Genomic DNA, 60,948 nt, shown 5'->3' on the forward strand with positions numbered 1-60,948 from the left:
AGCTCAAAAGCTAATGCTGTTTCTAGGCCTTGCTCACAGAACACTGACCCAACTACAAAAACTCAAGACAGCTTTCCATCCAGGAGACTCAGATATTGTAGAAATCTACCAAAACACTGGAAAAATAAGTATTAGGAAAATAAATATTTCCCAGAGAAAAGAGCCTCCCAGTGGCAACTGGAGCTGACTTTACAATTTTTGATCCTCTGGCTAGGAAAGGGAAACGACAAAATGCAGCGAGATGTGTTCGATCCTCCCCCCCTCTCAGGTTTTTAATCCTCTCAGCAGAAAGCTGGCACAGGTCTGTTCTCACAGCGAAAGCAAGCAAACAGCAATGGGAAGCGGCACCGAGGCACTCACTGCGGATGGAGCTTGTACAGAGTCCCGTCCACCCCAACAGTGATCTGCAGGCGCTCCACACCTCGGTTCTGCCTCCTCTTCTCCACGACAGCAGCCAGCCCTGCCCCGCAGAGCCGGGCAGCCCTGGTGGACACGGCTGCACACACCTCCTTGACGATGATGCTGTCCTCACAGGTGCTGTCCAGCCCCAGGTGCTGCAGGACGCGCCGCACCTGCAGCAGGGCCAGCCGGTCACTGCGGGGACACACAGAGCAGTGAGGGACACACAGAGCAGTGGGTGACAGCTCTTCACCTCACACAGCTCTGGAACAAGGGAAAGGGGCCCACCTCAGCTCTGACACCCTGCAGCAGGGCCAGCCGGTCACTGCAGGGACACACAGAGCAGTGAGGGACACACAGAGCAGTGAGGGACACACAGAGCAGTGAGGGACAGCTCCTCACCTCACACAGCTCTGGGACAAGGGAAACGGGCCCACCTCAGCTCTAACACCCTGCAGCAGGGACACACAGAGCAGTGAGGGACAGCTCTTCACCTCACACAGCTCTGGAACAAGGGAAACGGGCCCACCTCAGCTCTGACACCCTGCAGCAGGGACACACAGAGCACTGAGGGACACACAGAGCAGTGAGGGGGACACAGAGCAGTGAGGGACAGCTCTTCACCTCACATAGCTCTGGAACAAGGGAAACGGGCCCACCTCAGCTCTAACACCCTGCAGCAGGGACACGCAGAGCAGTGAGGGACAGCTCCTCACCTCACACAGCTCTGGGAGAAGGGAAACGGGCCCACCTCAGCTCTGACACCCTGCAGCAGGGCCAGCCGGTCACTGCAGGGACACACAGAGCAGTGAGGGACACACAGAGCAGTGAGGGACAGGTCCTCACCTCACTCAGCTCTGGGCCAAGGGAAACGGGCCCACCTCAGCTCTGACACCCCCCAGTTCCCTCAAGGCTGGTTTCTGACTGAATTCAGATGGAACATCTGCTCCTGCCATGCCCTTTGCCATGTTAGGCTGCATCATGAGCTGTAATTATCCACCTAACCCCAAAGCCATGAGGGAGCAGAGCCAGCTCAGCCACACAACTGTTACTTTCCTGAGACCCTCCTTTCAAGGCTTTCCACAGCAGAAAGAGTTTCAAATAGACATTGTAACCATACAGATATATAGGTATGCACATACTCTATCACTGACTTCTTGCTTTCTTAAATAAGTGCTGTTTAAAGTCCCACAAGAAATACTTAGCTTGATGGCTCAGGCATCCCAGATAACCCAGTTGTGTGGATAGGAAATGATAATTCATATAATTACAGCAATAATTCTGTGACTTCCCCAGTTTCTTATTTTTAACTTTTATTCTGGAGGTGGGGGATGGACAAAGAAGAAAACTGTAACTGACTTAATTGACTTCTTGAAGGAAAGGGCTCCCCACACTTGCAAAAGACTGTGTCCCAGAAGACTTTAAAGATTTAAACCAAGTAAATCTAACAGCTTTACCTCTCAATCTGAGACAGGAATTTTGTTTCAAATATTCCTCTTTTCCTGAGTGATTCCGAAATGTGTCCTCTGAACAGCAGCCCTTGTTTGGTTAAGTCAATCAAAATTTCCCTTACTATTTCACCTAGGTACATTCCACTGGTCATTTTTTCATACCTGGTGGGCCAAAAGAAGAATAAAAATGTTCATTTAAAGAGATGGCTCTGTTTAGCTCGAGCAGTATGTACATGCCCCATGAACTCAAAACAAGCAGTCCAACCTTGCAGAGCAATAGCCATGGAACTCCATTTTTCAATCATCAAAAATCTGTTGCAGAGACTTCAAGTGCAAACATCAATTACAATATATTTACCTATGCCAAATGGTAACAGAAGTAGGAAAAAAACCTTTGCAATATTAAACAGAATATTGTGTTAAAGCCAGAGTCCACACTGAAGAGGAACTCCTGCCTGTCCCAGCATGCATTCACCAGAGTCACATCTGATCAATATTGTCTTTACCCAAAAAGCTTCAGTTGTATTTTGCCTTTGAAAAATCACCCTAAGAGGAGGAACAAAGCATGACCTAGACTTTGCAGGGAAATCTTAAAAGCTGCACTTTTGGTAATGCTTTAAGCTGAAAACAGTGCTGTGGTAACAATGTACGTCTTTGGTTTTTTCCTTTTTCCTTGTTTTTTTTTTTTTTTTGTTTTTTTTTTTTTTTTATATCTAGGTTACTTACCAAGCAACAAAAGAAATGCAATATTAAAATTTCCTTTCTGATTATTCATTCATTAAGCACATTTTAAAAAGCAGCCAGTGTCTCTCGAAGACTGACTCCATCAGGCTCTTGGCATCAGGACCACCACGTTTACCTCTGTTTGCCTGGGTTTAGGGAGCCTTCATCTACTTCTCTGTCATATTTTGTCCTGATGTGGTCAATGCAGCCATTGTCACCAAATGCTCCCCATTCTGTATTAATGCACATTTTTCCCTCATTCCCTTCCACTGTTTCTATGTTTTTCATGTCCTCCATGTAGCAAACATTGGTGCCTGTTCCTGGAAGGAAAGAAATTACAAGATTTCAGCTGGAAAAGTGAAGCAGCACCAGAAACTTATGGAAGATGATTGCAGTGCTCATCTTAAAGTTCTCTTTGCCTCATCTCAAATTAAAGGCCATTTTATGATTCTATGCTTTAATATATTTCTGGATCAAAACTTGGAGGAACATATTGGGGGAATCATCTAAAAAGCCCAACAAGAATTCATTCAGATTTTTAAAAACATTTGCTTGCCCCATGGTCTGTGACCTGGCTGCACAGTAACTTGTCAAAACAAGAATTCATGCTCTATCTGCTTGTGTTCTTTTACCCTGCATACACTTGTTAGGCACCACCAGAGAGAGATGATAAAAAATCCAATAGGTTCAGGAACTTATCTGCTGCAGATGTTGTTAAGTTTCCTGCTGAGCACCACACCAATCTGCCAAGAACCGCAAGCAACTATTATATCAATATATATACTAATATATCAATATATACTCTAATATATCAATATACACGCTAGTATATCAATATACAAGCTAGTATATCAATATATACACTAGTATATCAATATATATACACTAATATATCAATATATATCCTAGTACAACAATATATACACTAGTATATCAATATAGATACACTAGTATATCAATATATACTAATATATCAATATATACTAATATATCAATATATATACTAATATATATATATTCTAATATATCAAACTCTAATAAAAGGTGCTGGTTTAGAGATGCCAAAGCCCTGCTCTAGATGGTGCTTCCCTCTCACAGTGGCCACTTGGCCACCACTGTACCTGCAATAAGGCCAATCTCACAGTTTGGGTCCTCATAGCCACAGGTCATCATGGTCCCCACAGTGTCATTCACCACAGCTACAATGTCCAGATCAAACTCCTGAAACACAAGTCACGATCAGCATGGAATGCCAGAGTGGGGGTGCTTTAAATACACCAAAATGAGCAGGAAAAACCAGCTCACATTTCTTCTCCTGATGGCCTCTCTCAGCATATCAACAACATCTTCCCCCTCACAGTCTGTCGCCTTGAATCCTTTTGTCCATCCCACAAGTGTTCCCTGAAACAGAAGAGAAAGAAAGCCATGAGTGAAGACTGTACATTGCAAGCATCAGCTTTTCCTTGCCTCCCACCCCAAGGCTTTTTTTATTTCCCCCAAATGACATATTTCCCTGGACAGGTTACTGTGGGTGTCTGGTGCAGGCTGTGCTTGTGTGTCTTTGTTACTCCACTGCTGATGGTAGTGGCTCCAAGTTTACTCAGTTTTTTGCCGTCATGAGGGCTAAATCTTTATAAAACAAAAGCAAGTTCATGTCCACCACTTACCAGAGACAAAAAGTGAAAGCTCTGCCTCCCATAGGCAGATGGATAACACAGGATGATAATTTTCTCATGAAACACAACTGATTTGCAAAGCAAAGTAATAAATTCTCCAGACCCACAAGTCAGCCTTGCCCAAAATGATGTCATTCACCAAGCAGATGCAGAGCTGCTGCAGCCCTTACCTTGTCAATGCTAGTTTGCCTGCAGGGGAAGGAGAAGGTGAAGCCCAGAGGAAGCCGAGCACCTTTAATCCCCATATAATCCAGAAAGTCTGCTATGCACTGGACAATATGGTCAAAGAGCTGGAAGGAAAGAAGAGGCATAAAAATCTCATAAGTAATCCTATATACTGGGGCTTGGCTGAATCAGTAAAACATCCATTTCAGATTACCTCTTCTCCTGTCCCTTGCATGATCTCCAAAGGAATGGCAAAGATTTTGTTATACATTTGCACTGATCTTCTTCTCCCGCTTTTGATTTTGACCAGCAGAACCCTGAAATTTGTGCCACCAAGGTCAAGGGCAAGGAACTTTCCTTTCTCTGAAGGAGAAGAAAGGCATTTCATTTTGGTGTTTCTCCTAGCACATTTGCCAGTCAGAACAGCATACCGATGATAGCACGCTGTTCCCTATGGCATTTATCCCATTGAGCATGGGGCTGAAGATAACAGATAACACAGCAGGAAGCACCAGTTTGACAACATCAATCCCCTGGGATGTGCCAGATTAATTAGCATACTCCTCCCCACCAAAAACAGACAAGCAGCTTTCCTGAGCACCTCCAGGTGCTCATGAGCCAGCCTCACCTGTCCCATCCGGCATCCCGCACACGTACGTGGGCAGCATCTTCACCGTGGCCTGGCCTTGCGCCTCCCTCTTCAGCCCGAACTCCAGCTCAGCCCTCATGCTGTCCCTGACCTGCTGCAGGGTGCTGGGGGGCAGCAGCAAGGGGGCGAGGGCGGCGTCGAGGCGGCGGCGCTGGGCTGCCAGCCTGAGTGCCACGGCCGTGACCGTGGCGGCCCCGCGGCCGCTGCCGCTCCGCGACAGCACGAACCGCACGTCGCACGTGGGCACCAGCCTCCTCAGCACCTTGTGCAGCCGCTGGGCGTACCTGGCAGGGACACAGAGACCCTCCCTGAGCCTCTCACAGCCCTTTGGGGCACGGGGTGCTGTTGGTGTCACCAATATTGTGTATGGGATGTGCCTTGGCTTGTCTGACGTTGGTGCTGAACCAAACAGCAGCACTGCGGCGTTTTGTAGCCATGATATTTTCGGGAAAATCCTTTCCTTAGGATTTTTCCTCCTGAGAAGCTGGGAGGCCTCAGGAGCAAAATGTAAACAATGGTTATCTGCTGCTGTGGAATGCAACAGGTGCATCTGGGATTGGTCTCATGTGGTTGTTTCTAATTAATGGCCAATCACAGTCAGCTGGCTCAGACTCTCTGTCTGAGACAAACTTTTGTTATCATTCTTTCTTTTTAGCTAGCCTTATCATTCTTCTTAGCTAGCCTTCTGATGAAATCCTTTCTTCTACTCTTTTAGTATAGTTTTAATATAATATATATCATAAAATAATAAATCAAGCCTTCTGAAACATGGAGTCAGATCCTTGTCTCTTCCCTTATCCTCAGATGCCTGCAAACACGGTCACAGTGTTTCACCCCACAGGCACTTTTGGCTGTGCAATGTGTGGTGTGTCACCCCACAGACACTTTTGGCCAGCTGGGTGTGTGGTGTTTCACCCCACAGACACTTTGGGCTGGCTGGGTGTGTGGTGTTTCACCCCACAGACACTTTGGGCTGGCTGGGTGTGTGGTGTTTCACCCCACAGACACTTTTGGCTGGCTGGGTGCTGCAGCTGGGCACGTGGGGACAAGTCCAGGCCTGCAGGAGCTCAGGTGGTGGTGGGATGGAGCCTCCTCCCTTATGAGGTTGGAAGAGACCTTAAAGATCATGGAGTCCAACCCATCCCTAACACCTCAACTAAACCATGGCACCCAGTGCCACATCCAGGCTGTTTTTAAGCACATCCAGGGATGGGGACTCCACCTCCCCAGGCAGCCATTCCAGAACTTTATCACTCTTTTCCTAATATCCAACCTATATTTCCCTTGGTCTGTGTGCTCTGTTTCTGTCAGTGCTGCCTGGAGAAAGAGCCCAGCCCCACCTGAGCACAGGCACCTTTCAGGGAGCGTTAGAGAGTGATGGGGGCACCCCTGAGTCTCCTTTTCTCCAGGCTGAGCACCCCCAGCTCCCACTCCAGATTCTACAGCTCCTGGGACAGCTTTCCAATACCAAAGCCACTCAGACCTCATCCCAAAGCTGAAGCAAAACCAGCAGTTCTGTGAAAAGCCACACACACGTGCGCAGATGGAGGCTCATAGCCATGATCAAATCCTCTTTGCTGCTCACCTGGGGTGTGTTTTGTAGAGCCCCCCATCAATGCCAACGGTGGTTCTCATCCTCAGCAGCTTTTTGTTGTCCCTGAGGCGGGTGAGGATGGCGGCCAGCGCGGCGGCGCACAGGTTGGCCGAGCGGAAGGAGACGATGGTGCAGACGTGCTGCACAGCAACGCAGTCCTCCTCTGAGGGAAACAGCTTCAGCTCCGTGAGGATCTCTCTTGTGTTGCTCAGGCCTTCCTTGTAGCTGCCCCCAAAACAAGAGAATTCATCACCAAATGCAAAAACTCACAAATCAATAGCTTGGCTCAAAGAGAAATGAGAGGAGAACATGACACAACCTATCAGACAGCATCATAATTGTTTCCCATAAACCATGTGTTTAATGTGTCTCCCACAGCATTCCCAGAAGTACCCAGAGGAGAGAGTTCAATGCTGAACTTCCTGGGGTTCAGCACTTGGTGACACCAATCAGATGGTCAAGAAGAGAACGGGATAAAACAGTCCAAAGAAGGGGAGCACAAGAACAGATATACAGTTTTACTCAATACAACAAAGAAAATAATTCCTGGAGTGACAGTGAGGACCATCAGAATCCCAGTTTTCCATGCAGTCATCCATCAGCTGATTTATAATCTGTACTACATCTCCACAGCCCCAGGATTCCCACATCAGAGAGGCTGAAAACTGCAGCAGTTGTCCCACACACTCCAGTCTCCAGAGAGGTTATTTGAACAACTTGCATCTGGGATGGTTACCAACACACTGCTACTGTGGTACTTTGCTAAAACTATGTTACACCAATTCCCACTTACAGAAAGGTCAACTTTAGTCCTAGGCAAAAGCAAAATCAAGCTAAGCAGTTCAGGATTGTTCCTAGCCCTCACAGATTTTAGCTACAGTTTCATTATCACTGCTGTGCCAGTGAAAGACTAACTTTGAGAGTGGCTAAGAGTGTATTACAAGTTCTTACTTTTCCATTGCAGACACGTGCCTCATTTCAATCTTGCCCTTAGTAAGCAGAGCTGTTGACACTTTCCCATTGAAGAGCAGACCTTCCTTGGTCATTTTTAGGAGAATGAGTCGCACAAGTTCCCCCAAATACAGGCTGCTGATCATCTTCTCAAACCTGGAATGGAGCACAGGAAGGATTCAGGAGGTGTTCATCAGATCTTTTCCTGCACAGCATCATAGCAGAGTAACCACCTGGATTTAACACCACATGGGCAGCTGCAGCAACAATCCCTTGGCTGCTATATTGGAATTTACCAATATTGTGTACAGGACAATATTGAGCTTCTCTGACCCTTGGTGCTGAACCAAATAGTGGCAACTGTGGTGTTTCACCCCACAGACACTTTGGGCTGGCTGGGTGTGTGGTGTTTCACCCCACAGACACTTTTGGCCGGCTGGGTGTGTGGTGTTTCACCCCACAGACACTTTTGGCCGGCTGGGTGTGTGGTGTTTCACCCCAGAGACTCTTTTTGCTGGCTGGGTGTGTGGTGTTTCACCCCACAGACACTTTGGGCTGGCTGGGTGTGTGGTGTTTCACCCCACAGACACTTTGGGCTGGCTGGGTGTGTGGTGTTTCACCCCACAGACACTTTTGGCTGGCTGGGTGTGTGGTGTTTCACCCCACAGACACTTTTGCCTGGCTGGATGTTACAGCTGGCCACATGGAGACAAGGCCAGGCCTGCAGGAGCTCTGGTGGTGCTGGGATGGAGCTTCCCCCCATAACAGGGGCTGCTCCTCAGGTTTCCCTCGGTGGAGAAGCTTTAAGGGGATGGTGAAGGAAAGGAGTTGGTTCTGATGGAGGGTTTGGATGCAGAGCTTTATTCTGGCCCACAGGCCTCTGAATGCAGCACCAGCTCCAACAGAACTCCCTGAGCCCGTGGTTGCTGCTCCTTTGAACCCCAGGAGAGGGGCAGGGAAGGGGCAGGGAGCCACCAAGCAGGGACAGGAGGGGAGGGACAAAGGGACAAGGACACCTGGATGGCCCAATGCCCCCCAGGGGTGGAGGGCATCCCTTGAATCTGCCAATCACTCGATGCCTTTCTGGAATTCCAGGGGAGGGGAGGGAAAAGGAGAGGTGACTGACACACCTGGGAGGGAATTATCAGCAGAGGGACCCAGGGTTCTGAGATAAACCCTGAAATCCCACCACAACAGCCTGCAGCAGGGAGCTGTGAAAGGCACTCACCCTCTCCAGAGGGGAAAGATCTGGATTACACAGAACCACCACCACGTCATCTCAGGTACTGTTAACACAATTCCTGTTCCAAAGGGGCAAACACTGGAAAGGCACTCTGGGAGCTCAGACAGGGAGTCACTTACAGTTGTTTTCCAGGGTTGAGAGATCCCAGATCCAGCTCCCGATCGAACTCCGTGCGGAGATCCTCCAAAGCACCGTCGTCCCCAAAGGCCCCCCACTCGGTGTTGATGCACATCCTGCCCTCGTCCCCCTCCACCAGGCTGATGTGCCTCATCTCCTCCATGTAGCAGGCGTTGGTGCCGGTCCCTGTGGGTATTGGATAAACCACTGTTTGTTCCATGTGTGATTTTTGTTTGGGAATAAGTCAGTATATTGTCCTTGCAAGAAAACACAAGCACATAACCCTGTGGCACAGGATGCTCATATAGGCCACCTGCACCCGTGAAATCATCATTTCACAGGGAAGGAAAAAAACTGAAATTATTCTAAGGTTTGACTTGTTTAAAAACATTTTTTTTTCTTTCAAATGTACTTCTGTGTGCCTAATAAAAGGTATCATAGTGCATGAAATGGAGAAACTGTGGAAAGCATAGCTGGTACTAACTATCAGACGTGAGGGGAATTCAGCTTTCTCTGGACAGACACAGTAATTTTCTATACAGTCAGCAGAAAAGTTTAGTATGCTGGTCACAACTGAGCCCAGACAAAATGGGAACTGTGGTATTTGATGGCAATGTGATCAGCATAAAAACAGCTGCTTTACAGAAGGCAGCCAGGCTGGAAAATCCAACCATTGTTTTTTCCATTTTCTTTCTGCTCTTTCCTCTATTGTGAAACTCCCTCCTACTTCAGATTTGTAGTAATTCAACAAATGAGAGGGGAAAAAACCCTTCATGGTGAACAGAAAAAATTACCAATTATGAGTCCAACTTCACAGCGCGGGTCATCATATCCACAAGTCATCATGGTTCCCACCGTGTCATTGACCAGGGCCAAAACATCAACATCTATGTCCTACGGGCAGAAAGGTGGGTGATTAACGGGGAGAAAAGCTCAGAAAGCCTCCTCTGTGATAAAGCACCAGCACGCAGACATATTCCCTGGCTGCACTTTGAAGGCCTCATTCAGGAAAACTCCTTGGTTGGAAGACACTGCTTCCTTTTACAACACTCTTCCCACAGCCCTGTGAGGGTACAAATGTCTCTGAATCCTCAAGTGTTTCACCAGCCTCTTTGCTTGAAGGATTTGTTTTTCCCCAATCTCACCTCATTTGCCAGAAAAGTGACACATCATTGGTGTGAGTGTTGTGATACTGTGCTGTGTGAAAGGACAGCATTCTCTACCACCCGAGCAGAGCCCACCAGGTGGGACAGAAGACACACAGAAATGCAGCTACAACATGCAGCAACACCACACTCAAGCAGAAAGCCCTTCCATTGAGGCAGTGCAGCTTCCTCTTTGCTGCTAAGTAATCAAGATATGGAAAGATGCTTTGTATTTCTCGGCTGGTGTTACCAATAACATCAAACATGAAAAGCAAGGCTTTCCAAAATACTAAAATATGGTGTTATCCAAAGACTGTCGGCTAGTTGAAGGGCAGATTTAATAATTTCTTACTGCTGACCTTGAAAATTGCCATCAATGGACTTGCCTGGTGCTTCTGGAGGGCCCTGTGCAGGGAGCTGACCACGTCTGTGCCCTGCACTCCTCGGACCCTGAAGTGCTTTGTCCACTCAAGGAGAACGCCCTGAAAAGAAACAGTGCAGTAACCCAAAAGCACACCAATTTTAGCACACAAACCACAAAGCCAGTCAAGACTGAAGTGTGTGGAGAAGTCCATAATTAAAACTCAGCCAAAATGAGTCAGAGTAGAACATCTCACCTTGGTACCAACCTGTCAGTACCAACCTCCAAGTCACATCCTACCTTGGGGTGCATGTCAGTACCAACACAGCCAAAAAGGTACAGTCATAAAGTCCCAAATCTGTAAATGTGTCTCCCTGTGCTTCATTTGAAGCACGTGTGACTTTCCTATGCTGATCACAGCCTAAGAGCATTAAGCAAAAAGCGTCTGCAGGACTGGAGCCCAAAGCACAGACCCCTAGAAATAAGAGAGGCTAGAATGAGAGAGCACAAAATAATTTTTGTTTCCCTAAGAAGTATTTCAAGCAGCTCGGCTACAGGTATTTCCTATTCAGAATCAACTGTAAATAAAAAAAATTAAAATTTAAAAAAAAAACTGAGAGTGATTAAAAAAATAAAAATGTTTCAAGACACAGAAGTGCACATCTCTTTCTAACAGTGTTAATACAGGGACACATGGTTCCTGTGGAATTGAGTACTGACTGAGCAATAGAATAGCTTTAGCCTAAAGATGCTGCTGCCTTGAGATGAGAAATGAATCACTGAAGGATAGTCAGGTCTAGTTAAATCCTGAAAGTCATCCCTGCCTTCTTCAGAGAGCTATTTAAACATGACCCCAGATAAAAGCCACAGAGCAGCACCTGCACTCTGCAGCTTCTCCAGACTCTGCAAGGAGCTGAGCTCGACAAGAGCATTTCTTATGCATCTTACCTCATCCAGCTTGGTCTGTTTGCATGGAAAAGAAAACGTAAAGCCAAGAGGTAACTTCTTCTGCTTCAGGTTTCTGGTCTCCATGAAGTCTGACAGGCAGTCAGCAATGTAATCAAAGAGCTGCAGGAAGAGAGGACGCTTGGGCAGTGTCCCACAGCAGCACAGTGTGGTGTTTGTGAGGGCTTCTAGGACGAGCTGAGACATGAGAATCTGATTCTATATTCTCAGAAGGCTGATATTACATTGTATTGTATTATAACGCTATAATATAATATACTAAAACTATCCTAAAGAAAAAGAAAGGATCTATCAGAAGATTTAATGAGAATGATAGTGAAAGCTCATGACTGACTCCTCAGAGTCCGACACAGCTGATGGTGATTGGTCATTAATTAAAAACAATTCAGATGTTTGGATAAACAATCTCCAGACCACATTCTAGAGCAGCAAAGCATGGAGAAGCTGAGGCTTCTCATCTTCCCAGGAGAAGAAATCCTGGTGAAGAGGATTTTTCAGAAAATATAACAGAAACAGCACAGCAGCAGCAGCATCAGTGTCCTACCTCAGCTCCGTTGCCCTGGGTCACCTCCTTGGGTGTGGGGTAGAACTTGCTCTCCAGCTGGCTGCTCTGCTTGCCATCACCAGACACCCTCACCTGGTGGGCACGGAGCTGGGAGCCCCCCAGGTCCACAGCAAGGAACTCCCCCTTCTCTGCAACACAGGGGACAACAACATCGCTGGGATGGCCACAGAGATGGCCCAGGGGCTGCTGGAATTCCCTGGAAACTGGGAATCTGAGACCTTGTGTGCTGACAGGCACTGGCCCCCAAAATTTAACCTAAGGCTGTATAGAAGACTTCCAAAATTAAATAATAGGGCTGAAATTATGGGTGTGTAGTTTGAATAGAAGTGTGTAATATCACATAGTAGAAAACTTAGAGTTTAAGGTTTTAAAATATAGTAAGATACATACAACAAGATAGAATATATATAAAACAATATAGATAGAATATACATAAAACAAGACAGAATATACATAAAACAAGATAGACGTTTTAAAACAGAAGCCAGTCCTTCTTCTTCATAAGTTTAAGCAGTATTATGTAATTAGAAAAAATAAGTCCACATTGCAGGCCCCAGATAGTTATTAAGTCAAAAGTAAAAATAATTGTAGTGCCATTTCTTAATTAGACAGTTTATCCTTAAAAAGCCTTGTAAAGAAAGAGAAAGGTCTCCATTTTTGAATAGAAGTGTGTAATATCACATAGTCGAAAACAGTTTGACATTTCAGAATATGGTAAGATATATAAAACAAGATAGAATAGGTATAAAACAATATAGATAGAATATACTTAAAACAAGATAGAACGTACATAAAACAAGACAGAATATACATAAAACAAGATAGAATATACATAAAACAAGACAGAATATACATAAAACAAGATAGAATATACATAAAACAAGCTAAACGTTTTAAAACAGAAGCCAGTCCTTCTTCTTCATAAGTTTAAGCAGTATTATGTAATTAGAAAAAAAAAAGTCCACATTGCAGGCCCCAGATAGTTATTAAGTCAAAAGTAAAAATAATTAGACATTTCTTAATTAGACAGCTTATCCTTAAAAAGCCTTGTAAAGAGAGATAGGTCTCCATTTTTGAATAGAAGTGTGTAATATCACATAGTAGAAAACTTAAAGTTTTAGAATATAATAAGATATATAAAACAAGATAGAATACACATAAAACAAGATAGAAGCTTTAAAACAGAAACTAGTCCTTCTTCTTCACAAGTTTAAGCAGTATTATGTAATTAGATTAAAGAGTCCACATTGTGGGCCACAGATAGTCAGTTATTAAGTTAAAAGTAAAAATAATTTAAGTGTCATTTCTTATTTTTTAAGGGTAAACTGTCTAATTTTAAATTAGACCATTTACCCCTAAAAAGCCTTGTAAAGAGAGAGATAGGTCTCCATTTTTTAGTTTATTAGAGTGAAGTGCTGTAGAACACACAGTTTATAAAACTGCAATATAAATAAGAACTTACAAACATCTGAATCTGAACAAGAAATACCATCTCCCACATTTAATCCTGACCCTAACAGAAAAAGCAAAGGCTCAGCAAGGTGCTTTGCTGATGGGCACAGCCCAGGGCCCTCCCTCAGCACTGCCAGAGCCTCTCCTGCCCCAGGATGGCAAATCCTGATCCTGGACGGGCCTGGGAGCATCAGGAGGGCTGAGAAACCCTCAGCAAGATCAGGTCTCTCCTCTCAGCCTGCTGTGTAACAGCTAATTCAATGTTTGTTTGGCAGTTTGGGGCTGTTCCCCCTGCACACAGGGGCTGCCAAGCCATCGCCTGAAACGTGGCACAAGGTCATTGCCTGTATCCAGCAGAGGATGCAGGATTTGCAGACCTATGTTAAGACTCAGCTCTAGTGCAGAAGTCAGGTTCCAAGTGGGGCAAAGCCAATTTGCCACCCAAAGCCAACCAACACAATCCTTTTCCTTTTCTTTTGGTGTTTCTGTGAAAGCCCCATTTGGTTTCACAGGCTTGCTCAGACACACACATCTCCAGCAGCAAACCTCAGATGGAAGGACAGCTTGGCCTCGCTGCTACAATAAAATTTGTTTATCCCACACACAGGAAAATGCCCTTCCCAAAAGGAAAACACAGTGGGGTATGTGCCTAGCCTTGCATGATCTTTGTTCCACAGTGCAAACATGATGAAATCTGGTCCTGAAAGGGAAGGAAGCAGGAAATTCTACCTGTAATACCATGGTCTGCTATCAAAGGTGAGGAGGCAGATTGGGTTACTCAGTAAACTGTGACATTAGTCAGACTGTTAATCCCTAAACTATGAAAGATGCTCTAAATGAGTCATTTCAGGCAGCAACACTGAGGGCACCAAAAAAGTCTCTAAGATAATAATAATAGTAATAGTAATAAAAGAAGAAGGAGGAGAAGGAGGAGAAGGAGGAGAAGGAGGACGACTTAACAATAATAATAAATAATGGAGGAATAACCATCCAAGTTTGAGTGGTTTAAACCTGCTGGAATTTTTAACCAGTCTGGCAGCAAAATAACCAACAAGGATTTTTCCAGAGGGCAAAAATAGAAAAATCAGTGTGCTACTTGGAGTGGGCAGCGTGTCAATAGGATATAGCCCAGCTTGATGCTGCAGCATGTCCTTGGCACACAGGAAAGGCCACACAGACCAGGAGAGCACCATCCAACCCTGGCCTTGGGGGACATCAGCTCTTGCTGATATCCCTACATGCAATTTTCCAGGTCTCCTGGCCCCAGGGGCTCCCTGCTGTTCCAAAACAGCATCTGAGACCTGTGAGACCCCAGGACCAGTGACTGACATGAGATTGCAAGGGTTAAAAAAGGACTTGTTTCTCTTTGGCAAAGCCAGCAGCAAAGGAAGAGTGCCCCCTTCCATCAGTTTGTGTATAGCTTCTCTCAGACATGCCTCATTTCAAGGCACTTACCTTCAAATGCCTTTTTTATGCCATGAAAGCTGTTATTCCTCATTTAATTGCAGGGAAATTACCATCAGAGGGAACAAAGTCATGTGGAAAGGTACAAAGCTAACATTTCAGCTTTCTGCACAGCTGGTTTACACCGAGTCCTGATCTTGGTGAGACACAGAATCCTGCACAAATTAACTTGGTTAAACCTGGGGAAAATGCCATTTTCTCTCAGCCTGCACTGCCAGGAGCCAGCTGAGGAGTTTATTTTGGATGTGCATGCTTCTCCAAACAAGATGAGCTTTCAGTTCCTATCTCGTGTCACATCCTCCCAGAGGACACCACTGCACTTTCTCTGTTCAAGTCTCAGCTGAAGAAGCAGAGCAGTTCCTGGCAGACCCCATCCAGGAGCAGATTTTCCCAATGGAGAAGGCAAGGAAGGAAGGGCAGAAGGGATCACTTTTTGGGGAATTAGCAGAAGCAGTGCAGAATTTGTGGGTCCCTGCTGCCGTCCCTTGGCAGGTTGAGGGGTTTCACTGCAGCATCCTGCCCTCCCTGCAGCCCCAAGGCCAGGCCACACATCCCAGAGCCCCAGCAGAGTGCACTGCAGGCTCTGGGCTGCAGAGGCTGCCCTTGCCATGTCCACCACAGCTCCTGCAGCAAGGCCTGCACGGGCACAGATGGGGGAAGCTGCTCCTGAGCACTTCCCAGCTCCTTTCCTCAAACAAGCAGTGACAGGGATAGGATGGTCAGGACAGATGGAGAGCAGAGATCTCTGCAGCCAGGTCAGGAAATTGGGGTTTATTGCAGAGGGCCTGGGTGCAGGGCCCTGCTGGGATTTGGGGTTTATTGCAGAGGGCCTGGGTGCAGGGCCCTGCTGGGATTTGGGGTTTATTGCAGAGGGCCTGGGTGCAGGGCCCTGCCAGACACAGCCCAGAACAGGCCCCAGAGAAGAGAGGGGCAGAGAGGATGAGAGGGTGAGAGAGTAAAAGGGTAAGGGAGTAAAAGGGTAAGAGAGCAAGGTTCCTGTTACAATACCATAAATCTTCTTCTGTGTTGAATATTCTGATTCTCACTAACCAATCTGGTACAATGTACAAATCCTACAGCATTTCCATACAGCCTATAAGAATCATTACATTACCACACTGTGCTACATTTTAAACCCTAAAAACTCCTTTGGGCCCTTCTGCCAAGCTGGCAGGGTCTGCTCTGAGCCTTGGGCCTGTCTGCAGGCAGAGGGTGTTGTTCCATCAAAAGGGGATTACTTGCAGGCAGCCACACCATTGTTTCCCCATTGTTCAGTAACTGAGGTGTCTCAAAGCTTGCTTTCATTTCAATCTCGCTTACAGTTTCCATGTTCTCAAAATCTTTTGCCGGGCAATCATATTTATAAGGCTTTCCTGTTCCACCTTGCCCACCATGCCAGCCCTCCCCAGGCTCAGTATCAGCGCACACACTTTCTCAGTGAGTGCCCTGGCTGCCCTGTGTGTGTGTGTGTGCTGTGCTGCTGGCAGCAGGGCCGAGCAGGGACTCACCTGAGCCGTCGGGCAGCGAGCGCACGAACGAGGGCAGCATCTTCACTGCTGCCGTGGGGTTGGTGTCCCTGGCCAGCCCCTTCAGCATCTCAGCCTGGAAACGAGCTGCCACGTCCTGCAGGACATCATCAGGGAGGCGCAGCTGGTGCAGGAACCTGTCCACCTGCAGGGAGGGAAGGTGGCACTCAGCCGTGCAGGCTCCTTGCGCTGCTTGTTCGCTTCAGTTTCTGTCACTGACATGTTTTATGAACATCCTTTTGCCAGGAGTTTTCTCCTGAGAAGCCTCAGAAAAGAAATGTAAACAATAATTACCTGCTTGCTTGGAATGTGGTTTGGAGGTTGCTTGCCAACAGGTGCAGCTTTGATTGGTTCCATGTGAATTGTTTTTAATTAAGGACCAATCCCAGTCCAGCTGTCAGACTCTGAGGAGTCAGTCATGAGCTTTCATTATCATTCTTTGCTAGCCTTCTGATGTCTCCTTTCTCTCTCTTTAGTATATCATTTTCTTTTAATATAATATCATAAAATAATAAATCAGCCTTCTGAGAACTTGGAGTCAAGATTCTCATCTCTTCCCTTATCCTGGGGACCCTCAAACTCCACCAGATATTTTCAGCCTCAGTGCTGAAATTCTCATGATTGTCATTGTAAGCAAGCTCATCATCAGGACATTCACTCTTCTAAAGAAACTTTGGTTTGGAAATGTTTGGTGCAGCCTTGGTGAATCACTGCCCAAAAGCTGGCCATCCTTTCTGATGGCTCAGTAACTTGACAATCTATGTAAGCCATGAGATTTGCTTGGTACCCTGACAAGCTGTTTCCACACCACCCTCTCCTGCTAGAGATGTAATGAGCTAGAACTGCAAAGTGTGTCAATCTGGTGAGAATTTGACCTCTCCAGAAAATGCCATCAGCACCCAAGCGTGTCAGCCACAGCCCAAAAATGTCTATTCAGCTACTGCTTCACTCCACAGACAATTAACTTTGTTGGCATGCCAGGCTGGAACTCAAAGCCTTTTTCCCACTCCAGCTCTGCTCTCCATTCTCTTGTGATTCTAGGATTACATCTAAAACACATTTTTTTGGGTACAATCAATACCCTTTGTTAAAGGTCTGTAACTCACAGAATACATCAAAACAGAAGGCAGTTGAATAGAAAAGAATTCCAAATATCTGTGAAGCAGCTCAAATAAACTGGCAGAGAGGTTAATCAGTGTTTATGAACAGCTTCATCAGGGCAAAGTGAAAGGTTTTTTCCTTAAGGACCACACACTGCTGGCACTGACACATACATACACAGTCCCACCATGGTTGGATTTAAAAGGCTGCATTGTTTAAACAGAGGGCAATGCAGGTTGTAGCTAAGTTGGTCTCTGCTGCAGTTTGGACTATTTGACTGCCTATTTTAATGAGGTACAAACTAATCACCTATTCACAGTGCCATTTTAAACTGATGGTCAGCAATGACCCACCAGAAAGAGCCAGGATCCTGAAAGTCACCCCAGCACTCACTTAACACACACAGAGAGGAGAAAATGTTAAACTACAACATCCAATTGTCCCAGAGCAGCAGCTGCCTTTGGACACAGCTGTGCCTTGAAAAGGCTGTTATTCAGATTTGTATTTGTAGTCCTTGTTTGTGCAAGTATTTGATTTCCTCCAATGGTTTTTTGAAGCTCCACCAGTGTGTAGGATGCATCATCTTAGCCTATGCACCTGCACTGATTTTTTGGAGAAAATGCAGTGACTGGAGACATGCAGCACTCATGCACTCTGACACAGACCCAGATGGCCTTGTGACAGAAGCCCCTGTGGGGGAAAAACTCTCAAGAGTAATAAAAATTTCTGTGTCTGTTTGCAGAGAACCTGCACCAGCTCCCTGCTGCCCAGACACTGCATTCCCACCCTGTTTACCTACAACCACAGGAGCAGACAGTCCTTTCCAAGGAACCAGATAAGGCAGAGCCCAGGAAATCCTGCTGATTCACAGCCTGAGCAAGGCCCTGCTCTCAGAACCATTCACTGGTGAGCACGGAACGGCCAGGCTGTGCTAAACCAAACTGGTCACCCCCTCCCATGGCACAGGAGCAGGGCCTTGCCTCATTTATGGAAACAGCTCTGTTTTCGTGGCAGGAGGCTCTTGGTTTTGCCACCACAGAGTAAATAAGCCTGGAGAGGGAGAGGTGGGAAGACATTTCTTTCTGATAAGCGAGGAATCAGCTCTGTTCTGTAAATCCTACCCTAGGCTGCCTGTAAGAGAAGTCAGAGGAGCATGTGGCTTCTTGCCTTCAGGAAGGGCTAGTCTGCACCTTACAGAAAGACTTTTTGATTTTTTTAAATGCAGCCTTGAATTTTTTTGCTAGAATTCCTCTGCTCTGTTTGCCAGGATTCCTCTGCTCCCTCGTCTCCACTATCCTCACTCAGCTGCAAGCTGGATGTTTCCCTGCAAAGCCCACTCCACCCAAGCACTGCTCCACAAGGTCTTTCTCTTCCTTAGTGAAAAGAATGAAGAAATAGTTCTGTCTAGATAAGAGATGGCTCCTCATAGAAGGGAGGGGCAGTGAGGCCTTTTTCTGATCACATTAAATCCCAGGGATAAAAGGGCCAGGACTGAGTCAGGGACATCTGATTGTTGAGATACCGGAACCTGTCTCAGAATGCCTCTCTCCAAAACAGAATTAATGGAAGAAGTCCTCCTTGGAACAGGCCACTCCATGTCTTGGGCACAGACAGGAAAAGCTGGAGTTGCTCCCTTTGCTGATGAGCTCGGTGATGGAAGCAGATCCAAGCACCAGGACCTTGGATCTCCCACCACACCCACAGACAGCCCCAGCTCCCACCTTTCCAGAAACCAGAGGATGGAGCCTGGCAGCAATGGCACCTGCCAGCACTCAGTGAAGACCCCAGGAATACAGAGGGGACATGTCCACAAAGCAGAGGACCTCTGAGCCATCAAGCTTACAGGTCTCACATGGTCTCATGATGGACACAAGCCCAAAAACCCATTTCAGCATGGCATGAAAGTAGATTGGGGAAGAGCAACCATTAGGCAGCTCATTCTCAGTACTGATAGCTCCAGGTCTGAGCCATCTCAAGCTTTTCCAATTGTAAACATCAGAGGGATTAGCCAGTTTTGGATAACCACAGAGGAGGCACAGGAACCCCAACACCAGCTGGAAATCTCCCCTCAATCTCAGCAGACCCAGACCAAAGACCACAGGGGTTTTCCCTGTCCCTGCTACGTGACTGACTCCTGATTCCTGCTCAGCTTGAGAAACCCCATCATTCATGATACATTGCCAGAGTCATCCTTTCTGTCCTCTGGGCTCTTCCACACCATGCCAGATAAAGCTTAAGCACTTTCCCTTACTGCAGAGAATTTGCTCCATTACTGGGAGAGCACTTACGACTGTGCATGGAAAACCACTAACCAGACCTATTTTCACACTCACCAGGTGGTTTAAGGTCTAAACACCTCCTGCCCCATTTGGCTGAATGGTTTTAGTGGATAATGCCATTATATGGTCTGCATTACTCACTGCAGACCCCTCTGTATCTGGGTAACACAGCTCCTAAAATAGCAACCAGCTAATGCTGCAACTTACCTTCTTTATTTGATCCTCTTTTAGCTTTGTGAAATGGAAAGCTAGCAAGTGGACAGCAAACATTTTCCTGAAGCAGATGGATGAGTCAGTAGTGACAGAGCTGCTGTGAGGAACTCCAAAGCGACAGATCTTTATTCACCAAGCTGGAGCTAGAGAAACTTCAGCAGAGGCATTTTCCCCCGTGTGCAATAGCAGAGTTCCTGGGAAATTGAGTCCAGAAATAAATCCATGCAGTGTGATGGGTCAGTGATTAAACTTGTGCCTCTTTGTATCACACCCCCACACATCGACCCGAAGTCCCTCCCTCCCTCCCCAGCCACACACTTCATTGTGCCAGAGCAGGCACCTGGAGAGCTGCCAAGCTGAAGGGGAGAAAAATCGATTTTGTTACTGCCCCACTTGGGAATTGTTACCGCTTCTCAAAGCAGTTGCTACGCAGCCTGCCCCGCTCCGCGCTCCGTTCCAGGGGCTGACAGGCTCCCACCACGGCCAGGGCTGCCGGCAGTCTGGGCAGCTGAACGGCTTAGGAGACTTCTTCCCTCTGCTCAGCTCTTCTGCATGAATTACCTTCACTCCAGCCCTGCACAGTGCACCCTTATCTGCAGCTTTGTACCAATTAAGCTTCAGCCGTGTAAAGAGCAGAGCCACACGGACCCCTGCCCCCAGCTGGAATGCCTCTTGTGCAATTCCCAGCAGGGAGGTTTGGGGCTGGTTCTTCTCCCTTCTCCCAAAGCTCCAGAGCAGTGAAGATCCTCAGTGCTGCAAAACCTGGGGGGAGGAGAGATTTAGCTGGCAGAAAGCAGCGTGGGTACCACACTGCCCCACTGAAGGATGCAAGAGCAGCTTCCTTACACCATCAGAGTCTGACACAGCCTTTAACCATCACTCTCAAATCCATTCTGAATACACCGGTGTTTCCAGGATTTTGTCACTGCATCAAGTGATATGGACCATGGGAACATCATCCCAAGGAAACTCGGTGAAATGCTGACACAAAGGAGAGGAAGAAAGTAAAAGGCATTTTCATGGGGTAATGAGAGGCTCACCCTCAAACTACACCTACACACAACGTGTTTCCCCCAGTAACTGTTCAGCTGAACTGAGCACAGCTACTGCAGACAATTGTCACCCTGAATTTTGCAGAACAAGGTAACAATTAAAAATTATTTCAATAGATAGAAAAACAGCAGGGGGGAGAAGAGGAAAGGGGGAGCGCCAAGTAATGTGAGGAAACACAAAGAACTAGTGAGTGGTAGGAATTGTCTAGAGATCCAGAGAAGGGCAGGGGCAGCCAGTCAGTAGAAAGGATGTCTGGCCACATCAGTTCATAGCTTAGAGTGGACCCAACCATCTCATGCTATTGTAAAAAGAAAAAAGTACAACTGATCGTGGTGGGCTGCATCTACAGGAGGATAATCCAGAGGCACACACACCAACACTCAGCTCAAACTCAGCAGCAGCCCTGCAAAGAGGACTCTGCCCCGTCCTGTCAGCTGTGGCAGGGATCAGGAGGAGTTTGCTCTGCTGAGCATCAGGAGCACTCACAGGTCACATTTTTGCAGCTTCTGATCACGAGGAAAGACTGAAAGAGCTGAGGGAGGGGAATTCCCTCTGCACAGACAAATCACACAGAACCTCTGCTAGGAAAGGTCTTTCTCTTTTTTTTCCTCCTCCTGCCTTGCTTCGGGATGAGCTCTGGACACTGGGAGATCCTGCCAGCTCCATTTATTTTCCATTATTCTAGAACAAGAGTAAAGCAGACAGAGTGGCTGAGCAGTCCATAAATAGGGCTTGTTCTAAAATTAGGCCTTTGATCTTTGAGAGAGAGAGAGAAAAGAAAGAAGAAAATGAGCCACACTAGCAGCCAGAAAGCACGGTTCACTTCTCCTCTATTCATCTCTCAATAACTGCTGGCTCGTTAAGTCAGACACTGACTCCCAAAGGGACTGTCTCTCTCCTCATTGTTTACCCATGCCACCCGAGGCACAACCCCTCTGGCCAGCAAAACTGAAAACATCACCTTTCAAGCTCCATCCCCCTTTGATCCAGAGCTCATTGTGTCTGTAATACAGCAGATTTATTTTTCATTCTCTCTTTTCTTTCTTTCTCTGGCGGACACGACTGGAAAAGGGTCTCAGAGATGTCGGTGTTCCTGAGCTGGCAGCAGGCTGTGTGAAATACCTGACCTGTCACAATCACTGTGTCAGCTGCTCACTCCCCCTCGGTGCATCCCAGCTTCCAGCAGGCTGCTGTGCAAGAGAACACAAGACATGATCTCATTTCCACCCAGACAGCACCCAACACCCAAAAGTGTCACGGCCACTTTGTACCCACCCTGGCCAGCACAGGGGAGCCAGCCCAGATCAGCTCCAACCTCACGCAGCTTGGAAGCTTGAGGGGATGTTGCTTTTCCCTTTTGTTAGACCTGCACCAATAAAAGTCATTCACAAACCTTCCCTCCCTGCTTTGCAAGGGCCAACGAGAGTTTAAAATTGTAATGCCTCACTCGGTACTTTGTTCTCCTGCAGTTGTGCCTCCAAACCCCATGGAGAATCCTGAAGAGGAGAGTCCTGAAGAGTCTGGTGCACATCTGCCTCCCACAGCCTTGCAGTCAAAGGCCTGCAGAGAAAAGGAGCTCACAGCTACAATGGGGAAACTCACAAAAAAGTCTTGAGTACATCAGCTAAACGTGCCCTTGTTACCCCCAGAAAGAGGTACCACATCAATAAACATTTTATTGTGAGATAAACTCACCTATCTTTGGTGAGGTATCAAAGGCAGTAGCAATGCTGGCTGCTAAATTTGGCGTCCAGGTTAACAAAGAGACAGTGCACAAGGTTACTAGTGAGTCATCAGGGGGAAATCCTTCTTTGTTACAGTTTATGATGATGCCTCAGGGTTTAGCTTTTATATTTTTCACATTCTGTGCTGCTCTACTGCGTGGGTCTGGGCTTCACATGAGGGGATGCTGAGCTCTGTGCACAGAGCAGGGAGACAAAACAATTCCTGCTCCAGCTGGGCACCAAGGACAAATGATCCAGATCTCAGCTCAGGAGCACAAACAGCGTGGGCTGGAGAGAGAAAAACAAGCAGGGTGGGACTGCACGGGCTGGAGCTGGAATGGGACAGTTAACTCCAATATGCAAATGGATCAAAACTCATAAAAGTGAGAGACCCTGTGACCAGGTGTCCATTTTGGTTCATCTTGGTTCATCTCAGGTGTAGCCCTGGCTGGGCTCTTGTGCTGCCCAAGGTGGATCCATGGAGGAGATGCTTTTAATAAATCCCTGCTTTATTCTTTAACTCTGTCCAGCCTCTATTCTAAAGTCAACCTTCACAAGGCATCAGTGATTCCAAAACCAATCCCTAGAACACATTCCCCCTTCCCTGCAGGAGCAGCAGGTTCATCCCCCATTATATTCCCACAAAATCATCAAAGCTCAGGAGAGAAAGGGGTCCCCATATCCATTCCTCCTGCATATGCCACTCCTAGGGCAACATCAGCACACAAAGTAAGGCAGAACACCTGAGGGGACTGACTGGAAAAACCAGAACAGAGATGGAAACAGCACAGACAGGACAGAGCACACTGGGCTTAAAAGACAGAAGGATTTTACCAAGCAGTGCTGTTACAGTCAGCATCTTACATTTGAAGGACAGCAATAAACAATTAATGAATAAACTTCCAAACATCTCTAATTTTGATGCCTGAAATGAATCTGAAATAGTTTTGCAAACGTGATTCCCAGATTGTTGTTGCTTAAAAATAAAGCTTCAGCACAGCCCCACAAGGCAGGTTAAAAATGGATAGTTGGGGTAACTGCAACACAGCAGTTCAGATTGTAGCACATGGGATCAATCTGGCAGCCATTCTAATGGGAGTCAATGACAGCCACACCATTAGCTCAGAAGAAAAGAAAACTTTCATAAAGTCAGCCTGGAAACGCCTGAATAAACTTCAGAGCTCCTACAACAGTTACTATGGAGTCCCTATGGAAACAAGCAGCGAGTTAAGCAAAGTGCTAATCTCAGCAAAATACAAAAAAGAATGCTTATAGCCATTTAGCTTCTCTATTGCAGGGCTTGGTGCTGAAACACAAGGCTGGCTTACACCCTGTAGTCCCAGACACTCTTTCCTTGCTCAAAAATACACACTAGCACTCAGCTTACTGTGTGGTTAAAGCACAAATTCAGCCTAACAGAAGCACAATATCAGTGTGGGTCTCCCACAAGCCAGAGAAAATGAGAGTTGTCCACGGTGGACAGCCCAGGGGGTTTCAAACAGTGGTTTGCACGTTCACCCTGGGGTAAGTGGGACAACACATGAGGGGAAAACGTGCCTCAGGCTCGAGCAACTGCTGCTTCCCTTCCAGTGAGTGCCAGGGAGCAACTGATAGCACTCCACCACACAAGGCACATCACGCAGGCTGTGTGACAGCAGCAAACACAACACACCTGTAAGGGTTAATGCAAGCTTGCACTCTGTGCAAATGGTGCTGCTGTTCTGGGAAAGCAAAGCTGAACCACTCATCTGCAGAGCAGAAAATCCACAACACTCACATGGCCACTGCCCCACACACAGAGCTGCTTGCTTTTTCTTGGGGAAGGAAAAAAAGATGTGGTTTTGCAGGGGAAGGAGCTAAAACTTTCTCTTCCCACCAGCACTGAACTGAAAGCAGCAGATCACATGGGCTAGAAGCATTTACACACTGCTTGCCTTTTAGTAAACAATGAGGAAAGAGTGCATGAGCTACACTGAAACAGCTGTAAAAACATTTTACAAACTGCTGCAGATTTCTTTCTGAACCGCAGCACAAAGGACTGATACCAGGAGAAAGAAAAGGGGATTCAGAGCAAACTTCAGCCTGCAAAGAACCACAGCTGATCATTTCAGAAAGACAGGTATTTGACAATGAAACTCAATCTGGATCTTAAAGGTTTCCCAACAGTGACACAAGCAGGACCTGTGCACTTACACACCACCAGTGCACCACTATTCTCCTCAGGCAGCCCAGCAACATGTACAAGTGCTGAAACCCTTTCTGTAAACACACAGCAGTTTCAGCATCTGATTCTCTCCACTCTCCAGCATCCAAACTGGGAGCTCGAACGCCCACCTTAAAGCTGAAAACCAAATCACAATAACTGAAATCCAATCCAAAATTCTTGTGGCCAGAATTCCATCACTCCTGACACATTACCACAAATTATTTTAACCTCCTTACACATTTTCACAGGACACAATGGTTAGAGGCATATGACTCCCATCACCATTCTAAGCCAATTTTGTTCCAGGCTGTTCATCACTTGTTTGTGGTCTGTTAAACTCTGCCCTTTGGGAAGGGGTGGAATGAGTAGCTAATTCATTACTAGTGAAATTTTTGACATTTATTCATGATGAGAGGATATCCTGCAAGAAGACACCAAGTTCAAATTTTCACACAGCAGTAGATCATACACTGATGCTGAACACCATGATTGAAAGAGTGTACAGCTAAGTGGCTAAAACAAACGTATGGCCTCTGAGCTTTGAAGAGTCCAGTTCTCTGAGTGCTTCACATTCCTGGTCACAGGAGAAGGAAAAGCATCAAGGAGCTGCAGCAGTGTAAACATGAAATGCCACAGTTGTTATTAAAATAGTATTTTATTTTATGAATAAAAACTAAACAGAATTAGGGCACGGTTCTATTTTCTCTTTTTCCTTGTTTCCTTTGAACTATGCTGATCATCTCTCTTTGAGCCAAAGCCATATCTACCATTCCTGTGCTGATCCTGCCACTCACTCTCCAGCTGTCTCAGCATTTCCTGGGTCAGAAGTCCCTCCCTCAGCAGTCTGTTGGCAAGGGATCCCCGGCCGTAGCTTTTCAGCTCCTCCTGCCTGCCCCCCAGCCGGGAGGGCCTCGTGCTCTTGGCTCTCCTGAGCCCTGCAGCCTCCACTGCGATGGACAGAGCCTCCGTGGAGGCTGCGCCGTGGCGCTCCGACCCCGCCCTGGGGTCCCTCTGAGTCCCTGAGAGAGGAAAATCTTCTGCCACCACCTCAGCTGTGCCAGGGGCAGCTGCAGACTGGGAGGCTCGGATCAGCTTTGTGATGTTGCACACACCAATCTGGATAATGTCGTCCAGTTTCTTCTGGATGTCCCTCACGAGGGCAGCGTCAGGGAACATGTCCATGAAGCGGTAACTGAAGGGAGGCAAAAGCACACACAGTTAAACCTTCTCACTGGGACAAAAGTGGGATACGTACTAAGTAAAATGAATATTCATTACATGTTGCATGGGAATACGTAGTTTAGTTTGCATTTCAGCTGCTCCAGTCCTTGTTTCTCCCTTCTCCTTCTGTCAGTCACACACTGCTGCCTGCAGAACTCACTCCCTCAACACTATTTGTCAAGATCCTCTAAAAGGCCAAAGGAGCCCATCCTGCTCCATGTACATATGGGCCTCTGTGACCGTGCTCACAGGGGCCTTAGGATGAGGGAAGAGACGAGGATCTGACTCCATGTTTCAGAAGGCTGATTTATTATTTTATGATATATGTTATATTAAAACTATACTAAAAGAAGAGAAGAAAGGATTTCATCAGAAGGCTGGCTAAGAATAGAATAGGAAGGAATGATAACAAAAGTTTGTGGCTCAGCTCTCTGTCCGAGCCAGCTGACTGTGACTGGCCATTAATTACAGACATCCACCATGGGCCAATCACAGATGCACCTGTTGCATTCCACAGCAGCAGATAATCAATGTTTACATTTTGTTCCTGAGGCCTCTCAGCGTCTCAGGAGGAAAAATCCTAAGGAAAGGATTTTCCATAAAAGATGTCTGCGACAGGCTTCAAGACACTGCACTTCTAGGACTGCAAGTCATAAATAACAGGAAAAAACAAACAGTCTTCAAGCACAAAGACAATACCTTAACCACAGATAGAGGTCAAAAACATCATGCACAGCTTCGAGGTGCACCAGCTCCTTGATGTTCTTTGGAGCAGCCAAGGGCCACTTGGTGTGGCGGCAGAGCCAGTCGAACGTCAGCGGCTCGTTCCTGCTGAACTGCCGTGCAAACTGGAAAACAAACACAGGGGATCCCCAAAGAGTTAAATCCCCCAGAGTCTGTATGCACAGAATACTCCATAAAACACCCGCTTTGCTTTACACAACCCAAATGCCACACATTCTTTTACTTAATTACCCAACACAGGAGTCACCTCTCCTTTCCAGGGCCTCATTAACACAATTTGTCCATGGGCCATGCACAGAGTTAAGCAACAAAAGCACAGAGCTATCCAGAAAAGTGTAACACTGAAGGCATTTGACTGCATCTAGCAAAGCAGATGGACTTTGTGTCTTTTTTAATCCTCCTCACCCTATTTGGTTAATTATCTTGTTTCAGGGTTGCCAGAGTTTGGAATATTAAATGTATTCCTTGGTTTAGGAAACATGCTACCCACAAACCAAACAGATTCATCTGCCCTAGAAATCCACTCTTCTGAAACCCAGACACCTCAGCTCTTCAACTAACAGAAAAACAAGTCAAGTAAGATTTAAATCTAAAATTTTCAAGAGTACTCATGACTTGGAATAAGTGCTTCCTATCTGGCTGATACTAAATTGGGTTTTCTTGGCCAAGCAATGGGGCTTAAATTCACAACAATCTACCTCCCTCTAACACTGCATTATGCCCCTCTGCACCTTCACTACTTGGAATCCAAAAGCTCAGCATTTTCCTAAGGAAGCACTTTTTTCAACTCTTTAATCAATCACTCATTTTTTAAAGATCTTTAGCCATTTTTGAAAAGCAGGGTTCTAATATTTGTGACATGAGAGCACCACATCAGTTTCATTTACACTATTTTAAAAGTTTAATGCAGTCTTTAAAAAGGGTACAATGGCAATACTGTCTAACAAACAGTCCCAAGTGACATTATTATTAAACCTGAAAAACGGAAAAATCAGCTGAATACAAATTCCTCAAAATAATCACTCCTGGGGCACAGCAAAACCAATTCATCCAAGCCTGAAAAGTAAAGTGACACAATTCTGAGAGCCACTTACAGCTCTGTGTTTTCTGTAGTTTAAATTCTGTGTAACTGTATAACAGCATCAGCAATCACCCTTAATCCCACATTCTTTACTTCTGTTGGCAAGCCAACAGCCCACAGGAGCAGTAACTTGGTTTTTAATGACTGCTTTTAGGACCATGCTGGTGGCAAAGCTTAACAGTGCACAAGTGACCAGGGAACACCACTCTCATCCCTCCCAGTCCAGAGCTGACAGACAAGGACAAGCAGCAGGATTTTCAGAGGCAAACAGCAGAGAAGCTATCCCAACTTTAATTTCCATCATGAGAACCAGTTTTCAGAGGTCAATAAAAATAGTGAAGAATTCAATACACATCCAGCTATTTTATATCCCTTCTGCTACCTGTGAGCACTCTAAGAATGCTCTCAAATGATGTGATAGCAAAGCCCACAACAAATACAGCAGCTAGATACAGTCCCAGGGCACCAAAAGCCTCTTGGTCCAATATAAACACCACATGTTTTGAGGGGAAAAAATAGCTGACCTTCAGCAAAGTGGTGCACACAAAAGGCTCTTTCCTGTTCAAGGGTGCAGTGCAGAAGACGTATCGTGATCTCAGATTGAGTGGAATGTGCTGAATCATATCTGCCAGAAATTTGAAATCATCAATATTGCAGACAAAGTACATCCCATCCACCTGGGAGAGGCTCACAAAGATATCCTGGGAAAATAAAACCAAGTGGAAGAATGTTAGTACAGGAGAGGCTCCTTCAACTTTGTCTTACCAAAGCAAAAAGTTATTTAGAGTTTGAAAGACTAGTTATATTGAAAGAATAATTAAAAACCCTCAAATTTGACAACAGTAATAAAAAAGTTGGCAGGGGAGATCATCCTGCTCTTTTAGCAGAATTTGCATTAAATTCTCCAATACAGAGGAGAAGACACAACACACTACACTTTATTTAAACACTTTCAATCAGTCTCCTAAATAACAATGTTCTGGAAGGGTACATTGTAGTTACAAAGAACACCATCACAGGAACCAATCACCATTATGTTCAGAAATTTCTTCAGGTTTGTCACTTAGCATGACGCAAAAAGCTAACTTTACAGCATGCAACTCAATAATTGAGGTATTTTTAGCTCAATGTCAGGATCAGATCTATTTTAGGAAGAAAGAAAACACAAGCTAAATCCAGTATTGCAATAGAGGAGTTCAAAGAAAATATGAGACACACTCAAGGTCTGGAGAAATGGAAGATGCAATGCACCCTGCAGGGGGAATTTTATGGGCCCCCAAAATAATTTGTGTAATGCAAATCTTTGAAAGACACTTTTAAAAACATCTTTAAAGAAACTATGAGCTTTTAAATTAAATATGAATATTTAAGAGATCAAAAACAACACAAGGTTTTTATCTTAACGCTACTATGCTAGCCCAGAAATTGCTAATTTAAAAATTTTAAAGATGTGCTGTTACCCTACCAGGCTAAGTCTTCCAGGAGGTCTCCAGGCATAATCTTTTATTTCAAGGTTAGAAATCTGCATTTTGCTACATAACAGCAGATCAGCAGCAACAATAATGCACATTTAAAACCATGAAAGCTGCCAAGGATTTCTAAGTTTACTAAAAGCTGTGATAATGATTTATTAATACAGTATTAGAATCTTAATTTCTACTTTATAATGTTTAGGTACATCCAAAAGAACTAGTATCTACCTAAAGAGGAGATCAAATGGATCCCACAAAATCAGTTTTCTAAAAGTTACACAGTTTTACCACAAAATCCACAGAAACAGGAAAAACAATCAGGTAGATATCAGATATGTGGAACAATACATATGTGGAACAATATGTGGAACAAACAACCAGTGTTCTAGGAATTTTCAAATAATTTATCTAATTTCAGATCTCTAATATCGCCTTAGAACTAAATATCTACATTTAAAATTCAGAAAAGCTGGAATGAAAAAGCTGCTGCACAGTTTTAAACATGTGTAAAAATGACTGACAGGTTTCAAAACTTCCAAGTCTAGCACAGAAAAGTTGAACATCCTAAACCTGCCTGCAATCACTTGTGTGGCAGAGAGAAGAATCCAATTGATAAAAAAATACACACAAGGCTGTCTGTCAGGCCTCCCAAGGGCAGCTTTGTACAAAGCAATGACTATAAGTGATACTCCATTTTCAAATAAGCTGCTAATATTTTGATCATTCTTACAATTAAGTTGGATAGAGTGGCATCAGGAAGATGATAAGCAAACATTTCTATCTGCTCAGGAGTAGGATGTAGTCCAGCTGCCTAAATGGGAAAAAAAAGAAAAAGATTTCCATTAATTCTCAATATTGTTTTCAAGTCAATCCACTAGAAACAATATATTGAAAGACAAAATGCAAGAAATCAAAGCACCCTGCAGACTCCAGTTTATTAAGCACACTTAGCTGAAACTTAAGAGCTTTTGTGCTTGAGCTTTTAATTCTAAAAAGAGCAGATTTCATATAAAAGCAGCATAGAAAGTCTCTATTGTAAATGCAGGTCCACTGATGAGGGGAGAAAATGATGCATCTGACTCCATGTTCTCAAGAGGCTAATTACTTTATTATACTATATTATAACAATATAATAGTATAATAATATATTATATATACTATTATATAGTATTATTATACTATTATAATTTAATAGTGCAATACTATATTATATATAGTATTATATAGTATTATTATATACTATATATAATATATACTATACTTTAGTATAGTGTATATTATTATACACTATACTATACTTTAGTATAGTATAGTATTAAAGAATACTATACTATTCTGAAGAATACAGAAAGGATACTTACAGAAGGCTAAAAGCTAATAATGAAAACTCGTGACTCTTTCCAGAGTCCCAGCACAGCTTGGCCCTGATTGGCCAAAGAGTGAAAACAACTCACACTGAAATCCAATGGAACAATCACCTGTGGGTAAACAATCTCCAAACACATTCCACATGAGCACAACACAGGAGAAGCAAATGAGATAAGAATTGTTTTCCTTTTCTCTTTTCAGCTTCCCAGGAGAAAAACCCTGGGCGAAGGAATCACGTTCAGAGAATGTGAATGCCACAAGTCTCCAAAGAGGACGTACACCCAAAGTCACTGTGGCACAACTCATTTTTACGGGTCGCAAACAGAGGGAACGATAACACAGGATCAGGGTATCAGAATGCAGCCCCGGAGCAGAGGTGCACAGGCTGGCTCTCACCTGGACAGGGGGCACAGGCTCTCTGAGGATGTCCCTGAGCTGGGCCAGGTCGTCGCGGTGCATGGTGGTGACCTCGCCCTGCCGGAAGGAGGAGCCGAAGCGCCCGGCCCTGCCCGCGATCTGCAGCGCCTGCGAGGTGGTGATGGTGTCTATTTCCTTCTCCCCCTTCTCATTCACCGTCGGCTTCACTATGGAGTTAAAAATTATTCTTCTTATGCACCTGAAAGAGTTCAACAAAACAAAGAGCAATCCTTGTTTGCTAATTACTTCCAATATGAAGAATTAAAGCTTTTTGCTTTTTTATAAGTTTTTTTCTCCTCTACAGATTAGGGTATCACAGATACTACTTATGGACACAGCATATACTAAAGGGCACTGGCTAGTGGCAGGAGAATAATCATCCCTGCACACATCACTCGTGTCCTAATTGCCTCCCAATCCATTCACCAGCACCTGCCTCAGCAGTTTGTAGTGATGTGACTGCACCTCCCTCACCAATGGAATACATCTGGCACTGGGCTGAGCTTGCTCTGTATTTCAGAAATGCAAGGGAATGATAACTCTGACAACCCAGCCCATTTGACTCCAGTTCATCCAGTAGGCCCTGTCATCCATGGCCAACCATCACACTGAATTAGGCCCAGGGAGCCATTTAGCTCTGGAATCACTTTTAAAACTAAAGCCTAGTTCTGCCTAACCAAATTGATCACTACTTCAAAACTGAAATATATGTACTGTGTTATCTAGACACAGCAGATATTTAGATAAGTTAACAACAACAATCAGACTGGGGAGACAAAAAAGCAAATAAATTAATGTGGCCATCACACCTGAAGGAAAATAGAAGTACCATAACCTGCTGCAATACTTACAAATTGAGTCCCATTCCAATTGCATCTGTAGCAACTAAAATTTTGCAAGGATCATCAGGATCATTGAATTTCTTTGCCTGTTCAAGCTTTGTTCCTAAAACAGAATGACAGAACACTTCACACTGCAAACTCCATACAAAATTTAGACAACATATCACTAAGTCCAATGTCATTATAATAGGCTGAGGAAGAAAATAAATAAATTGGTATTTGATTGGTATTTGGCCAGATGGGAGGAGGAGGCAGGAGGGATTTAAATCATTCCCAGAGCTGTGGATAGACCTCATTTAATTATATGTATCTGAAGATCAAAATTAAGTACATAATAAAGGTCTAATCCCAAGATTAAAACACCAGCCAATGAAAGCTGATTACTTTCTCTAGCTATATAAAGAAGCCAAACTAGGAAACCAGCAGTGCTTTATTTTGCCATAAAGCAAGCAGTACGGGGAGGTTTCTCCTAAGGAAAGCACAGGAAGCAGAACACTCCCTGAGCAATAAAAGCACAGTGCTTTACCTGGGGGCAGGCTGCCGTAGATGACAGCACATTCCAACCCTCTGGCCTCAATCTGGCGGCTGACAGAGTAAATGTCATTCTTGCTGAAGCACACAATGCAGTCCCCAGCACGCAGGTTATCCAAGGACTCCAAGGCATAATCCAGCACAGTCAGGGGAGTCAGCCTCTCGTAGTTCCTGACCTACAATTCAAGTTGTCCAAAAGGGTACTTTTTAAACTCAAATTCCATCATATAGAGCCTAACCAGCAATGCATCCTGTAAAGTCAGCAAACTCGAGAGCACCGTGCCCCCCTGGAAGATCAGAGCTGTAAAAGCCCATAAACAGCTGTACCAGCTGCAGCATCCTCTAAAGGCAACTCAGCAAACCACTTTTCTTCCTACAGAAAAACAGCACCACTATTTAAAAAGGGAAGGAAAGAACTTTGCAACATCTTTGCTTTACAGAAATTGAAAAACAGTTTAACAAGACTGTGACCATGATATTTTCTGAAAAATCCTTTCCTTAGGATTTTTTCTCCTGAGAAGCTCAGAGGCCTCAGGAACAAAATGTAAACAATGGTTATCTGCTGCTGTGGAATGCAACAGGTGCATCTGTGATTGGTCTCATGTGGTTGTTTCTAATTAATGGCCAATCACAGTCAGCTGGCTTGGGCTCTCTGTCCGAGACCAAAGCTTTTGTTATCATTCCCTTCCTTTTCTATTCTTAGCTATCCTTCTGATGAAATCCTTTCTTCTATTCTTTTAGTATAGTTTTAATATAATATATATCATAAAATAATAAATCAAGCCTTCTGAAACATGGAGTCAACATTCTCATCTCTTCCCTCATCTAAGACCCCTGTGAACACGGTCACACAAGACTTCCTGCAGGACAACTTTGAGCAGTGACATCCCCAAAAGGACCCTAGATTTTTTCCTGTTTTACAGCAAAGAGAACCTGACATTGTGTTCACAGCTTCTCAGAATTACTTACTTCAACTTCCTCCCCTGTAGTGTACATGAGCTCTGTCACCAAGTCAATAGCAGCAGGTTCTCCACAAACGTGGATTTCTTCTGCACAGAGGCCTGAACAAAGCCCATAAATAAATAGCAAAATGTTACTTGTTTATATACAACAATGAAGACTGTATTTCACCTCCTTCAATGAGCCAAACCTGCACCTAGAGCCTCTCCCACAATACACTATTTCCCTAGAGCTGCTCTTGATCTCCTGGCAGCAGGTGATTGACAATTCATCAGTGTGATAATCAGAGCAGCCAATACCTCTCTGCACCCTCTCAGCCAAAACAAGAGGTGCCCTCAGCCACTGAACAAATGGAGCAAGCTTTGAGTATGTTTTACTTACTACTCATGTTTTACTAACTCCCAAACCATAGCAGAACTGAGGGGTTTTGTTTTCTACATGAATTCACCTCTAATTCAGTCAGAACACAAAAGGGAAAAACAGGAAGTAAAGGAAGTGTGACAAATCTGCTGAACTTAGAATCAAAAGCAATGAAAGAAAGGGTCAAGAGGGAATCAAATTCCAAACTTCTATTCCAAATACGAGGAAAACTGTTTCCAAAATTCTTCTAGAAATATTCTAAAGTTAGCAAAATAAGCATTGTTGTAAGAATATAACAGATTGATGCAGCTCTATAAATGAGCCATTTGAAATTAACACTATAAAATATTTAAAGCTACCATTATTTAGCACAATCTCTACAAGGGTACTATCTTGAAAACCAGTGTTGTTTTAATTGAACAGAAAAGCATATTTCTTGGAAATAGTCAATGTAAAGACACAATGTAGTAAAGACTCCCTATTATCCAAGGTAGGAAAAATAAAAGAGGCATCTGAACTAAATTTTAAAGACCCATTTGTTAAGCAAAACACAACAGGCAGCTTCCTATCATGCAGACAAACCCTTTGAGGCAGAGTATCTCTAACTTGCTGTGGGAAGACATTAAAAACAAACACTTTTACTTTGCATCACATAACCACTAATGACTCTACCAAGTGCTAAGCTTGTATTTCATGTGCCATTAAGCTAATTCACTGCCAACACCACCAAGCTCACCTAGAAGGGCTCTTGTCCAAGCCCAGCCTCTGGCAGGATCTCTGATCATCTGAATTTCATCAATCACAGCAACTTCATCTTAAAACAAAAAAAAAAAAAGAAAAATATGATGCACCAAGGAAGAGAATCTAGAACAGCAGTACAAGACATGAAGGAATTGAAGGAATTTTAAAGGTTTCCTAAAAACGGTTGCTCAAACAAAGCTAATCCTCTATCACCAAAAAGCTATTCTGAGATGATCCATGTTTCTTGAACTGCTCTATCATAGTTCAGGAAATGTTGATTCCTGAGTGAAAGAGAAGAGCTCAGCTACTTTGGAGTCCAAAGAATAACAAACACACAAGGATAGCACAGATAGGACAGAAACAACTCTGTGTACTTACAAGGTGTGTTAGTGCTGCACATTTCAATGGTACAAGCGACGTGAGGAGCCTGTCTGGAGTCCTCATTGGCAAAGAGACGCTCTTCTCCTGTCACCAGGTCACAGGGCACGTTCTGAGGGCATTCACAAATCTCAGGGTAAGTTTTTGAACATGAAAGAATCCCCTTTCCAAGAGGACAAAAGCAGTTTCTTACAGTAGTTTCAGGACAGTGTAATAGAGGCTATCCTGGAAATAACTACTCAGCCTTGAGAGACTTGTGCCTTGTATTTAAGTCCTGTCACAGTGGAGGTGTAATGATGAGGCGGGGGTGTCTGTATTTAGATACCTTCCCCTACACCTGCAGGAGGTTACACCTTCCCCTGAGCATTTCAGAGCTGTCCCATCTGCCATCAAAGAACTGTTAGAAGAGCACGAGGGGCTCACAAAGCAAGGCCCAGCAATGAAGGAGCCTCACAAGCTCCAGCTCCTTTGGCAATTGCCCTGCTGCCTTACACTCATGAGGACCAGCTGTGAGAGACAGCTGAGGCCACTACCCTGCCAGTTCTACCCTCCTGGGTGCTGCTGGCTGCTCCATCCATACCTACAGCCATACAGAGCCCTGTTCAAGCTCCAAGGGCCCAAACATGATCCATGATCCAGGAGCCAGCCAGTGAAAAGTTCTCACACACACTAAACACGTGGGAGAACAAGGAACAGCACTGACTGTACCCACAGTCACTCTGTGAACACATGTGCTACATTACAGCTGTCTCCTAGGACTGAACAATCTTTCTGATGTGCCGCTAGGAGTTACAAATTCTACGTGAAAAAAAGAGAAATCACAACATCAGTACTGTACACACACACTGTTCTGAGTTAACATGTGATATGTGGTTGTAGTGCTTCAGAACTGGTCTGGCTCTCTGCAGCTGGAAACACACTGGTGAGGAACCTCCAAAAATATGCCAAATGAAACACTATTGAGAATTTCCTCTAGCACAGCTCTGCCCTTCAACACATCTGTATCTGCAGAATTTTTCAAGGATGTGAAGTGAAATAAATTAATACATTGAAGCAGAAGGTTGGGGGGAGTTAAGCAGGAGTATTTTTTTGTGTACAAGCTATAACAAAGGTCATGGGCAAAGGAAGACTGAAAAAGCCGATAGTAGCACCTGGCTAACCCAGGGAGCAACAAATCCCAGAAGAACAGAGGCAGGTACAGGGATGATGGCACAGCACAGGCTCTGGGGACAGCACTGCTCCATTCTGCAGCTAAAGCACAAATGCACAACTGATTCCACATGCGCTGACAGCACTGCAAAGCAAAGGGCTCCAGGAGCACCTGGGGCCACCACAGAACTTCACAGACATGCATGCATGAGACTGTTCCAGCACTAAGGATCTTGGTAAGTAATATGACATACTGACAGCATCATTACTCTTTTGGAAGATCTCATGAGCCAGAAGTTTTAGTGGACCACAGTATATTCCAGATTTGGCTGACAAAAATCTCTGGATAGCATGGTAAGTTTTTCCACTGTTTGTAGGACCAGCATGGAATATTATCTTTCTCTGAATAGCTCTGGCATCTGGATACCTAAAGCAAAGATAAAAAAAGTATATTTCAGTATATTCATTCTGCTCAGCCTATTTGCCTACAGAATTCTAAGTAAAAATGAGAAAAAAGGAGATCTGTTGAACATTATCTGGATACTGACTCATGAGAAACTGGAAATTATATCATGCATTTATTCATTAATAATTTTAATGTGTATTGAAAGCAAGTTCTTAGAGATACTATAAAGAGGTTACTGCGTCTGACATACTGATCTTCTGAGCCATACAATGCTTTCAAAGATTCAGAGTGAAATTCACACATTGTGTTCAAAATAATTCTTATTATTCCTGCAATTCTCTCTCCTTGAGCTTATCAACATTTTAATGTTTTGATGTGCTACCTCCCAAACACATTGCCAGAAAACATCTTCCCGGAAAAGCAACTCAATGACTTTCACAGCTGATATTATTTTCTTTTTAATTCATTGTAACAAGAGTTCCTGACACAAATTATTGCACAAACAGAGAAAAGCACTGAAAGTGTTGAAGCCCACAGACTGTGGAATTCCATGGCAGTAGGAGAAGGAACCAGGGCAGCCCCTGGAGCACACTGACCAGTTTGGGGGCAGCCTCAGGTCGCTGATCTTGCGCAGATCATCCATGCAGTCCAGCATGGGGAAGATCTGCTTGGCGTGCCTCAGGAAAAATGGGAACAGATCATCCACGTGACCTGAGGAACAAACCCTTTTCAGAAAGTTTTGTGCTTGTCTGAGTGTCTGCCTTCATTAAAAACTTTGAAAAGTATTTTCTACCATTTCCACCCCACACTTACATAATCCTTTCAATTCTGGCTCTCCACAAAATTCAGGAATTACCTCAGTGGCAGAAAGGGAAACTAACACAAGTACCTGGACTCATTCAGCGATGGAATACAAGCACAATAATATGAAAAAGTGCATCTCATTTCAGTATATCCACTCTGCTCAGCCTATTTGCCTACAGAACTTTTAAGTAAAAATGAGAAACTGTGGAAAAACTGGATGAGAAATAGTTTTTCTGTCGTAAGAAGATTTTAGCCCCTTCTTCCCAAATGGGGAGGGGAGGGGGAAGAGAAGGAGAAAGAAGGAGAAGGAGAATCTTTTAAAGGGCTTTTATGAATAAACAGAGAAAAACAGATTTGCAGCTTCTCCAAGCTGCCAAGACTTAGAATGCTGGTTCCAAATTCTAAAATCAACTCAGAAGAGAAATCCAGGTTCATTCTTCTGAATGTCTGCACAGCAGACATGTGGGCCTTAAAGGTCCCATTTCAGGTCACACTCCTACTGTCCAGCTCTCTTAGCATTTCAAAGAACTGCCTTGATCTAAACCTCTGCTATTATCAAACATACACAAAAAGAAAAAGCAGTGGTTTGGGGTTTCTTGGAGTGTTTTCATTTTGTTGGGGGGGATGTTTGATTTTGGGGGAGGTTAAATTGAGAATTATTATTCAATTAATAAAAATTATTGTGGAAATATTTTTTAAACTGTGGCATATTAAATTATCATCTTTGGACAGGCAAAACTCAAATTTAAAAATTTCAGTACTTCTGTATATGAATTATAAGGCATAATGGTCATCAATAACCAGATAAGGAGTAGAAATGAGAAAACCCTGTGGAATATTTTATGCACAAAAAATATAATGAGACGATTTCCTAAGATGGCCAACATTTAAAATCTACACATTTACATTTAAAGACAAAACTCACAGCCACTGCAATCTTCAAAATCCCATCATTAAATCCCACTGTGCAAATGGCACAAGCTTTCTGTGTGGATTCTGCTGCTCCCAGCTGGCATCAGCTCCCAGGCAAGAGCTGTTAATGCCAGCACAGGATGCACCAAGCAGGCAAGGACACCCCTGTGAGTGCCACAGGGGACAGAGCACTGCCACAAAGCTGTCCCCAGAGCCACCAGCCGGGACAGAGCTCTCCAGGTGCCCCCTAGTGACCGCTGGATTGCAAAGAGAGCAATAAACAGAGCAGCTCTTCTCATTTCAGCCCTGAACAGACGCTGTGCAACCACAGGCTGCTTCCTGCTATCACCTCCGCATCTTGCATTTCCACTTCTCAAGATTTAACAACTGAACATTCCCTTGGATGGGCACAGATGTTTCTGATAGGGAAGCAGGGATTTTTAATCTCTCTGACAGCAGTGAATTAATTCTCTATCATATTGAATAATAATTCTCCGTAGGAGGTCCACATGTACATAGGTAAGTATACAAGGAAAACCAAGCAAAAATGCACATTTTACTTTACAAGCATTCCAGATACTTGCCTGCACCACAGCATATATCATTGAGAATAATATGCAAATCAGCACTCACAGAACTGGATTCCATGATATACTTCCTAAAGCTTATAAATGCCTGGTGAAAGAGGCGAGCTGGGGGAAAAAAAAAAGAAAAAGAATAAAATTAATGTGGCCAGGATCAGAAAACTCTATTTGTAAACACTCAATAAAACACTGAAGTAGTTCATTAAAAACTTAATATAAGCTATTAAAAGTAAATATAAAGATTACTTGAACCAAGTGGCAGAGACAATGTAAAGAAGCAGTGTTGAGATAAAAAGATCACATCTAATGCCATATTTGAAGCAAAACAGATTTCACATTAAAGTAATATAAACTTATTTTCTTACCATCTAGTCCATTTTCAGCTCCTAATCTTTGAATTTCTTTTCTTTTGTAGAACTTATTTAAGTTTTTTAGGACTTCACCTGTAGAAAAAGAATAACTTTTTTTAGAGCTTCCTCAAAATTTGATCACATTCTCCTGGCCCAAAGATCCTGGTTTATACTCTGGAGAGAGGGAATCTTTCGATGCTCAACAGACACAAATGAACTCCCCCTAAATCAAATAAAGTCATGGAGTGAGATTGGGGTTATTGTGGAGGACAACCTTCAAATAAAGCAGAGTAAGAACTGCCACTAAGGTGGTGCCAGCCTTCCCCTGGTGCTTGACAGGAAACCATAAAGATGGGAATGTGCAGCTAACAAGTCATGGAACAAACTAATTAGTGTTTTGGGGTGGGTTTTTGTTTGCTTTTTATCAGCACCTATCGGGAGGTTTTAATATGAAAAGCAAATCTGCTTGTGCCACTTGGTGACAGCTTTAACCAACATCCTGAGCCATGTTCTTCTCTCCACCCTGCTTCCAAGACACACTCCTCAGAAAGATCAGGTAATCCAGACACGGTATTCTTTCTTGTCTCAGGTTAAATAAATGGAAGGAAGAAAAAAAGAAAAAAACCACAGTTCCTTCAGATGTATCACAAATTACTCAGCTTTCTTTGAATAAAATCTTATACACTTTTTAATAAACTCTTTCCCTCTCCTAAAAGGCAAGTTTAGCATTGCAACAAAATTCTACTTACTCAAGCACACGCTGATTTTAGCTCATTAAATGTTAGCTAAATGACAGTACAGAAAGATGTGTCCCCTTTCCATCTACAGCAGATCACAAATTCACAAAAAATCTAGGAAATTTCATGAAGGCCTATTCATGAGTTTCCATTATTCTTCAAACTCCAGTCTGTGACCGCTGCATTATAAAATGCTGGGAGTGACAAATGGACCACAAGTCACTGGGCACAACACTGGCAGGCTCTGCTCTCTGTAACACGGAAAACTCCCAGGAAATCAGCCTTCAATTACGGGAAGATTGCCTCTCTAAAAGCTGTGACAGAGACAGCCCCCTTGGCACAAGGAAAATCAGCAGCTGAGGAGAATATGGCAGATTCAAACGCACATGCCACAGCACCACAGCAGTGTTTGAATTACATTTCCTGGGAAGGCACCCACAGCCACGTTCGAGGGCCCTGAAAGCCAAGGCAGACTGGCAGACAGTGCAGGACAGCACGCCCAGGGCTCGGTGCTCTGCAGAGCCTCCCCAGCACTGACACACGCTCAGCCCCGCAGCCCAATTCACAGCCCATTGGCCTCGCTACAAGACTGAAAGGTCAGTGCCAAACACGCTCCCATGCCAGGCCGGCGACATTGGGACCGTGTGCCCAAGGTCAGGAGCCTTCCCCAGCACAAACACTGTCCAACAATGAGGAAAATCTAACAAAACAAACTGGCACTGCAGCCATCTGAGCTTATCCAACGCACACAGCACTCAGAGCATGTGTCCTGCCTCATCACCACCCTTTCACCATCCACTCCTGCTTTGAGAGCTCCCTTTGTCTAACCCTCATTCCTGAGCTGGTTTAGCTCTTACTCCTCAATTACTTTCACTTCTCAGCAGCATCTTTAAGGTTCTCTGTAGAAAGACAGCAGTAAAGTTCAGAAATCACACAGTTAGTCTCCAAGGTATCAGATTCATTTAGATGTTTCAACCCTGTTTGCAGGAGACTTTGGAGTCATTTCCCTGCGTCTCTGATGCCACCACCCCACTGCAGTCAGGCTGTCTGTAGCCACTGGGGCAGTGAGGTGCTTCATTTCACAATTCCTCCCCAAATATTGGACTCCCATTGGCCACTCCAAGCAACCTGTGCACGTACCGAGCCCTGACACTCAGTGACAACTGATGCAGAAGATACACACACCAAAACTGAAAGCACCCATCAGAAATTGAAAACATTCAATTTGCAGGTCTGTAATGAAGTTTTTACAAAACTGGCTTTACAAAAGCTTCTAAAAAGACCTTTAGTCTTCCCAGCAGTGTCTGACCAGTGTGAAAACTATAATCACTCTCACTCGAGCAAGTAACAAGCTAACAAGATGATTCACACTGCAGGTATGCTCACTAACAAAGTTTCTGCACCAGCTGCAACAAGAAAGCTCAAAAATACAGATCTTTATTGAATCTAGTCAGTATTGAGCAGCAGAATCTGACAAACTATCTGCAACTAAAATATTTTTAAAAATAGATGCATAATACTGTGTGTGGTCAGAACCTGAAGGGGGAAGCAGAGGAAGACTTTTTATTTCATTTTTTTAAAATGGCTACATGTTTAAGAAGGTCTTGTCCAGTCTTCTCTAACATTATTTGGTTTCAAAATACCAATACTTTTAAAATACATTATTGTTTTTTCAAAATACTGTTGACAGCAACAAAGAGAGCCAGATGAGCACCACACGGGTTACACCGGCTGCTATTCCTCACCAGCCTCACAGGGGAGAACATCAGGCTGTCTGAAACAGTTAATTTCCACATCATTTTAGCCAGGCTGCTCTCAACAACTTAGCAAAGACCAAACAGAATCTGTACTTATCTTCCCAGAGCATTTTAGTTGTGGTTTTGAAGACATCCACCATAACTGTTCCTCTAATAAATGAGACAACAGGTAATGTGCAAGTAAGGAGACATCATTCACCTTTATTGGCACCTGAGGAATGCACTACTCATACCAAAGACAAGTTTGACAATGCAGATTTTCGCATTACAGCTGTTCAGGATTCTTCATCCTGACTGGGATGTTTTAGCTGTCACGGCCAGATATTCCTCTCTCCACAGTCCTGAACTATTAAGATAATTTGCCCACGCTCCCATACTCTGGAGTTAAGATAAATAATGCGTCATCACAACACTTAATTACGAGAAGATACGAAAGATTTCCATTTGCAGCATTAACGCTTCCAGATCAGCAAACACCAAAAGAATCAAGACCTTGGCTCTTATTTACCAAACCTTCAAAGATCGTGGAGTCATAAGATCACAGAACTGCCTGGGCTGGAAGGGACCTTAAAGACCATGTCACTGCAGTCCCCGGCCCCACCTCCCTCACAGGGAAGAATTTTTTCCTAATACCCAATCTCCACCTACCCTCTGTCCAGGTGAAGCCATTCCCCCTTGTCCTGTCACCTCACCCACTTCTGATCCAAGCACACTCACACACAGACAATCTCTTCGGTCTGCAGCAGCAATATTTGAGGAAACCGTGTCTCTATAAAGTCCAGACACCGCTCTGGCTCTGGAATACACCTTTATCCCGACCGGCCAGACCAGGGGATGGAGGAAGGGCCAGCCGAGGTTCCTGCACACAGGTGACACCTACAGGCACTGAGCAACCACAGAACACCCTGAGCTGGAAGGATCACCCTGCTCAGCACAGCTCCAGGAACCCCACCGCATGCAGGTGCCATCTCACTCAACATCCTTCATCCCACCTCACCCTCACGGGCACAATCAGCGACAGGTCACACAAGGTGCAGGGAAGGAGCCCTGCTCTTAGGGCAGAGGGTGTTTCTGAGCCCAGGGAAGGAACCCAGAGCAGCAGGATCACACAGTCAGCTAAGCCACAAAGTCCTCTCTGATTATCGACTCTAACCTATGGCCAAACACTTGTGTCTGCCTCATGCAGTCTGTCCTTAGACACCTCCAGACATGGTGACTCCAGCCCTTTCCAATGTTGATTCACTTTCCCGGTGAAGAAATCCCTCCCAACGTCCAGCCTAAGCCTCTCTTGGGACAGCTTGAGGCCGTTCCCTAGGAGCAGAGCCTGATTCCCATCCAGGCTCCTGGCCGGGAGCAGGAGAAGGCGAGGTGTTCCCTGAGCCTGCTCTCCTCCTGGCCGGGAGCAGTAAAAGGCGAGGTGTTACCGGAGCCTACTCTCCTCCTAGCCGGGAGCAGCAGAAGCCGAGGTGTTCCCTGAGCCTCCTCTCCTCCTGCCAGGGAGCAGTAAAAGGCCAGGAGTTCCCTGAGCCTCCTCTGCTCCTGGCCGAGCCCCAGCCGCTCCTCACCCGATCCGTGCCCAGCCCGTTCCCCATCCCCGTTCCCCGGACTGGCTCGAGCTCCCGAACGCCCTTCCCGAGCCGAGCGGCGCAGCGCGCTCGAGGCGCGGCCTCAGCAGCCGCCAGCGCCGGCGGGCAGAGGGCGGCCGAGGCCTCACGGTCGGAGCCCCGGGGCCCCCGCCCCGTCCCCTCACGGTGCCGCCCGCACTCACCCTTGTCGAGGGGCCGCGTGAGCTCGGCGCCCACGTCTTCTTCGGCCGCGCCGCCGAGGCCGGGTTTCAGCGGCACGGGCACGAAGAGCGAGGTGTCGGGGGCGCGGGAGGCGCCGCCGTCCCCGTTCGCTGAGGAGGAGGAGGAGGAGGAGGAGGAGGCTGCGGCGGCGGGGCGCGCGCGGGGAGCGGAGCCGCCGCCATGGCGGAGCGCGAGCGCGGCGCGCGCCGGGAGCCGCCGCAGCAGCGGCCACGCGCAGCGACTCATCCGCGGACAAGGGCGGCGGCGCGCGGTCCACGCGTCATCGGCGCGCGCCCGCCCCGCCCACCCGCGCGTGCGCGGAACCGCCCCCGCTCCCCCCCACACACAGACCCTGAGGGAGCGCAGCGCCCCTCACACACAGACCAGGCGCGGTTAGTGAGAATAAAGCCGGTTTAATAATTCAAATAGCAGCTCAGGACGCCTTCCCCCCGCTCGTTACACATGGTTGCACAATCAGGTTTTTCAAAATCATCGTTTCCAGGTTTACGACATGCAAGTGACCATGAAAATATTTGGTTGTTTTGGTTTTTTTTTAACTTTATTCTTTTAAGTTTCTGAACAGGCACTTACATGAGGGAGTTGGATTTGCTCTCAGCCGAAGATATCCGCATTAGGAGTATCCTAGCATAAAGTACACAGAGTCTCTGCTTTATCAAAGTGCCGCAGTAATAAAACAGTTCTTACAGAAATGTAATTTGATTATTTACTTACTCATAAAGTAAGGTTACCAATGACACTTGCACCGGAGCTGAGAAGCCTTGGTTTAAAGGCCAAGAGAACTGAGTGCAAGTTGCCTTCCTCACAGCAGGCTTCCATTTGTGCCAAGCCACAGGTGTGACACAGAGCCACGCTCCGTGTGAACAATCAACACTTCACTCCTTTAAGCTACTTCTCCAAACACTACATGCCTATGAGATGATGATAAAGACAAACAATCTGCTGGCCAGACAAGCTTCTAAGTTTTAAGGCTTGCCTGGCTTTGGATACCTTTGCAGAAGCCCAAAGAAGCTCGTTTGCTCTAAGAGTCCCCAGAAGGATGTCCTTTGGGGACATTTGCCTCTCCTGTCATGACAGTTTTAGACATTGACTGTGAAGACAGTGGAATCATGAAGCCAGGAGGAAACACAGTTTCACATATTTGCAAAATAATCGAGGTTACCAGCATTTACTTCATCAATAAGATAACTATCTTCAAATACTTTACTCGCTCACCACCCAAGGGTGAACTCATGACATCCCTACAGTCACTAATTACTGGGTAACGAACCCCCAAAAGTCAGGAGCAACTGGTGTGAAAGACTTAGAGAAGTCTGACAGAGAACTGGGGGAGAGAGGGCAAAGATGTTTCCCAATATTCTTTGTTACTGACAGATGCAGAGCCTCTTAGAACCCCTGGTCTGAGGGCTCCAACCATAGTGCACGTACATGCAGCTTCAGTTAAACCCTGCCTAATGTAGTAATCAGGAGATTTTAGGACAAATGCACCATAAACCTTGATTTTTAGTGTGATTTAGTCATTGTGTCTTAATGCAGTTTCAAAACAAAACAAAGCAAATAAGCAACATTGGAAACAAACATGCAATAAACAACATGAGAGACAGGAAATGCTTTAGTCTACACTGTAGAGGTGAGCAGCAAAAATCAAATATACCAGCCTACCGTGCATGGAAATAACTAGACTTAAGCTTTTGCATACCCAAGTGCATACAACATTATCAAATAAAAGAAAATGTGCAGTATAAAATAGTAGCTTAAGAAAGTTCCAGTGTTTGAGAAAGCACTTTATTTTAAATGTATATACATACTTGAATGTTTAACTGAAGAATGCTTTAGTAGCATGGTAAACGCAGCACTGCAAGATGAAGGAAGACAGTTGTAATGGGAATTCTGGCCTTCTTTTCCCACAGGCTGCTGCCATCTTGAACCTGCTGAAGCACTGCAAAGTTTTTCACCTCAGACCAGTTCACATTTCGGGTTGCTCAGCAGATGCTTGTGACTCTGGAGATTCAAATCGCTGGTGGAAGTTTGTCCGTTGTTTCCTCAGCTTCTCAGGAGCTTTTCTCCATAAAATTATTTCCTAGTTGAGGAAGAAAACACTCTTGAAACCAACAGCTGCCATTAAGGCAAGAGTATCAAGTTCCTGATAAACTAAAACTTTTGGGAAAATAGAAAAGGTAACCAAACACAAGAGTCCACAAAAAAATGCATCCCCACAACTTATCAGTGCAGTTCATATAAAAGTTACAGAAAGACACCACTATAAAGTTTACATATTTAGTTCCTGCTTGAATACTTGCAATCTTGAGCAGTCACCCCTTCCTTAACTATCCTACCCTCAATTTTAATAGTATTAAAGAGTTCAAGGAATTTTTCTTCCTCCTTTTCTCCAAATCCAAAGCCTAACCATAGCCACTGTATGCTCCAGCTCCCCCTTGTTTCCCATGTTTAATTATACTGTGTTGTCTCCTTTGTAGGAGGAATATTTTGATCTAATCCACACAGCTTCTTCCAGTGACCCTTTTGGCTGCCCCTCACCTCATCTTCTCTAACATTTTCAGGGAAATTTCCTCCGTAACACTTTGCAGTTTTAAACCCAGACTGTGTGCAGGAGTGCAGGAGAGGAGATTCCTCTGCAGGAGTTTCAGGAAGCAAGCAAATGCACCAGTAGCTCATTTTACCCACCAGAGTTTTGTCTGGGTATCCCCAAAGCAGGTTCTATGGTACTGAGCACCCTGTCCTTGCTGGAACAGCATCCAGCATCCCCCTTGGCTCCTTTTCTGCAAGGCCCCATCACCTGCAGAGCTGCCAGCACAAATGCTTATGCCACACGTGAAGCACAGGTGAAGGCTCAGAGCAGCACTAAAACAGCCCAGGTAATTCTGCAACAGGACCATACCTGCTGTTTGAAGTATCGTCTGTCCTCTTCATCCACAAGCACCAGATTTAAGAAGTACCTCACTGAAAACTTCTTGTTCACATCCCTCATTGTTGGAGTTGGGTCATAGCCTGCTAAGAACAATCTTATAGGAATTGACTCACCTGCAAAAAAAACAGAGACTTCAAATTAGTTCCTTGCATCTGGAATAATTAATACAGTTTCAGAAGACGTGGAAAATAAAAGTGTTTCCCAAGCTCTGTCTGTGCTGCTCCTTGGTTAAAAACAAACAAACATGCACAAGACAAAAAAAAAACCCACCAAAAAATCAGAAACGTAACACTGAGCACAAAAGCAAGCATGAAATGAAAAGTGAGAACCCTTTCTCAGTGCAAGCAGGAAAGCCAGAAGGATCAGTATTTTGAACTCTCTAGAGCTGGTCTACACCATGGAGTCAGGTTTGAGGAAAGAATCAGTCACAGAATCTCCAATGGTAAATAAGAGTTAAAGTTACTAGGATCCCAAGGAAATGCCCTAAGTCCATAAAAATGTCATCTCCAAATAAAAAATGCATCATCATTTCAGCAACCTAAGGGGAAGTGTGGTTTCTCCAATTAAAAAAAACTGTGTAAGTCCTCTCTTCTGTCCCAGATATTTTAAATAGGATTTAAATTAAATTAAATTTAAATTAAATAGATCTTTTAAAAAGGATTTTAGCACCATCTGCTCCCCCTTGAAAACAATCACAGTTACTTACCTTTAACTGGTGCCCCATCCATTATTTCATACTTTGCAATGGTTTCTGTCTCTGTTGTGGTACTGGGTCCTGGTGAAACAAGTTTTCTCTGTGAGAACACACACTTCAGTTTTAAACATTCACAAAGTTTTATAGCAACAGCTTCCACTCTGCAGCTTTTAAATTAACACAGCACCACATTTTTGCCTTTGTCTTGCATGTAAGTCAGCCATGGCTGAAGCAAGCAAAACCCTCTCCCAGGCAGGACATCTCTTTCTGGCTCTCTCCCCACCACACTGACACAGCAAGGCAGGCAGCAGAGCTTCAAGGAGCCCTGGATACGCAAACTTTAATCAAGGGACAAGCAAGAGGGTCTGGAATCCTGAAACTGCTCTGCTTGGTGAGCAGGGCTAGCAACTGGTACTGCTGGGCCATGCTCAAACTAGAAAATGAAGGGTTATCAGCCAGAAATAAAGTAGAGCTTTCTGCCCTTCCTCTAGTGGAAGCTTTCTCATTCTTCACAGAAGAAGCTCCCCAGAACCCCAGCCCCTGGGAATGAAGTGTCCTGAGCCACAGCCTCCCCTTGTTCCAGTGAGTACAAACCTGATCTGCAACAACCAAGCTGTTTCTGCTTCAAAGCCACCTGGTATTTCCATCCTATCCATTGTTTTGGATGACAGAAAATGGCACACTTCTAGAACATGACTGATTCCTGCTGATGTTCACCAAGCCCCCTTAACCAGTTAATCCCTGTAGAGGCAAGGGGGTCTCCAGGATGCATTTTACACCTCCTCCCTTGCTCTTATCTATTGAGGCTGATTAAACTATTGTATATTTGTGCCCAAATTCCATTTAAAGGGTTCACATTTGTGAAGAGTCACAAGAGTCACAATCCCAGAACAACTGAACAGACTGGCAGTGTTGACTATGAAGTATTATTGCCAAAGCACAAAATGCAAATGGCAGTCACACAGCAGGGAGAAAGAAGCTGGTGGAGCACTGTCCAGCCAGCACTGCAACCACTGACTTCATTCTCCAGGTCTGCATGAGGCCCAGCTGGCACACAAGCTGCCATTTCATTTGGACTCTGTTTCTCTTACCAATTCCAGTAATCTCCTTTTTGATCAGCTGCAACTCCATGTGCTGAATTTTTATTCTCACTAAGAGGAAATATATTTTTCCAACAATCACATCCTTTAAGTGATACCTTTAAGAGAACAAAATGGGGGGTTTTGTTAAAGAATAAACACAAGTTTTGCATCTTCTTGAACACAAGTCACACAGGCAATTATCTGCCTAGAAACTACTTGGAGCTCACTTCCCCAGTGAACTAAGCACTTGAGCCAGACCAGAGCAACTAAAATATTTCCATCATTCCATCAGTACCAGTAAAGGAAGTGCTATCAGTCATACTGAAAAGGTGGAAATGCAAAAATTAGGTCTTAAATATTTGCTAGTGACCTTCCTGTTAGCACTGAAGACAGAATAGCCAACTAGATCTCAAAAAGGCCTTTGTGCAATTAGTACTTTACATTTTAACTCTCCAGAAGGTGAAGTTGCACACCATATATCACATACTGGACCCTTTTAGACCAAGTTACTTACTTAAAAGCACTTTACTCTGACACTTACTTTGACTTATTGTATTCAAACTCTATGTGGAGACAGTCCTCAATGCCTACTTCCATTTTGATGGAGTTGTTTACATCTGGGTATGTGGCGAGCTGGTGAACAATCAGATCATATTCTTTCACCAAGTCTGACAGCCGTCTCACTATTGTCACTTTCAGAAAATACCTAGGAGGAAAGCCACGGGGTTAGCCACAATTATTCAGGTTTGCTAATAAGAGCCCTCATGTTCTGAAGTACAGCTGTTCTTTGAAAGACCAGTGCACAATCCATAAAAAGGAGCAAGACACCAAAATACAAGACACAACACATGTGGGAGTGTTTCCTTCAGTTGTGGGTATGGGTTTTTCTTTTAAAGGAGAGACACGGACTGTCTTCACTTGATTGAACTGGAGGAATTTTATTTATACAAACAGCATTGAGTGATTCTAAATTAAGTAGAAAAGACCACATTGTGTTAAAATCTCCACAACTCCAATCAAGGCACACTAGCTACTGGCTTTTACATGTTCTATGTAATAACTAAAAGGAAGAAAGAGGGGGCAGCATAATTGCTAAATTATGAATTTTCTGCAGGGGAGGAGAGGAAAAAAAAGGTTTAGCAGTTACAAACCTCAGTCTGACGTTGGCACCAATGTAGGATTCATATGGCTTTTCAACCTGCATGAATTCAAAGTCATAGTTTCTGCTTTGGGTCAGTTCTCCAGGTAAGGCCAGTTCTTTCACTAAGTTTACAAATTCATGGGTATTGCTTTTGTCATTGAAGAGTTCTAAAGTTAGAAAGTTAAAGGAAAATATGTTTCAGTGTTTATTTTTAGCAAACAAAATTGCCTCTAATTTGGCAGCAGCAGGTGGGAGAGTATGAGAGAAGCAGTTAACTTAAAATACACATATTTGACCAAATGTTTTATTCAGGTTTTAAAATTACCTTCAGTTCTAGCAACCTACAGTTAGCATCCCTAAAGAACTAACTGGAATGAAGAGAACTCATTGAGAGCTTCACTTGCATGGCATTGTTTGTTAATGACAGTTTAGCTAGCTTTAATAAGTACTTCTTGCTTTGCATGCTCTGTAATTAGTACTGCCTGGTTTTCCAGCATTTACTGCTGCAGGGACAAAACCCAAGCAGTGTCAGGGCTGCCTTATTTAGGACCAGTGATCCTAATCTGGTCTGCAGATTAACAACATCTGGCAAATAATCTATTGTTACTACTAGTGTACAGTCAAATGGCTTCTAATGGCCCCTGGTCCAAGTCAGTCATTTGGAAACAAAGGCAGCTGCACAGCCACAGCATCTCCTGTCCCCAGAGTGCTGCCAGTGATTCATTCCTAGACATGTCATGCAATTCTCACCAAATATCACCCTCAAATCAAAACCCAAGCACTTCAGTATCTAAAAATAAGCTTCTCCACCATTCAAAACTGAACATCAGCATGGGCAGTTTTTCAGAAAAGAGTAAATGAACTAAACCAACTCCACAATTTATCACTGCCAATGTGGTAGAAACTGACACTAACTAGTAACTCCTATTTTGTAATATAACCACAAATTGTCTAAACATGTACTTAGTTTGCTGGGACAAGAATTTATCTAATGCTGCATATCAAATACTTTTTTGCCAGTCAGAAAAGCTGTGCTCTGCAGAGCTGGTCTAAAATACAGCTTGGATATGGAGTTAGTCTGCAAAACAGTGCAGATATCACTACTGGAATGCTTTCGGCACTTCTATTCTAACACTGGGGAGGATGCAAGAAAACATGGACAAGTACAAAGGGCAGCAGTTTAAACCACATCTGCATAACTCTGTGCACTTGGAAGGATGCAAGAAAACATGGACAGGTACAAAGAGCAGCAGTTTAAACCACATCTGCATAACTCTGTGCACTTGGAAGGATGCAAGGAAACACGGACAAGTACAAAGAGCAGCAGTTTAAACCACATCTGCATAACTCTGTGCACTTCCAAATGTAGCATAACAGAAAGTCCCAGAAATGCATGAATTTCAAGAAACACTACATCAAATTAAATTCATCTAGAGAATAAATGTGTAAGTCAAGATGAAAACCAATCTGTACAGCTGACAGAAGACAACAGGCTAAATGAAGGTGACACACCTGAGACCTTTTTTCCTCTCTATATGCCTCACTCCCATCACAGTGCTGCTTTATTCTCAAAGTTTAATTTTACAACCTTACTGATCAAAACCTCCAAGCATAAAGCAGCAGGTGCCAGGACTCAGCCACATCAGCTACACAACACTTCAGACACAGAACACTGGAGCCTACCGACTGATGAGAAACAGGGAATTTGTGAAATTCCATTTAAAGTCAGTTGTGTGAGGCTGAAACTTGAGCAATTACTTCCAAGGGGGACAGCGATGCAAAGAGCTCTCTGAGAGGGAAGGAATTTTAGCACCAGCCCAAGGGTGCAGAGAGATAACCTGGACTGGTAAGCAGTAAATATAATAAAGATTCCTCATAGTTCAACTCTAAGCAGACTTTGGTAGTGACAACGAATTTACATTTGTAATAGGTTTTATAAAACCAACTACCATAAAAATTTTAAAGTATTTTGCTATAGGCTGCCTCTTAATTTCTTTTCTATGCCTCTCTTCTTTCAGAGAAGACCACAAGTTTAGTTTTCCTAAATCTCTAATGCCTATTAATCCAACCTTTAGCTAGTCTGAGACAGACTGAATACCCACCAACCCATTTCTCCCAATGACTTTCTGAGCAGCACTAATTAGTACATCACTTGTTTTAAAGTAGGGAAAACAACTTTCCTCTGGCCCTTATCAGCCACTGATCAGAACAGGTTGCATTGTCTGAGCCCAACTGCTGACAGTCACAATGCCAAGCTCCATAAACCACAAGCACCTAAAAGCCCCTTTAGAGCTTAAACTCACCAATTTGTCCTACAAATTCAATTCTAATTCCTTGGTGCTCTAGTCTCTTCCCATGTTTAAGGGAGACGTTCACCTACCAAGGAAAAAACAAAAAAAAAAACAACCAAAAGTTAATTTTTTTCAGCATTTTCATTCTAACACAATCTCAGTAAAAAGGAAAACATCCAAGAAAAAGGAAACCAAGATCTCTTCTCAAGAACTTAAAGGCAGACAGATCAAACAGCTGATCATGAAATTAAGCATTTCCAAAGCACCATTAAAACATTCAAGAAAAATCTAATCATCCACGAGACTGAATCTCATAACTAAAATTGGAACTTTCAAGTCCCAAAATTAACTATCCAAGCCAGAGCTCAAGCAGAGCCAGTCGTGATGCTTCAAAGCATCTTCTGACTGTCACATCTGCAAGCTCAAAAATGAAATGCCATGAGATTGATTCCTTTCAAGTCATGTGAGCTTCAGTCCCTTCTCTGGCAGACAGCTAAATACTGGTGTTGGCTAAGTCAATGAAAAATAACAGATAATGAAACCCACTGTGAAGACTTTCCCTTGTGGCTCTGATTCTCAAAAACAGACAAGAAAGGGTTCCACAAGGTTAGGTTGTATTGAGATATGTAGATATTAAGCATATAGAATGTTTTCTTGTAAGGCAGCGATGACCAGAGAAATTCCTCTACAAAAATCCAGCACATTGTCACTGAGCTGGAAGTAAACCACTGGAACAATCCATCTTTGTGGTGAAAAAAAGGACAGGGTGTGAGAGAAGCTGCCCAAAAAATTCCTGGTTTCCCACATCCCCCTGTGCCACTGTGCCTGGGTTAGCCAAAACTCATCAGGCACCCTCAGGTGTCCCTGATAGAAGCCAGCAGTGTCCCATCAGGGCATCACAAGCTTCTCCCTCTGTTTCCTGGTTTCAGGCTCATCTTGTGTCCTTCACATCCCTGCAAGGACCCTTCCAGAGGAGCAAGGTCTCTGTACAGAAAGGCATGGCCAGAGCAGGGAGATGCCCAGTGCTACAGGCCAGCCAAGACCAAAGCAGGCATCCAGAAGTCAATCTCAGAACCCAACTCAGCTCTTCTGAAGGAAGAGTGAATCATAACAGAAATACTCAGAGTGAGAATGGCCCCAGTAAAACAGTGAGGGCAAGGAGTGTCTAGTTGCAATACTGAATGCAGGGAAATCCTTCTGGCAAGCTCGACTTCATTGTCTTTTCTCCCAGTAAGAAACACTCCTGTTGACTCAGCAGTCAGCTGAACTTCATACTTGCTCCTCTGTTGCAATTCAGAAATCACTTCAGGGCATGGAGAGCAGGGCTTATCTTCAGGGTATGCAAATTGCCAGCCAGAAATTACTGTTACCTGTACTGGATTGTGGATTTTGGAGTTCAGAGGGAAGGGGAAGCAGGGGGATCCAGTTTGAAAGAGTTTTCTCATCAGAAGCAACAGCAGGATTGCACATCATTGCACAAAAAGCTTATTCATAAATATCAGATGACCAGAAATAAACAAACAGTTACCATTCAAAAATGCTGACTTCTATCAGCTGCCTGAATGGCTGTGGTTTAAAAAACCATACATAGCAAAAGAGTTCCTCTTTGACTGACAACCTAAGCTGAAAATGCACCTCTCACAGCAGTTTTTCATTTACCTTCCAAAATGCATTGGCATGCCAGAAAAGGAACAGTAATTAAGAGTCACTTTTAAATGAAAATTTACCTTTCCTGAAACAGACTCTCCATCGTAGAAGAGAAAATGCTTTTCTACTTTACCATCTTCTGTTTTGATTTCTGCAGGTTTCCGTGTTTCAGCGTCATTGAGTACGACATCAATCTCACACACAGGAACGAAAAGGTTTCCAAGAAAACTCTGCAATAACAAGAACTGGGTAAATTACTACACAGAGAAAACTCCATTTTAAATGTGGTTACTTGCAGCTGTACACTATATGCTGGGGAAAAACCATTTGTGTTCCCACCAAGTGACAAAGCCATTATGTATCAGAGCCCCGAGGAGCAGTGGTGACAAAGGACAGCTGTTCATCCAGCAAATAACTGGAACCAGATCAGCGACAAGCAGTGACAGCTCTCACTAAATATCATATTTATAAAAAGTACTCAGCGTAATTACCATTGCTACCGCTACAAAACTCAAACTCTAGAGCAAAGTGGAATGGAAAGAAAGAGTAATATAAAAGTAACAGGGGATCAAATGCAAAGCCCAAACATCCCCTGGCTGGGGAGGGGGAACTGGGATTTCTTTGCTGCCTTGCCCACACAGCACAGTTGTCTGTGCAGACAGCACCAGCAGCTCTCCAGGCAGCTCTCAGCTGTGACAGAGGGGTGTCACAGGTGTGTGACACTGGGACACTGCTCCAGGCACAGAGCTGTCCTCTCCTCAGAGTCTCTGTGCTCCAACTTTTGACCTGCAGCAAACACAAGAGCCCATCCTTTGATCCTACACAAACACCCCTTCCAAGGAGCAGAAAACACGCAGCTCTTCGTGCTCCATGGGAAACTCAACAAGATTAGTGCAAAAGCCAACATTTTAACATTTTCCTCCAAAGATTTGGGCACTAATCTGCTTTGATGTACTAAAGCAGACGACACTTCACTAATTCAGTGTGATTCTTCTGGGGTTTTCTGAGAAATTACACTGTGTTCTCCATGAGAACATCTGCTTCAACCAGATGAATTTGGTACACATGAAACAGTCTGTCCTGCCTTTGGCTGGAGCTGACTTCTTCTAGATGTACGTTCTCCCAGAGTTAATTTCCTCTCAGTAGCTGACACAGTGGTGTTTTTTGGATTCAGTCTGGAATAACACTGATAACACACTGAGGTTTTAGCTAAGTCAGGCTCATTCCAAGTCAAGGACTCCTTTTGTGCCTCACGCCCTGCCAATGGGGAGGCACACCAGAGAGCTGGGAGGGAGCATGGCCAGGGCAGGTGACCCAAACCAAAGGGATAATTCCCCACCTCAGAATGTCCTGTCCCCCCTAAACTGGGGGAGTTACCCAGAGGGGGCTGGCAGGCCTCTGGCATCAGCCTGCAGGTGGTCAGCAACTATATTGTGCATCACTCATTCATGTTCCCTTCCTATTATTGTTATTATTTACCATTATTATATTTTACTTTGCTTCAATTATTAAGCTCTTATCTTAACCTACTTTTGCTTCCCCTCCCCATCCCACCAGGTGGGGAGATAAGCGAGCGGCTGTGGCGGTGTTTTCTTGCCAGCTGGGGTTAAACGACACAATCGCTGCCACCACATCAGTTTAACACTGAAAAAAAAGGAGTGAGAACCCCCTCCAAGACATTCTGGGGACCTCAAGTTTGAAATGCAGAGCCTAGGGGAGGATTTGATCAGAATGCTGCTGCCCAGCAGTAGGAACACTGAGGGCCTTCATGCTCACCCCTCCTAAAGGAAGGACCCAGAGCAAGCTGGAGGTAAAGACTGAACTGACTTTGGGTGTGCTCAGCAATCAGCCCCACATCAACCCACAAAGGTGTGTGTGAGTGACTCCAGCTGAACCCTGCTACATCCACCACACGTTCTGAGGTGGAAGCAGCAGCAGATGACCAACAGGGCCAGCAGACAGAAGACCAAAATGTACTCCAAGTCTCTGCCAAGCACAGATTTGTGCAGACTGCTGAAAAATTCTTTTTGCTGTTTTGTTTTGCAAACAGTGCACGCTAGAACCATTACTGATTCTTGGCTTCAGAATTCCAAACTGTAGACTATTTGAATTAGGACAATATGAGACAATAGAAACAAAGAGTTATGGACACAAGATACTTTTGAGCATGGCCACATTCTTCCTTGAAACTGTACTTGTTTTCCAGATTAGTCTTATACTCCCCTCTAACTAAAGAAGGAACCGCTTTGCCCTTAAGCAAACTACACAGGATGCTCTCACAGTACCTTCTGAATTACAAGCAGACCATTTAAATGGTCAGCCAGACCAAACATTGGTAACACGTCACTCCTCAGGAGACTGCACGTAAATATTTCAACTGCACTCCTCCGAGATTAGCTATGATCTCCTTCAGAGAGAATAAGAACATATGAAATAAAGAAGTCGGCAGCAGGCATCTCCTCCAGCTGCTATCGAAGATACCGTTGTGGGGAAACTATGCAAAACAAGAAGTATTTTAGATAGCTATCACAGGGCTTATTATGTTACAGTTTAAGAGAATGCAGACAGAGAACTGGGGTTTCCAGAAACTGGCCAAACGCCAGGCTCCGCTCGGGGTTTTGTGCACAAGGCAGACGCTGGAGATTGTGCCACATCAGGACCTAAAGCAAGCCGCGTTCGAGAGCCGCACGGAAGGACTTGTGGGAATGCCGGGGGCTCACAGAGGGTACAGAAACGCCGGCCTCGCACGGAGCCCCGAGCGGCTCCTGCACGCTGAAGGAACCCGAACACCCCAGGACACAAAGCCATCGATCCAGAGGCTCTTTAAGCGCGTATTTTTTAACTCCTCATGGGAGCTCCCGGAGCACTCGGCCCAGCTGCGGGCAGTTTCCCGGAGGGTGTGCTCGGTCCGGGGCTGGCAGCGCTGCCTCACGGCACTGCCGGAAGATCCCGGTAACCCCGGGGCCGCCCGGCCGCTCTGCCCGACGGCAGCTCCGCGGGGCACACGGAACCCGAGCCGCTCCGCCAAACCCCGCCCTACCCAGGTCATGCGGGCACTTTTTATCCGCGAATAAAATTAATAATCCCTTAAATCCTTAGTTCTGGAAGGAAGGAGGGGGAGAGGAGGCACCGCCCTGCCCAGGCCGCCGCCGCCGCCTCAGGCGATGGCGGATCGGCGCTGCCCCCCCCCGCCCCGCACTCGCCATGGTACGCGCCCGCTCCGCGCCCCCCTCACAACCGCCACCCTGTCGTCCCCCCCCGCACTCACCATGGTACGCGCCCCCTCCGCGGCCCGACACCGGCCCCGCGCGCACAGCACCAGCCGCCCCCGGCCGCGCGCCCCTGCTCATGTGACCTTACGGCTTCCCCAGGCCACGCCCACCCCCTCCGGGACACGCCCCGCCGCACGTGACCGCCCCTCCAGCCCCGTGCCCGCCTCCGGAGGGCGCCCCCTGGCGGCCGGGAGGGGCAGCGCTGGGAGCTCCCCTCATATATAATAAATAACGCGGGGATAAACCTTTCCTTTGGGCACGAATTGGCGCTCGTTTTCGGCATACGCGATTGGCTGGCTGCTGTAAAAGTGCAGGCGGCTCCCAGCGCACAAAGGGTTGGATTTTTCCCCTCAGAGCACGATGGCTTTCCCACAGAGCTGGCTGCGCACCCATCGCTGACCCAGGCCGTCGCTGTTGTTCCCCCCATGGGGATGGCTGCCGCACGCACACACATAAAAAGGCAGTTCAGACTGAACAACAATGCTTTTAGTAAGCGAAAGCAGTAAAGATCTTAAGGCAGAGTTTTTATTGGTGCTGGTTCAAAACCGCGTCGTGGCTGTCGGGTCAGGCTGCGGGGAAGGGGCGAGGCAGCGGCGCATGAGGGGCATCCCCGGCCCTACAGGAGCAAATCCTCCTCCGACAGCTTCTCCTGCAGCTCGCTGCCCCGCAGGCTCTCCAGGAGGGCAGGGAAGCTGTCACTGTCACCCAGCCCCGAGCCAGAGGCTGGCTCTGCCTCCGCCACGGTGCTGGAGCCAGAGCCGGCGTCCTCACTGGAGAGAGGGAATATGTCACCCAGCTCCTGGTGCCTCTTCATCCTGAAACACAGAGTGGCAATCTTATCTCTCACACGAACACAGCAAAGCCTCACATTACCGTGGGCGAGCCACGCTGTGACAGGACTGTCAAGGCAGGAATAATACATTTAGGGGTGCTAGTGTGAAAAATGTGTATTTTATGATTGGCTTTTCGCAAATATTCAAATGAATATTATATGTGTTGTGTTAGAAAGTAATGCTGTATTAATTTTCTTTAGTAGTGTGTTACATATAGTTTTAGGTTATAACAAAATGTTAAAATAGAAACTATGCTATGTAGGATGCTTGTTTTAAAGAAAGGACTCGCACTGAGATAGCAGCCACAGGGCACCTGAATCTTTCAGAGAAAGAGAATTTATTGCTCCATTATCAGAAGAAACAAACTTCTTCCTGCCTCACTCGGGCAGAACGACGCTGTCAGGATTCAGAGGAAGAAGCTGACAGTGCCCAGACAGAATCCTGGGTTTGAATGGAATTTATGCATCGTGGATGAGGTGTGTATGAATATGCAACAGGCTGCTGTTTTTAAGGGCTAATCCTCTGTTAACGTGGGTCCTTTTTCGGGCTTATTTTGCCCAGAAAAAGATACCTGGACGTCCATAACTCTTTGTTTCTATTGCCTCATATTGTCCTAATCCAAATTGTCCAGATTATTACTCCTCTAATTATATTACTATCTTACAACCGTTTCATCACTTTTAAAATTCCAAAAAGGAGTGGCTGGCGCCGTGAACTCACAGGAAGGGGTCAGCCCCGGGAGGAAGGATCCTGTTGGCCCCACCAGAGGGCATGTGGAACCAGGGCCCCTGCTCCTCGATGCAGTTGGCAGACCAGGGGTAGGGCCGGCACCTCACCCGCTTGTACCTCGCCCTCTGCGCCGGAGCACCTGCAGGAACCACGGGGACATCATTCACCAGCTCCTGGGAGCTCTGTCAGCACCGAGCAAGGCCGAAAGGAGCGGGTGGAGGTAATTGGAAAAGTAAAGTAACCCCTCAAGACGTTTGTTTTAAACTTAAAATGGCTGCTGACACCCTGAGTGATATTTTTGTCATCAGGCACGCCTGGCACACGGCGGGAGGAAGCCCACGGGAGATCCCAGGGAATCCCCTCACACAGAGCAGCCCATGGGAAAGCCCTGCTGGCAGCAAGGCTCGTCCCCCAGTATGGCACAGCCACGGGGGCTCAGCCTCCTGCAGCTCTCCTTGGAGGTGAAAATAATGAGAAAACCTCTGGGGACAAGGCACCCAGCGCAGAGAGCTGTGCCCTCCTTCCTCTGGTGGCTCCGGCTCTGCCCCTTCAATTTCAACAGGCTGAGTTTTGATGGGGACGTGAGAAACTCAAAGCAGGTTTTAGGGTTTATGGAGGCTCTGGGAGCACTTGCCAGAGGAGACACTGTTCAGGTGTCTCCTAGACACAACAAGGCTTTGTAAATCCTGTTTTCAGTTCTGAAGCTCCCCAGGTGCCTGATTGGGGCTGTCACTGAAAATGTGGGTCCTCAAAAAATACCAAAACGACAAAATAAGGATCACATCATAAAGATAGGAGCAGCGACATTTCATCCTTCCTCTTGGTCTCATGTAATTAATTTGTTCAGAAACCTCCTGGTGCATTCTCAACCTGTTGGCATTTGATCTATTTTCTTCTCCGTTTCCTGGGAATATCTTTCTGTAATTACACTCCTCTATTGCCCTATATATTTCCATAATGTGCTGGATGACTTTCAGCTACCTCCTACACTCTTCTGTAAAAGAGAAAACATCTCACGGGTGTGATTTCCTGCTGCCTCTACAGCATATTCCCTTTTCATACTTATTTTCTTCTCCTCGCCTATTATTAAGAAGGTTTTTAATGATAACAGTGGCAACAAAATAAACAGCTGCAGCTGAAAAAATTGCAAATAAGCAACCCAGAACAAGCAGGCCATAATCCCTCAAAGATCAGCCTCAGAGTGGCGATGCACATTGAGAGCCTATCACTACCACAGCTTTGGTTTGTGGACAAATTATATCTATATATATTATATCTCCATGCTTGAAGAGCAGTTTTTCTCTCAGGAGAAACAAACACACAGGGCACGGCATCATGAATCAATATTTCCCTTTTGTCATTTTTGTGGTGCGTGTTGCAACGCTTTACGGAATGAACCGTTTGGTTTCCTCACACTTACACCCAGTTTCCTTCCCTGCTGCCCCCAGAACAAGACCGTAGGAGTTATGACATGGGAGCTGTTACACACCATGTCTGCAACTCACAACTGAGTAACAGCAGCAACCACACCACTTTGAAAGGGACTTTTAGAAAATTATATCTTGAGATATGCTGACTGAAAACATACTCGCATGCAACAGCGTATTTTGTTTTGGAAAAACTGAAATGTTCCAATTGCAAAAAGCACATTTTCTTGCCATTCCCCCCCAGAAAAAGAAGCATTAGCAAACAGCCTTTCTGGCAGACCTCATCACCCCCAGAAGAAGGCCAGTTTGTAAACTCAGAGGCTGCTCTCTCAGCCTCCATGCCTAGCCCAGAAAGAGGATTACAGCGAGAACAGCCGCCCCGTTTTACCTTGCGCTGTGCATCCCACAAAGAGGATTAAACACACAGCCAGGCAAATCCTCCCGTTCCATCTGACGAGGAGCTGCATCTTGGCTGGCACCCCTCTGCTCCAAGCAGCCCTCACCTCGGCGTCACGCCGCGCGAATGAGAGCGGCGAGGACCAGATCGACTTTTAGAAAAAGTTTCCAAAACCTCAAAGCCAGCCCATAACCTGCGTCACCACTTCCTGGGGGTGAGACATGAAGAGAAAAGCCCAGCTCTGGGGCCTTCCTGCCTCCATCAGGCCAGATTCAAGCTCCTCTGCCTGCACCTCCTGGTTTGCCCGAGGAGGAGAGCAAACCCAGGAGCTGGGATGAAGGTGGTGCACTCATCCCACCCAGCCTCTGCCCAGTGCTGAGAGTGAAAAAACAGTGCTTAATGTTCCCTGATTTTAGGTCAACTGCACTTTTGCATTGGCACTGGCACTGCTTTTCCCTGCCTCAAGCCCTCAGCAGTCCAGCAGATGGCTTAGAAGCCAGCTACTCACAGTCAGGACATGTTTCACCAGCTGGGGAATCCTCTTTTCCCACAGAAGTGAGTAAATGATCTCTGGCATCTCATGCCAGGCTTGGGCTTGATGTTGATTATTTTAAGCAGAATCATAGATATTCGCAGCAGAAGTGAAAAAAATGCATTAAGTTAGGTAACATATTCTGGTAGAAACACATCACCTCCTTCTAGAAGAGCCAGCACAGGCAGTTTGCTTGGCCAGACCATCACTGTGTGGTGCAAATGCCCCAGGGAATGTGGCAAAGGGCTTGGATCCCATGTGGCTCCACCAGGTACACATTGAAAAGCCATGAAAGACAGAAAAAGAGAGGCTCCCTCTCAGCTGACTCGTGC

General features: G+C 45.2%; 4 protein-coding genes across 10 annotated transcripts in view; all 4 read right to left on the reverse strand.

Moving 5' to 3' along the window:
- The window catches only part of LOC131086340 (hexokinase HKDC1-like), a 22,037-nt gene extending 1,353 nt beyond the window's left edge, over nt 1-20,684 (reverse strand). Inside the window, exons 1-18 of one of the 5 annotated variants that reach the window (XM_058029304.1) lie at nt 20,602-20,684; nt 20,035-20,234; nt 16,430-16,592; nt 11,985-12,133; nt 11,423-11,542; nt 10,500-10,595; nt 9,763-9,862; nt 8,971-9,154; nt 7,609-7,764; nt 6,649-6,882; nt 5,043-5,347; nt 4,629-4,777; nt 4,420-4,539; nt 3,879-3,974; nt 3,695-3,794; nt 2,710-2,893; nt 1,857-2,012; nt 361-594 (exon numbers count right to left, since the gene is read on the reverse strand). In XM_058029304.1, coding sequence (XP_057885287.1) covers nt 361-594; nt 1,857-2,012; nt 2,710-2,893; nt 3,695-3,794; nt 3,879-3,974; nt 4,420-4,539; nt 4,629-4,777; nt 5,043-5,347; nt 6,649-6,882; nt 7,609-7,764; nt 8,971-9,154; nt 9,763-9,862; nt 10,500-10,595; nt 11,423-11,542; nt 11,985-12,133; nt 16,430-16,592; nt 20,035-20,097 — 2,609 coding nt within the window. In that variant the 5' untranslated portion in view covers nt 20,098-20,234; nt 20,602-20,684. The other 4 variants (XM_058029303.1, XM_058029307.1, XM_058029305.1 and 1 more) reach the window with 4 other exon arrangements.
- Nucleotides 20,685-25,400: 4,716 nt separating this feature from the next.
- Nucleotides 25,401-43,811, reverse strand: SUPV3L1 (Suv3 like RNA helicase). Of its 3 annotated transcripts, XM_058029493.1 has the most exons (15): nt 43,606-43,811; nt 39,359-39,436; nt 38,994-39,101; nt 37,290-37,404; nt 36,546-36,714; nt 35,139-35,250; nt 34,756-34,833; nt 33,669-33,760; nt 32,695-32,875; nt 32,178-32,271; nt 31,306-31,525; nt 30,272-30,352; nt 28,594-28,770; nt 26,944-27,092; nt 25,401-26,215 (listed from the first exon to the last, which is right to left on the reverse strand). In XM_058029493.1, exons 3-15 carry the CDS (start codon nt 39,055-39,057, stop codon nt 25,720-25,722), a joined length of 2,028 nt encoding a protein of 675 aa, XP_057885476.1. In that variant the 5' UTR covers nt 39,058-39,101; nt 39,359-39,436; nt 43,606-43,811; the 3' UTR covers nt 25,401-25,719. The 3 variants fall into 3 exon arrangements, with proteins under 3 accessions (XP_057885476.1, XP_057885477.1, XP_057885478.1); XM_058029494.1 differs by lacking the exons at nt 39,359-39,436; nt 43,606-43,811 and having other exon boundaries at nt 39,043-39,086; XM_058029495.1 differs by lacking the exons at nt 37,290-37,404; nt 38,994-39,101; nt 39,359-39,436; nt 43,606-43,811 and having other exon boundaries at nt 36,542-36,628.
- Nucleotides 43,812-44,017: 206 nt separating this feature from the next.
- On the reverse strand, nt 44,018-56,776 carry VPS26A (VPS26 retromer complex component A). The gene is given in 10 exon segments (XM_058029540.1): nt 44,018-45,722; nt 46,542-46,684; nt 47,278-47,346; nt 48,357-48,463; nt 48,889-49,053; nt 49,499-49,655; nt 51,792-51,864; nt 53,507-53,656; nt 56,695-56,718; nt 56,720-56,776. Coding segments are annotated over 10 exon segments (1,059 nt in total). The 3' UTR covers nt 44,018-45,608.
- Nucleotides 56,777-57,182: 406 nt separating this feature from the next.
- On the reverse strand, nt 57,183-60,206 carry SRGN (serglycin). The gene is made up of 3 exons (XM_058029541.1): nt 60,076-60,206; nt 58,252-58,399; nt 57,183-57,513 (listed from the first exon to the last, which is right to left on the reverse strand). Exons 1-3 carry the CDS (start codon nt 60,152-60,154, stop codon nt 57,315-57,317), a joined length of 426 nt encoding a protein of 141 aa, XP_057885524.1. The 5' UTR covers nt 60,155-60,206; the 3' UTR covers nt 57,183-57,314.
- Between the last annotated feature and the right edge of the window lie 742 nt (nt 60,207-60,948).

The sequence above is a fragment of the Melospiza georgiana genome, chromosome 8 (genome assembly GCF_028018845.1).
Source record: "Melospiza georgiana isolate bMelGeo1 chromosome 8, bMelGeo1.pri, whole genome shotgun sequence".
Classification (NCBI taxonomy): domain Eukaryota; kingdom Metazoa; phylum Chordata; class Aves; order Passeriformes; family Passerellidae; genus Melospiza; species Melospiza georgiana.

What these genes read in the sequence shown, in the direction of transcription:
- SUPV3L1 (XM_058029493.1), bottom strand. Translation starts at nt 39,057, where the DNA reads ATGGAATCCAGTTCTGTGAGTGCTGATTTGCATATTATTCTCAATGAT. An exon ending in TGATATATGCTGTGGTGCAG is followed by an intron (nt 37,405 to 38,993) that starts GCAAGTATCTGG and finishes TTTGTTCCTCAG; the next exon opens with GTCACGTGGATGATCTGTTC. An exon ending in TTGGACAAGAGCCCTTCTAG is followed by an intron (nt 33,761 to 34,755) that starts GTGAGCTTGGTG and finishes GGCTTTGTTCAG; the next exon opens with GCCTCTGTGCAGAAGAAATC.
- SRGN (XM_058029541.1), bottom strand. Translation starts at nt 60,154, where the DNA reads ATGCAGCTCCTCGTCAGATGGAACGGGAGGATTTGCCTGGCTGTGTGT. An exon ending in TGTGGGATGCACAGCGCAAG is followed by an intron (nt 58,400 to 60,075) that starts GTAAAACGGGGC and finishes TGGTTCCTGCAG; the next exon opens with GTGCTCCGGCGCAGAGGGCG. An exon ending in CCCGGGGCTGACCCCTTCCT is followed by an intron (nt 57,514 to 58,251) that starts GTGAGTTCACGG and finishes TCTGTGTTTCAG; the next exon opens with GATGAAGAGGCACCAGGAGC.